This window comes from Lotus japonicus, chromosome 1 (genome assembly GCF_012489685.1).
Source record: "Lotus japonicus ecotype B-129 chromosome 1, LjGifu_v1.2".
Lineage (NCBI taxonomy): Eukaryota > Viridiplantae > Streptophyta > Magnoliopsida > Fabales > Fabaceae > Lotus > Lotus japonicus.
This window is the reverse complement of record NC_080041.1, coordinates 39,816,165-39,887,599: the sequence shown is the minus strand read 5'-3', so window position 1 is coordinate 39,887,599 and position 71,435 is coordinate 39,816,165. Positions and strand designations below refer to the sequence as shown.

General features: G+C 38.6%; 5 protein-coding genes and 1 long non-coding RNA gene across 8 annotated transcripts; 2 read left to right on the top strand and 4 right to left on the bottom strand.

Annotated features, from left to right (window-relative positions):
* Positions 1-11,246: 11,246 nt before the first annotated feature.
* On the bottom strand, positions 11,247-11,839 carry LOC130734672 (uncharacterized). The gene has a single exon (XM_057587185.1). The coding sequence runs from the start codon at positions 11,774-11,776 to the stop codon at positions 11,417-11,419; it is 360 nt and encodes a 119-aa protein (XP_057443168.1). The 5' UTR covers positions 11,777-11,839; the 3' UTR covers positions 11,247-11,416.
* Positions 11,840-14,730: 2,891 nt separating this feature from the next.
* On the bottom strand, positions 14,731-19,636 carry LOC130734670 (serine/threonine-protein kinase STY13-like). The gene is made up of 6 exons (XM_057587184.1): positions 18,900-19,636; positions 18,277-18,409; positions 17,917-18,112; positions 15,938-16,062; positions 15,697-15,855; positions 14,731-15,191 (listed from the first exon to the last, which is right to left on the bottom strand). The coding sequence occupies exons 1-6, from the start codon at positions 19,028-19,030 to the stop codon at positions 14,877-14,879; spliced, it is 1,059 nt and encodes a 352-aa protein (XP_057443167.1). The 5' UTR covers positions 19,031-19,636; the 3' UTR covers positions 14,731-14,876.
* A 9,747-nt stretch (positions 19,637-29,383) lies between these two features.
* LOC130735700 (uncharacterized) lies at positions 29,384-30,228 on the top strand. The gene is made up of 2 exons (XM_057587612.1): positions 29,384-29,923; positions 30,034-30,228. Exons 1-2 carry the CDS (start codon positions 29,384-29,386, stop codon positions 30,226-30,228), a joined length of 735 nt encoding a protein of 244 aa, XP_057443595.1.
* A 3,974-nt stretch (positions 30,229-34,202) lies between these two features.
* Positions 34,203-38,447, bottom strand: LOC130734669 (plant intracellular Ras-group-related LRR protein 9-like). The gene is made up of 3 exons (XM_057587183.1): positions 37,369-38,447; positions 35,777-35,943; positions 34,203-35,271 (listed from the first exon to the last, which is right to left on the bottom strand). The coding sequence occupies exons 1-3, from the start codon at positions 38,113-38,115 to the stop codon at positions 34,620-34,622; spliced, it is 1,566 nt and encodes a 521-aa protein (XP_057443166.1). The 5' UTR covers positions 38,116-38,447; the 3' UTR covers positions 34,203-34,619.
* Positions 38,448-38,825: 378 nt separating this feature from the next.
* LOC130734668 (uncharacterized) lies at positions 38,826-44,394 on the top strand. 3 transcript variants are annotated; one of them, XR_009018037.1, is made up of 6 exons: positions 38,826-38,906; positions 38,982-39,072; positions 39,156-39,437; positions 40,594-40,782; positions 41,263-41,311; positions 41,618-44,394. It is a non-coding gene; the product is annotated as an uncharacterized LOC130734668 (long non-coding RNA). The 3 variants fall into 3 exon arrangements; XR_009018038.1 differs by lacking the exon at positions 38,826-38,906 and having other exon boundaries at positions 38,919-39,072; positions 41,618-41,718; positions 43,859-44,393; XR_009018036.1 differs by lacking the exon at positions 38,826-38,906 and having other exon boundaries at positions 38,920-39,072.
* Positions 44,395-51,962: 7,568 nt separating this feature from the next.
* LOC130731838 (C2 and GRAM domain-containing protein At5g50170) lies at positions 51,963-58,081 on the bottom strand. Its single transcript, XM_057584044.1, has 9 exons — positions 57,723-58,081; positions 55,436-56,635; positions 54,783-54,965; positions 54,394-54,677; positions 54,159-54,275; positions 53,742-54,004; positions 53,453-53,621; positions 52,574-52,843; positions 51,963-52,344 (listed from the first exon to the last, which is right to left on the bottom strand). The coding sequence occupies exons 1-9, from the start codon at positions 58,030-58,032 to the stop codon at positions 52,135-52,137; spliced, it is 3,006 nt and encodes a 1,001-aa protein (XP_057440027.1). The 5' UTR covers positions 58,033-58,081; the 3' UTR covers positions 51,963-52,134.
* Between the last annotated feature and the right edge of the window lie 13,354 nt (positions 58,082-71,435).

The window sequence follows — 71,435 nt, the reverse complement described above, 5'->3', positions numbered from 1 at the left end:
GACAAACCACTCAATCCGATTAAGTAGTAACGCAAACAATTAGAGCGAAAATCGCTCTGCAGACAATCAATTTTCACTCTTTGCAGAGTCACACAACCTAGCACAAAAGACCTATTCCCCAAAGGCTCCCAAAAGACTCGACTAAGCTCTGATACCACTTGTAACATCCCGACTTGACAACTGGCCTCACGGTAACAACACGAGTCTTTTCAGTGCGCTTTTTCCTCACTTGCGCACTTCCCGGGAAAACTTCCCAGGAGGTCACCCATCACGATATTGCTCCAAGGCAAGCACACTTAACCATGGAGTTCTTATCAGTTGGGCTCCCGAAAAGAAGTTGCAACTTGTTGTTATGAGTAGTACCAATCAAATCTTTTATGCCCTCCTCAACTGTATAGTCCATCCCTACACAGTCTCGGAATACCTCTTGTTCGGGTGTAAGATCGGCTCATCCCTGTGACCCTCCGCCTAGAAGCCTGCCAGGAGCCGCTCCTTGTCCGTGCCTCACTGCACCGGCGATCACTCCCCGCCCTCGTCAGCCCCGGGTGTCACAGGCCCACCAGCTTCCGCTTGGTTCGTCCTCGAACCACACCGTACTGGGAGAGGTTGGCTCTGATACCACAATGTAACACCCCGATTTCCAGGTGTCACTTTAGTAACCAAAAATAGACTTCACGCTGAAAACAGGTAATAATTTTTTTTTTTGTTTCTTTCAATCAAAGCGATAAGGAAGTAAAGACAAACCCCAACAACTAACTAACCGATATACAAATATATATACATCTGTACAGCCTCAGCTGCACTCCCCTGTCACGCGCACTCGCAGCGACTCCAAAGTAGTGTGCCCGTAGGCAAATAGTTACAGATCCAGAAGTGTGAGTGAAAAGGTTATAATTACAATCCACTGGGAGAAAGTCGGCCTCAAAATGGCCTAAGCAAAGACACCTATAGTCCGACTGACTCACTGTGATCCCTCAATAAGAGAACCACACAAAAGCCATGCGTCGGGAACCTACCCCGTCCCAAAAGCAAAACGAATCAGAGCTCTACACAAATATGACGCCTGCCTAACTCTACCAACCCATAACTGCTCACACATCCGAGTCCTCGGTGAACTGAAGACGGCAAGTTGAAGCTCAGCTCCATGCGTCGTAGAACTCCTTTCGTCAGATGTTCACACTCGTCAGTCCGGTCCTCCATGACCCTTCCCCGGTACGTCGCTCGATGACCCACAACATCGATCACCCAAGCGGTGGGGCATCCCGATCCACAAGCTCATATCTGATCCCCCCCGAGGGAGAGACCATCGAACACCAGTCGGCCATCGACATCTGGCAGCAGGCCGACCGCCCAAACACAAACATACAAACAAAGCCAAGGCGCTAGGGTCAACTCACAGAAATACGTAGATATACACTCAACATGTGATATGGGGTATATATATAAGTTGTTATATAAGCATATAAGTAATCCTAGCATGTTATGGCTCTAACATTGCTTCAATAAACAAACAGCACACAGTCTCAGTCAGCATGAATGTATGCGTGAAATGCACAATATGAATCCAGATTTGTGACGCGTTCCCGTTCGCCACAAGTGAAGCATTTTCACTATGGATGGACCATTCCCGTTATCCATCCTGGATGAAATCCATCCTGGATGAACCATTCCCGTTATTCATCCTTGGTGAACCATTCCCGTTATTCACCGAATGATGAACCATTCCCGTTATTCATCATTAATGCAAGGTGAACCATTCCCGTTATTCACCATGATATGCACAGGTGAACCATTCCCGTTATTCACCCGATTGAATGCAACGTGGTTAGCCAAACAACGAATCGTCCTTACCACGAAAGTGTCTAGCTCACAACCCAATCTCAACCAAACCCAATGAGTTAGTGTCGGTCAATACAACACAACTCGGAGTAAGTGTCGGTCAATACAACACAACTCCAACAAGAAAACACAAGGGTCTAGTGTCGGTCAATACAACACAGCCCAAACAACAAGAGCACTAGGTGTCGGTCAATACAACACGGCTCCACATCACTCCCCAAGAGTACTCGATGACTTCAATCATCACCATAGCTCACCTTAGTGGCTTTCCCCAATTCCGATAACTCACAGCAAAGGTCGACTTTTCCCCGTCTTTCGTAAATGTTTTCCCCTTTAGTTCTCCTATAACTATTCATTTAGTAAAAACGTTTCGAATTGAATTAGTCAGGTTATGAGTTTATTTCTCAAAGTCTAAGTCTCCCAAAGTCTCTAGTTTACAAAATTCTATTCATTCTAGGTTTTCCGAAAACCAACCACCCAAAAGAAGTTTCCCGGGAAAGTCTAAGAATTCCAACAAATACCAGCAAGTGGCTAAGTCTCAAACCCCTCGTTTGAACTTGCCTAGGGTTGTTCATCCAACCCGAAACATCAAAGATCACCAGATCAATGAATCTCCACTCCGAAGTCGCGTCAAAACGCACAATCCAACAAAGCACAACATCACAACATCAGTTCATCAACATAAACAACATCAAAGTAAAGCATAAGTCGAATTGATCGACGCCTATCATGCATTCATAGCTAATATATATGTAAGTTGCCCTAACCTCGAGCTGTTCCAGCTTCGCAAACAAAGTTCTCCTCAAACAATTGCTCTGAGTATTCCAAAGTTCCTTCAACTGAACCTCGGAGAAAAACAAAGCAGAATTCAAACAAAATCGATTAGTTCGATCGCAAAACAATACATAAACGATAGACAAAGCATCAAAGCTTCAGAATACGACAAACGGGTACGAAAGGACAAGTTTTCTAAAACGAAAAACTCTCCCCCCCCTTAGGAAAAACCCACGGCCATAAGGAGAAAAGGGCTTCGGCTCTTTTTCTTCGATCAAATCAGTTTACAAGGTAGTTTTAGGGTAAAACTAAGGCAAAGAAACTGTCAGAACAATTTTCGGACAATCGGGTCGAAATACGACTACGCAGGGGCATTTTGGTCCAAAATAAAGGCTCAAAACTTCAAAGTTATCAGTTCTGAAAACAGATTTGACAGCAACGATCCTCATGACATCCGTGACAACAAATCCTAAAGGCACGAAGTCAGATTATAGCTTTACGACAATAAAGTTTCGAAATGTGAGACAAAAAGAGTTTTGAGTCAATTTTTCAGATCCTGGACAAATGAATCGCAATCAGAGTTTACTGACAGAGGTTTTAGACTCAGGGGAACATAAGGAACATAACCCAAGCGAGAAATCAGAGAAATCGGACAATTTTAGAAAAAGCTCAAAACTTAGAGCACAGAAACGACTTCAGAAACGCAACAGAAACAACAATCAGAGGTAGGAATCGTGTTAGTTACCTTGACACCTAGAAGTAGGGACGAACTGCACGAAGATTGGTCAAGGTTTCGCGAAAATCTCTCCTCTCCCTCTCTCTCTACAATTCTCGGCCAAAATGGGTGAAAATGAAGAGGATTTTGCTTTTTCGCCTATTTATAGGCGGGCGAAATCGCGGGAAAATGAAAATTTCGCGATTCCGATTTTTGCAGCACGATCACCGTGGAATTCTAAGAGAGATTCTGGCGTCAGAATTCCAGAACTCAAAACAAACATCTAAGATTTGGGAAAAACGATATCGAAAAACTCAAAAGCGGTGTCGGTTAATCTGCCCCGAAAAACTACTTTTTGCTGTGATGCTCAAACGATAAAACTTCCTACTGAAGAAAGATTGGAAACGCCGAAACAAGTCTGGCACGCGGACGGAATCTTCGTTACAAGTCCCGAATAGAAAAAGTCTTCATCCATTGCTCGAAAATAGGGTTTCGAAGCAAAGAAATTAGCGTCGGCGGACATCCGAAAAGTGAAACCTATCGTGCGTACAGTCCAGAGTTCCGAAATGAAACGCTGGTCGATGGAAAAATAAAGAGAATCTTTAAATTTTCCGAGAGTTCGAAATCTCACTCAGAACGTTGCTTTAAGAGCGAAATAGCCTATTCTGGACACGCTCGCCCTAAGGCAAGTGTGCAGACGACTCGCACTAACTCCGAAAACAACTACGCAACATTCTTCACGAAATTCCTGAACTTTCTTCTTCATTAATCTTCCTCAAATATCAAACTCCTGTCACGCTTACACTGATTCTACGCGTGAGTCGGAAACTAGCTTGTTCTGAAAATTCAGGTCTTACAATCTGCTCCTCCTGTGACTGAATCTGACACTCAGGCCATAATTGCTGAATTACAGGAAGTTTCCAAGGCTTTGCAGGAGACAATCAGGGTGAGCACTGCCAGGAAGCTCAAAGTTGATGCGTTGCTACTCAAGCTACAAGAAGAAGAACGTCAAGATGGTGAGCAAAGTGCTGCTGCTCCGAATGTGAGTAATGAAGAGGAGGAAGGATCTGAAGAGTGTGCAGAGGAAAGTGCAGAAGGATCTGGAAAGGACTCCAGTTCTGAAGACTAGTGTGTTTTGTTTCTGCTGTATTCGTGCACCCTTTGCAAATTTGTGCTAAAAGGGGGGAGTAGTATGCATGTGTTTTATGTTCAGATGTTTAAGTAAAGATCTATGAGTGTGTGAACAGTGTTTTCAGATGTTTCAGATGGTTGCAGCTGGTTTGAAGTTTCAGAAGTTTGTGAACAGTGTTTTCAGATGTTTTCAGCTGTTTTGAGGTTTCAAAAGTTAGTGAAGAGTTTTTCAGATGTTTATGTTCAGAAGCTTGTGGTTCAGAAGTTGGTTCTGTTCAGATGTTCGCAGATCAGAAGTTGTTTTTGTTCAGATGTTCGCAGATCAGAAGTTTGTTTTGGTTCAGATGTTCATGTTCTCAGAAGTTAGGTGAAGTTGCTTCTGTTTCTACTGTGCTATGTGTGTTCTGATAGTGTTAGCTCTGGTCTGAAGACAAGTTCAAGACGATGGCTATGTTTGTTTTCTGAAATGTTACTTCTGATGAGCAGTATTTCTGACGGTGCTTCTGATGAGCAGTATTTCTGTTAGCTGTACTTCTGGGTATGTGCTGCCAGCTTCGGATGGTAGTATTTTTGATATGATGATGTCCAAGCTGACCCATTTTGAAGACATCATGTGCTAAGGTTGATTGTACCTCTGGTTGTGTGTTTGTGATGTTAAAATGTGTTTGTTCCGACTATGCCTTCTGAAGTATGATAGTTGGTTGTGTAGATGCGTTTGTTTGAGGGGGAGCTCTGACTAAGGGGGAGAGTTATTTCTCTTGTTTTTATCCTCTCTGATTGTGAGTTGTTTTAGACAAAATTTGACAAAGGGGGAGATTGTTGGAACATGTTGCCTTGCATTTTGTCAAAACAACTAATTGTCGAAGCAGATGCCGTGGCATCTGACCTCGTGAGGCTAGGACATCAGTCCTCAGCTTGTGTTTCTGTTATGGGCCTTCTGAAGATTTACTGAAGATATGTTTTTGAGTTACTTGAGGAGCAAGTATCCATTCCAGAAGGGTTTATTTGTTGGGTTGTTATTTGTTGAAACAATCTTTGTTAAAAGATTGGTTTCTATCTTTACTTGTGCAATAAGAAACCGAATCTATCAAGATTGCGTTTTGAATTGCTGTTACTGCAATCTGTTTCTTCAGCCAGTGCCAACCCTAAAGCCCATGCTACCGCTGCTGAAGTCTATAAAAGGATGAAGACCTAAAACGTGAAGATTGACCGAAGCTGATAGAGAGAAATCGAGTGTTTTAGGATTTGTTATTGTGCTTCGTTCTTGTTATTTGTGAATCCTCTTTGCTCACTGATTCTATAAAGCAAAGAAGGGTTTTGTGTTGTTTGATTACATTCAAACTCTGATTGTTCATTGTGTTTACCAATCACTGTGGCAGTGATTGAGAGAAAGTGAGAGGGGCTCTCATACTTAGGTTGAGATTCTAAGTAGAAATACACTGGGTAGATTAGGAAGTGAACTATGAACTGAGGTGTTCATGAGTGTCTGTAATTCCTGAATCTTGAGATAGTGGATTTCCTTTCTTTGGGTGCAAACCCTCCAGACGTAGGTGAAAGTTTTCACTGAACTGGGTTAACAATTACTGTGTGTTATTGTTTCTGTTGTTAAGTTTTGTTTCACTGTTAAGCAGTTGTCGAACCTCTTGTCCCAGCATCGTGCAGGACAATCGTGTCAGAGGGAACCTGAATTTACAAAAGTCAAAACTGACTTCCCACTGCGCCAAGTACTGCAAAAGCCTGATTTAGCAGGGCGTATGGTTTCTTGGGCTGTAGAGTTGTTGGAATTTGGTATAGTGTTTGAGAAAAAGGGGCAAATAAAGGCGCATGGTTTAATAGATTTTGTGAATGAAATGTCTCCAGAGGAGAGAATATCAGAGGAAGTAGAATGGATTTTGTCAGTTGATGGTTCATCGAATTTAAAAGGAAGTGGGGCTGGCGTAGTTTTGGAGGGTCCAGGCGGAGTAACTACCGAGCAATCTCTCAAGTTCGATTTTAAGGCAAGTAATAACCAAGCAGAATATGAAGCGATCATAGCAGGAGTGCGGCTTGCCATGGAGATGAATGTACACTGTCTCATGATCAAAACTAATTCTCAACTTGTGGCAAATCAGATAAAGGGAGATTATTAGGCAAAGGATACCCAGTTGGCTAAGTATTTGGTAAAAGTTCAAGAATTGTGGAAGCAGATGGACAAGGTTCAGGTTAATCATGTGCCAAGGGAGGAAAATACCGGGGCTGACATTCTATCTAAACTAGCAAGCACAAAAAAGCCGGGTAACAACAAGTCAGTAATTCAAGAGACTTTGAAGGGTCTGAGTGTGAATGAAGATGATGCTGTGATGGTTGTGGGCGGAGCAGTCTTGGATTTGATGGATCGAATCCGAATGTGTTTAGAGACGAATGGGTCAGATTTAGCTTTGTTTTCCAAAGATCAGATTCGTGAGGCAAGTCACTACACAATGTTGGGAGAACAGCTTTACCGAAGGGGCGTTGGAATTCTTTTGCTGAGATGCGTTAATAAAGAAGATGAGGAAAGAATTATGTTTGAAGTGCATGAGGGAGTCTGTGCAAGTCATGTAGGGGGAAGGTCTTTGGCATCAAATGTGCTGAGAGCAGGTTTTTACTGGCCAACTCTAAAGGGCGATTTCATGGAATATGTTAAAAAATGTGAAAAGTGTCAAGTTTTTGCTGATCTTCACAGGGCACCTCCAGAAGTTCTAAGTTCAATGAGTTCTTCGTGGCCATTTGCAATGTGGGGCGTGGATATTTTGGGACCGTTTACTCTAGCTGGGGCTCAGGTCAGGTTTGTTTTGGTAGCAGTGGATTATTTCACAAAGTGGATCGAAGCAGAGTCCATGGCGAAGATTACAGCTGAGAAGGTTAAGAAGTTTTATTGGAGGAAAATAATTTGCAGGTTTGGAGTACCAGCAACAATTATTTCTGACAATGGAACACAGTTTACAAGTAGGAAAGTCAGAGATTTCTGTGGAGAAATGGGAATTGAGATGAGGTTTGCTTCAGTAGAACATCCGCAATCTAATGGGCAGGTTGAAGCAGCAAACAAGGTCATTTTGAATGGTGTGAAGAAGCGTCTGGGCGAAGCAAAAGGTTTATGGGCTGATGAGTTGGTAACTGTGGTATGGGCTTACAACACAACACCGCAATCTACTACTGGACAAACACCTTTCAAGCTTGCTTATGGGGTTGATGCAATAATTCCGGTGGAAATTCAAGACATGACTTTTCGAGTGGCAATGTACATCAGAAACAGAATCAAGAAAATGTTCTGGTGGATTTGAATTTTGCTGATGAAGTGAAGGCTGAGGTTCGTTTGAGGGAGGCTGCAGTTAAGCAAAGGTCAGAGAGGCGTTACAACTCTCGAGTGGTACCCAGAAATATGCAAGTGGGCGATTTGGTATTACGCAGAAAGGCGAAGGGCCCGACTGATTCGAAGCTGATACCTAATTGGGAAGGGTCATACAAAATTTTGCGTGATTTGGGACATGGGGCTTACCACCTCGAAGAGCTGTCTGGGCGTAGGATTCCCAGGGCGTAGAACGTGCACCTAATTGGGAAGGGCCGTACAAAACACTTAGAATATTTCTGGTGAAGGATTAATGGTTTTCTCCTTCACCCTTCTTGTTGTGGGCTTTTTCGTCTTTCTCTTCTTCTTCTTCCTCCTCTTCCTCATCGGGAATCATCAACTTCCCGTCAATGATCCTTGCATAGGGGTCGCTACCTTCAAGTTTTATTGGAAAATTGGGATTGAGGAACAAGATTTGCTCTTTGGCCTTGGTAAATCTATACTCAAGTTGTGCCAATATTGAGGATTTCAGTGATGAAGTTTCAGAGGTGAGGGTGGCGTTGGTATTGTTCAAATTCTCAATTTCTGAGGCAAAGTGTTATGCACCTCTTTAAGTTTATCAGCTTCTTCATTCTTCACTTTCAGCTGGGCATTGTTTTCTTCCAATGCTTTCTTCATTCCAAAGCCAAATCAGCGGCTTTCTTCTCATTCGCATTGCTAGATTTTTCTAACAGCTTCATTGTAGATATCAAATTGGTGTTCTCTTTTTCCTTGTCTTCAAATTTTTTGGCAGAAGAAATCCCATCAAACCCACTGGATTCAATTTCGATCATTTTGGAGATAGCAGCAATCTCCAAACCTTTGGTCAAGATAGCCTGACACGCCTCTTGAAGGCCAATCTTCCTTATTCTTTCTCGATCTGCCTCGAACACTAGATTAGTATCTTTAAGTCCCAAAGAGAGGTAACTTCTTCAGAAGTTAACTCTTCAAATTCCTTAAGAGCCCTTTTCCAAGTGATCGGCAACGCGCTGGAGGATCCATATTGGTTCCCAGTGGCAGCGTTTCCTTTCACCATGAACTTTTCCATGGAAGATTGGACAGGATTCTTTTCAGAGGGGGTTTATATAATTTTTCTCTTCCTTTTCCTCTTAGGAGGAGGGTTTGTTTCAGTCTCCGAGTGGTTGGCTTCAGGTTCAGTGAGTGATTTGGCAGGAGACGCCTTGTTCTTCAATGCCATTTGGTCTCGGCGGAAACGGAGAATGTCATCTTCAGATAGGCGAGACATTTTCGCTACAATAAGAACAAAACATACATATAGTTAAAATAGTGAGTTACTAACAAATTCAAAAAGATAATAGTAAAGTTCTTACCAACATATGCACTTAATTTTCTTTCACGGTGTGCAACATAAAAATCAGTCAAGTTTAGATCGATTGTTGATAGAAAATCAACATCTAACTTTTCCACTGATGTTAGAGATGAATCGGCCACTCTATGAATTACTTCAAGTTTATTGGTCCAGTAAAAGGGAAACCTGGGGCTACTGTCATCAAAATAAAACACATCCTTACACCTCTCTGTTTCTTTTACTTTGAAAAACTTTCCCTTCCAGTGTTTGTAGTTATTCCGGAATAAGGTGAATAACCCATGCCCTCTAGCGGAGGCTAGAGAGATGTATTCACCCCTCACTTTTTGCCAAGCAGTTTCAAAAAATGAGAAAATTTTACTACACGTTGGCACAATACCCAAGCAGGTGCATGAAATTTTGAACACCCTAAGGTAAGCCCAAGCATTGGCAGAAAGTGGGGTAGGGGCAATGTTGATGAGGATCGGCAAAGATGTTTTCAAAGAAATAGGTGTGATTTTTTCCGTAAGAATCGGGTTTGCCATAACAACAGGGTTCATCGGGGGCGCAGGGCACTATGTCTAAGTAAGTATCATCGCCATCGGAACGAAAAGTGATACTAGTTAGCAATTCCATCACTTTAGGGGCAGTACAATATTTGGTAAATTTAGTGCTAACTTTCCGTGCAACCCAAATGGAGTCGGAAAAATCTTGATTTTGGGGAATTTTAGGTGTCCTACGAGTGCTTTTGGCAACTATTTTGAAGGATATTTTCCTGAAAGTAAAACCAAATTCTGGATTTCGAAAGCAATAGATGAAAGCTTTAAATCACTTTGTTAAGCTAAGCATGGATGATGATGTTATCAGTGAGATTATTTATAACATAAAAATAGAAAGACTTTAGTGGGTAAAGTTACATAAAACAAGAAGATGATTTTAGATCTGGGTAGAAACTAAGAGAGATCTGGGTATTTTCCATGAAATTTCAAGAGACAATGCATGTAAAAGAAGGGATGAAAGACATTGAATACTAAAGTTAACAAAAGATGGAAAGTTGTCTTACCAGTTAAAATAGCGGAAAAGCTTGAGGAATCTGGGTAAATTACTATCAAAGCAGTGCTAAGAACATCCACAAAAACACCACAACCAGAAAATTTCTAAGATTTTGTGTGAGCAAGATAAGGTAATTTGATGAAAAGGACAGTCTGATATTTATAGAGGGAGAAAATAGAAGTTAAAGAGGTGAGATTGAAACTAGGAATAGAGAAGTGATTTCACGCATTGATTCAGGCCACAAATTTCAAACGTTCTGTCAGAAAGACTGACATGTCTTTACGCTCGAAACGTTTTTAGGGGGAACAGTCGTGTTTATTCACTTTTGAATTCACTTGATATTTTTCTTGATGGGTTTTTAAGTGGGATTTTAATCCTTATTGGAACTTAATGGCACGAGTTGTGATACTTCGCCATGGTGAGACTTTAATGCGTTTTCAATTCAATATATTTGCCATATCTCTGTTAATGTGACTGCAGCAAGTAGTAATGATGATTTTTGAGAAATGAAATCAATCATGACAGCAAGTCAGCAACATGTAAAACACTTTAGTGACTATGACAAGTGAAGTGATCCTTTCCTATCTGCACACGCAACATAACGAAGACAAGAATGAAGTTGTGTTACAGAATGAAAAACGCTTTACTTACTATTTCGTTTATTTAACATTCAATGTTGGAGGCTTGGAGCCTGCGCACCAGTGCTTTTTGTTATAGGGGTGAACCAGTTCATTTGTGGGCTGAATAAGACACCTTCGCCTCAATTTTTTAAGTCTTGGTGTCTTGTGGTCTGGTATGGGCGTATCGATATTATACAGCTTTGGGCTTACCAATACAATGTAAATAATGGGTCGGACAACTCATGATCCAGCGGTCAAAACCCAAGTATAAATAAAGTACACCGCCCAAGCGGTGGGGATCCAACACTTTTTACATTTTTCCGATATTGTTCATTCTCTCTCCGCTCTCGAATATGCTTAGCCCGTGTTCTCTAGTTCCAAACAGGAACAACTTCAATAAGCAGACACGAGTCTTTTTGCTCATATATATATATATAAATATAAACAAACCATAAACCATCATGCTAATTATAATACAATATCATATAGATATGCTTTATTGATAAGATACATGATTTAATTATAACATTGCAGCTGGCTAAGCAGGAATTTATTTACTTAATTCAAGCACCACACCGATGATCATGATATATAAGGTAGCCTGCCTAGCAAAATAGCCAGAGTGATTCCAAGCTTTACCGCCTGAAGTGGCGATTGTCCATCCCCCTCTGCACTGCAAAAGCAGTAGTACCCCTGTTTCTTCCGGGGTAGTATTGATCAGTTTCATAATCCACAACGTTCTCTTCGTAGATTACTTCACCAACACCAACACGACCCGCAGGCACTCGCTCATACTCTATCACTTCAACCCTCTCACGAGTCTCTGGGTTGTGGTGGTGGTGGTGGTGGGCGTAGCGGGGTGATCCCTCGTTATACACATCCTCCTCATAAACAATCCTCTCGTTCACCAGATGACCATTGGGGTACTGCCGAGGGACGTCAGTGAAACCAGGTTCCCTGGAAACTCGTGAAATGTGGGAGTGATAGTTTGACATTTTCTCTGTTTTACCTGTTAAGTAATTGGCACAAGCTAAGCACGATATATATTGAAATTGGTATAATGTGAATGTATATATAGGCAGCTCGCAATAATGCAAATGCAAATGCCTATATTCCCAAGATTTTCAGTGATAAAGATTGAATCTAATTCCCTAGCTTTTGTTGCTGTCAATACAGTTGATATGTCCTCCAATTTAGATTCCGTTCAAACATGACGAGCCACAAAGCAGAACACTTCATCTTAATGTTCATAATATGCTTGTTTGTTATGGCCAATTTGACATGTGATTAGTTTCAGAAAAGGAGAATTCTGTATATATAGTGGAGAAGCGCACTAATTAAAGGATGAAAGCGGTATATTATATATACTTTTTGTCACCTACGAATCCGTTAAAAAAACGGTTGCATATCTGTTCCAACAAATATTTTTTTAGATATTTGAATATGTACTCTCATTTTTATAGGGGTCTAACTTATTTACCATAAGATCAATGACCTTGTTGTCTTTAGAAATTTTATTAATGTGATTATTTAAGAATTTTTCTTGAAGTGAGAGGTTCAATTATTTGGGTGCATAATTAGAAAATTGACGTTACTTTATTCTCTATAAACATCACTTTGCAAAATTCTCTAAAAATGCTTCATGCATTATTATTATTATTGTGTGTGTAATACTATCTTTTAAGAGAGAATCATTTCTGAGTGTGAGAGTAACTCAATTGAAATCAAGAATATTGTTTTTCTCGATTCGAATTTGAGAGTTCTCACCTTACTATATGGTGGTGTATGGCCTAAGATATAGGTGCGGGTGCGGCTGAGCTACTTAGCACGGCAGGGGTTCTAGGTGAATAAGGCACTCTGACACTAAAGTCAGTGACAGAGTTAGGAGAGAATCTCATAGTGTTAGAAGAATGCAGAGATTGTAAGAATGGATAGTGTGTTAAGTAAATGAATAATCTCGCCTGTATTTATAGACTCGGGATCCGTCGTCATTATCTTTGTCGGTTTTTCCGAGTGCAAGGTTGGTTGTAGGCAGTCTTGCTTTAATGTTGTAATCTCGGTTGTTGCATGACAGCTCGACCTATAGCTAGGGAAGGTCGTTCCTTGATTGAGTCATTGCCTGCCCTTATGCCATTTGCTTAATTCACGTCTTTTGGATTGACTGAGATGTTATTGGACCTTTTAACGTTTTAGGCCGACCGGAACACATATAAACCTTAAACCAGTTATTAATTGTCTATTGTGATAATTATTGTTTTGGCTAGACTATATATATATGGTCATAAAGCTCAATATCATCCTAGATGGCTCAAAGGACTCATGATCGAGTGAATGCCATATTAGCCTACCATGACAACCAAGAGCGATATTTATCTTGTTCAATAGTTTGTCGAGCAAAGCGAAGCCAACACAACTAATGCCACTCAGAGAGAGAGAGAGAGAGAGAGAGATTAGTCACAACTCTTTTTAACAGATTCTACAGTTTCAGTCATAGTTGTTTTTAACAATTTCTAAAATAGTTCCCAATTAACTCTAAAACTAACTAACTATTGACAAGGATATTCTCTTACATATACTTGACTATGAGATTCTCTAATATTAACAAATGTGGGACTCTAGAATCACACTTGCAAGGGCCGAAAAAGAAATGACTGGTGTCTATGGAAGTAGAAGATTCAGGAGTATTAGTTCAGTTGCCGCTGGAACCTATGCTTAGTCCGTTGATTTGCCGGAGGCTTATGACTCCTCACACGTCTTGACGAGAGCGAATCATATTTGGGCTCAAGGTAAAAAGCTTGGTGCAATGTTTAATGGTTCTGACGAAGATGCTATGGCGAGTATTTCTGCTTATTCGTCACCTCGTCAATTGGACTCGCCACTTCATAATTGACTAAGATATTGTCGAACAAGGAGTCGGCACACCATGGTTACACCAACCATGAAATCTGATAATATTTGTTGGGGAGTCAGGGGAGCCCAAATTAAACATCAATGGGTCAATATCAAAGATCACCTAGAGATTTGGACACCACATCCTTATTCAAAACCTTAAGACATTAAGCATGTGGGTCATATCTCTTATATAAAGTCTTCATCTTACCCTTTTTTAACCAATACGAGACTCCATACTCATACTTGTATTCTCAACAACTTGTCAGTTTTAAAGACGGTTGTGATTTTGCTCTATTTTTAGAATTTTCCATGTTATTTTCTTGTGTGCTGATTGTGCCATGCTTTTATTTTCTCTATGGTTTCTCAACGTAATGGTAGTTGGCCATTCTAGTGGCCCATCGATATAACTATGTTTAGTTTCTCATTTCTACATCATTATTGCATTTGTTGTTATTTCTTGTATTTCCATTTTTGAATGTTATGTTTCTTAGGATGTGGCCACCAGGATTAGCTAGGCTTAACGCTAGGAAGATGGCTGTTGGGAAAAATACTGTATTACCTTTTCACTATGGATCACCCCGAAAATTGAGTTATTACCCTACATTTGCTTTTCTGCTTAATTTTCCCAACTTCTCTAACTGGGTCTTAACTGTTCTTAGTAGGAATTAGCTTCCTAACACATGACTATGAGGTTATGAGCAATACCAATATAAACAACAAATGACAGCCTAGAAACTCTAATGCTAGTCTTAATACACGGGATGATCAGTACACATTGAGAGGATTGAGATGCTATGCATACGGATCACAATCTTCTTATGTGAAAATTCCGCATGTAACATGTTATATGAGAGGATCATAATTCCTAACAAGGTTTTAAATTGCATAACATGTTTTGGAGGTACTTGCACCGGCATCACGACAGTAATCGCAGCTGCATCAACATGTATTTATCCGCAATCCCCCACGCAGTGGCAACTGCAACTGAGACTACAACCTCAATTAAAAACCCTGATCCCTGTGTACCTGTGTCACATGAAAAACACGCTAGGTGGAATAGGGGAAAAAAGAAGTAAATTTTACTAGAATTACAAATGCATTAATCTGGAAATTTACAGAATCGTCAAAATGATCTCTTCTGATTATATTCTATATGACATTATCTTTATCCCATTTTTTAACTTAAAAAGACTTGTTGAGGTGTTAATAACACTGGCTGAAGCAGCAAAGAAAACCATTAGACTTGATTTCATCCTTTGCTCTGGGTGTGTCGCCTGTGTCATCACGTTTGGCCATTAAGGACCTAGTACCAGGGGACTCTGGCGGAAAGACTGTGTTCTCAGGGGTGAATATTCTTGAAGGAATCACAGGTTCAGGAGGTGAAACAGTGTAAAGATAGTTTAGGAGCATTTGGATTATCCGAGTGAAGTTGGGTCTGGCATTTGGGTCCTCTTGCCAGCATGAAGTAAGAATTACAGCCAATTCCTCAGGAAGATTCTCTGCACTTGGCCTTACACTCTGAAACAAAAGAAAGCACTTCAAGCTATCAGCTATATGTAACATTAGAAGATAGATTAATCAAACACATTTAGATGACAGCATATAGGAAATAGGCATGATCCTTTTAGGGTTAAATAAGTTTTTGGTCCAGGTACCAAGAGAGAGAAATTTGGTTTTAGTTTCTCGTCAGAGTAAAGTTGCAAAAACACCCCTACGATTAGAGAAATAGTCTAGTTTGTATCATCGCCTGTGTTGGAGTTCCGACGACATTGCCATGTGTATGCCTGATGTGGCACGCCATGTGGAATTATTTTTTAAGATGTGGCATTCCAAGTGGTGTGTCACATAACGCCTGACCGCACACACGGTAAGGTTGCCAGAGCTCCGGCTCAGGCCATGACTAAAACTAGGCTATTTCTCTAATTGTAGTGGTGTTTTTGCAACTTTACTCCAGCAAGGGACTAAAACAGAAAATCTCACTTAATTTACAGGGACCTAAAACATATTTAACTCATCTTTTTACCTTAAAGGCTGCAGCATATGCTGCCTGTAGGTTTGACATGCCTTCAAAAGGAACTTTGTTGTGTAAGAGCTCCCAAAACACGATTGCGAAACTATAAGCATCGACTTTATGGTTGTAATGCTTCTTCTCCCCCTGCCTCAGTGTGACAGTACTATACAACTGCAATTTTTTGTCAATGCAGTCAGTCCACATGCTCAAAAAATTGACAAGACACTGAAAGCATATCTGTTCGTCATCATACCTCCGGAGCCATCCAACGGTAAGTTCCTGTTTCGGCAGTCATCATCTCAGTTAAGGACTCTTCTCTTGCTAAACCAAAATCTGCTAGCTTGACTGTTTTCTGGTCTTCAGTCAATAACAAGTTATCTGTACAAAGGAGAAGAGAATAATCTTCATATCCATTATGCACATGTTTTACACTAGGGGAAGTTATAAATTTGAGGGATGGAAGCTTCAGCACTGAACAACTAATATCAGATCATGAATAAAATACTCATTTTTTATTGCCATGGCAGTTAATTAGTGTTTAACAAAAATTATATGACCTGTGCTACCATATGTAACTTTTCCCAAGATCAATTGTGCATAAATGGTCACTTGTCCAACTCCTTACAAAGGAAATAATGAGGTATATTATCAAGGATCAAAGAGTAAGTGAAGTTAGTGGTCAGTGGAGCACTTGGATCCAGTTTTACATATTAATCAACAGCAACTTGAAAAAACAGAGAGAGAGAGTTCAGAAGGGAAGCAACAATAAAAGCTTGTTCTTTGAAGTATAATTTTTTTAATTATATGATCTCAATCGTAGCAGATAGGACAGAGTTGGAGGAAGGAGGAGGATGAAAAATAAGGATAACACTTTTTTAGACAGACATGATATTATTGTATGACAAGAACAGAATAGAACAAATCCTGGCAGTCATCATCATATATTGCACTATTTAAAAAGAAAAAAAAAAAAAAAAACTTACTTCTTGTCTCAATGAAGATTGTAAATCTATTTGCTAATGTAGATAACAACTTATCAATTCAGTGCCAATAATCAACATACAAGAAGTACTAGTCTTCAAAGTTGTTTCAGGCTTACTTGAACTAAGATACACACAAGTACTACTTCTGTTCCTATTTATCTGTTCAGAGAGAGAAGAAACTACGCAGACTAAGAAATACAATTAATTTGTTAAAATTATTTCTGAACTTTCTATTTTACCCTTTGACCTTTGGATTACTCAACAATGGGACTTTACTGTAGTGTTTGATCCATCTTGAAGATATTGACTAGTTTTAAGTTGCCTTCCGAGGCCTAACACAATCCTCTTCCTTCACCCGGACTTGGACTGGCCATGCAAGCATAGGCGGACCGGAAATAGAAAGTTACATACAAGCATAGGCTTAACAATAAAACTTAACTATACCTGAAAATTACTAGGTGGACATAAGGATATGATTGAGAAAATAATAATTAGGAACAAACTTTTTCATCTCTCTTAGAGCAAATAAATAGGAATGACAACCATGTGTGACAAGTGACAAGTGACAACCATGTTCGGAAAGATAGTACTCCCTCCGTTCCAAAACTATTGTAGTTTTAGTTTTTTTGTTTTGTTCCAAAATCATTGTTGTTTTACATATCCAAAGCACTTTATCTCATTCTCTTCCATTCATGCCCTCATTTACTATTGTATCTCCCATGTACCACCTTTTATTTCCACCGATCACAATTCTCACCAATTAGTTGAGCAATGATTTTCATTCTCTCTCTTTCACATAACTAATTAAATAAGGGTGTTTTAGTCAAATTATAACATCAATTAATAAACTCCTAAACTTTGTGCACAACCTTAAACTACAATAGTTTTGGAACGGAGGGAGTAACTTGAAACCACAATGTCATATATTTTCGCACCTGAATTCTAACAATGGGAGATAATGTAATCTGTAAATGCAACTACAAATAAAAGAAGAAAAGAAATATATAGATTCGTATTTGGGCAACGTCAATTTAGTATAAAATGAATAGCAATTTGGGTATGAAATTCATTTTGAAGGGAAGTCAGAGAGCAGATACTACAGAAATCATGTCGTAGAACACTGCTGCTATACCACTTATGATTTCTCAGCTATGCAACATCAACATGAAATACAGAGAATACAAGCCTACATTTACTGGATCTGACCTAAAAATCAGTTATTCATTTGGAAAGCAAAGCAAATTATTACCCGGCTTAAGATCACGGTGTATGATCCCATGAGAATGTAGGCATTCCATAGCACGTGCAATATCAAGCGCAAAACCAATGGCAACATGTGTATCCAAGCATTTGGGGCGCATGTTTAGTAAATACTTACGCAACGTTCCTCCTAATAACAACTCAGTCACTATCACCATTACTGGCTCCTTGCAGGCACCAATAAACTGTTGAGAAATAGAGTGACAATATTTACTGTCAGCTGTTGGAAACTGGGCATATAACTAACTAACAAGTAGTCCTTGTTATATGAAGTATCTATTTTTTGCTTCAATAACATACAGCAGACACAAGGGGAAAGAATCAGCGAGATCCTAAACCAAATTCCCACCTTCACCAAGTTCTTATGTTGCACTCTTGACAACATAGCCACCTCCCTTGCAAAGCGCCCTTCTCTCTTGACGATGTCTTCTGCAGTTTCTCCTTTCTGTACAATTTTAATAGCAACAGTCTGGTTTTTATATCTGAAACAAACCCAGCAAAAAAACTAATAATAGGAATGGCATTATCAACAAGATTAAACAAGAAAATAAAAATTTATAATTCAGATCAGAGAAGCCTAGGTGCATGTTTGTAAATCACTATACAATTGATTCTGAAGGCAAAATCAATTTTTAAGAGGAGTTTCTGTGAGTGGCTTCTAGGTGTCAGAATTGATTCTAAAGAAAAAGAAAATGATCAAGCTATAATTCAGGTCCATGATGATTATTGTAGAAATGAAGCTGAAGTTCAACCAAACTTCAAAGCAATTATGTATGTAAAATGCATAGCCTAAGCAATGCATTAAGCTAAAAATTATGATGCTTTACAAATCACACACGCGACAACAATGGATGCACTAATTCCCTAAAACAAAAGCCATAATCAGAATATGCAATTGTTAACTATGTAAAGATAGAAAATATAATTACACACCAACCAAATAGCAAATGGGGTTTCAAGATATGAACTTACTTTCCTTCATAGACTTTGGCATGAGCTCCTTCTCCAATTCGTGGCCCAACATAGAGATGGTGAGGATCAATCAGCCATTTTTTGTCCAATTTGAACTCATCAACTGAGTAGAAACTATCACCAGATTCCATTTTTTATTTCTTCTCACTGTAATGGGTAGAAGCCCAAATTCCACATGAAAGTGAAATGAGAGAAAGAAGAGAAACCCTAGATGGAAACCATTGGATGGTTGATTTGTGCAGCAAATGGATATGCTGACATGACACAGAGAACTATACTAGCTAGACATGCTCTGCAGTGTGCTCTGAAGCTCAGAACCACATCTCAAAATGTTAGGCCCGGAGATCAAAACTCATCAGATTGATGATGTTTTACATTTCCTCGGTAGACAAAAAGCATGGAACCCACATGCTTCACAGAGAGAGAGAGAGTGAGTGACAACAAAAGCAAGCAAAGCCCAAAGCCCAAAAAGATATTTTGAAAAATTCATGGGGGAAAAGAGAAGAATCCCCGGAAAGGGGAACATAGAAAAGGGGAAAATTTATTATGGACCACTTTTGTGTGGTGCAAAGTTGCACCACTCCCTTTTGACTTACAATAACAGGTTTAAAAAAAAAAATCAAAAAACATATTTTCTTAATCTTTAATTAATTATTAGGTTAATTGAATTAGCTTTTCTAGTTCATCTCCCTCAGTGTATCATCTCCATCTATCTCAGTTTCTATGTTCTTCTTCTTCTTTTCTAGTTCATCTTCTTCTTTTCTTCCTCCCACCCAACAACCACTGCCACCCACAACCCTAAACTCGACCACCCAGTCGCCGCCACCACAACCCTAAACCCCACCACCAACCTACCACCACCACCACCAACCAGAAACCCAGGACCCACTCACCACAATCAACGCCAGAAACCCAGAACCCGATGAGTTGGCTACAGGACCTGAAAGTTCTCAAGAAGAGAAGTCCAATGGTGGTTGTCTTGCTTTGAAAAGACGCCAGAAACTCCGGTTGCAGGTCTATGGAAGCTTGCCCAAATCTGGAAACCGCGGTGGAGGCGTTGAAGGTGGGGATGGAGGCGAACCAGTTCTGTTACCTCGACGGCGAGGCTGTAGGCGGCGGAGAAGGCGAAGCAGGTGGTGGAGTTAAAGGGTCTTCCATTTTGCTTCTTCATCACCAACAACCTCTTCATCTTCCTCTCCCTTTTACCTTCAACCTTCATTAATTGGAACCCAATCTTCAAATCACCCGATCTACTTTCCTCATGAGCCCAACAACCAGATCTGACAGTTGCAGGTTGTCTGGGTTCGACGCCTCCTTCTTCCTCTCTGCTTTTCTTCACAGCTTTGTGATTTTTAACATGCTACTCTTGTTGTTAATGTTGTTCGAGATGAAAACTGAGTGGTATTGAATCTGTTTTATCATGAAAGTATAAATTTTGAAGATTTGTGTTAGTTGCCTGTGTTTTTGGATATAGAGTTTGATGATAGAATCACTGTGCCAGAGGTTTGAATGGGTAAATGGAGTAAAGGGAAATCCAGATCTGGAGATGGAAGGTTGTGTTGAAGGGAGGTTGAATTTTTTGATCTGTGTTGAAGATGGTGTTGTTAGATCTTGTGGCTTGGGCGGTGGTGGTTGGGGTGGATGGTGAGATGATGAGATTGTGAAAGGTTGAAGATGATCCACTTAGATTTAATCATATTAATTATTCACTAATTATATTAATTTTTGTGATTAATAAATATGTATTTTTATTTTTATTTTAAAACCGGGAAACCTGGACTAGCAGGTCAAAAGGTGGGTGGTGCAACCATGGACCAGAAAAAACTGGTCCATGTTAAACGGCTCCATAGAAAAGAACCAATCACTCACTCACTCACCAAGCACTGAAGTAAAAAACCAATGTCAAATTCTTCTACTACTCAATGTCAATGAAAGAGCTTAAAATTAAATGCTGCTACTGTGCAATGATTTTGTTGTTTGTTTTTAAGTAGTTGGTGATTAAAACGGTTTAATGGGTTTTGGTTTATTTAATCAATGTGGCCACAGAACGTCACGCTTGATCTGCAGACAGAATCATGATTCATGAAAATGATTGATACTATGCGTAATGCTAACAATTAATATATTGGAGAACAAGATTGAAAACAGAAGAAGAAGCTTTTCTTTTTCTTTTTCTTTTAGAAACCAAGTAAAGAGTGTGGGAGCCATATAATAAACTAATCAAGAGCACATGGAGACTGATCTTGTCAACATGGGACGACCCGCTACATAAGCAACCCACACGAACAAACGTTAATCAGGGTCATTGTAAAATGAAAATATCTTAATTTTGCCCCCACATATATTCATTTGGTTAAGAAATTTGTTCTTTCTTTAAAAAATATTATAGATATGTATTAGTACTCGAATTGATGATGATAGTGAATATAATTCTTTTCCCCAAAATGAGGGTTCTATTATTATAATATTCTTTCATTATGACTAACCGACATTGAATTGAGAAATTTTTATCTATCACTTGTAATATGACTCTTATATTAGAAACACTAAATAATCAAGTTATCATTGAATGATTTAGCATCTATTATATTGTATCCTGCTATCAAGCTGACCCGCCTACACACCCACTTTTTTTTAGGGCATTCAAGTCTCCTCGTCTGAAGGCTCTAGACTTGGATAGCATTATGCCAAGTCGGTCTATGCGATGTAACCCCCAACTAAGATATTCAGAGCATAACTCAAGGGCTTGATTACACTATAGAATGATAGACATGTGTGCATGTGTTAGCTGTTGAGTCAGTTATGACAGCTGGCGTAGTTAGTTAGTAGTTAGTATATATATAACTAAGGGAATATGTTATGTTGGTTATGAATGAATGATAATTGAGTTCTCTCTCTCTCTCTCTCTCTCTCTCTCTCTCTACCTTCTTCCTATCCTATCATTGATATTTAGAGTTGTTGATCCAAGGCCATGGCAGAAGCAACGAGGTTGCAAAGTACAATATGCGAGGTTGAGGAACGGATCATGGCAGCGATGGTCATTGCATCACAAAGTATTTGTGCGAATTGCAACAGAGGTTCGAGCTTCAATTGAATGGGTTCCATGATGCGATTTGCGAAATGGGATTGCAGATGATGGAGCTAATGGCGACGCGCGGAATCGAGGTGGAAACGACATAGATTATCGAATTCCGACGTGATTGACTCGTTTGGATTTTCCAAAATTCAATTGCGAAGATGTGGATTCGTGGATTGCGAAATGTGAACGATTTTTCACTCTAGATGGGACACCAAAAGAGGATAAGTCTCAATTGCAAGTATCGCTCTTGATGAAGGGTATTTTCATTGGTTCTAGGGTGTGGACCAGGACACTCAAGGGAGAATTTCTTGGGAGAATTTTACAGAGGCTCTGAGAATTCACTTTGGTTCAGAGTTTGATCCTTCATTAGAGGAACTTAAGAAGTAAGTTCATACTAGGAATCTTGATGAATATCAAGAAGCCTTCGATAATTTGGTTGCTCGCACAAACCTTTCTGAAAACTAGAAGTTGCAGTATTATTTGGGGGAGGGGGGCTGAGTTCTAATTTGTGAAATAGAGTACAGATTTTTTCTCCAAGAGCCTTGCTTGAGGTAGTGAGGATTGCAAAGATGCAAGAACAAAGCTTTGTTTTGCTTCAAAAACGTTCCAATTGTAGTGCTCGGAACATAGGAAATCGGTGGGAGAAGAAGAGTGGCAAGGAAATTTTGGAGAAGCCATCAGAGAAATTGGACAAGAAAGTTGTGGAAAAAACAGAAAAGCATTCTGGGGAAGCTCAATTGCACTTTCCAAAAGAAGTTTACCCCTAAGGAAATGGATGAACACAAAGCACAATATTTGTGTTATTTATGTCATGAAAAAAATTTCCCCTTGACATGATTTGTCCCTAGAAGAAGAAATTTCAAGTGTTTCTAATGGAGGTCAATGATAAGAGCCATTGCCAAGGAGACAGTTCTGAAGCTCTGCTACTGAGTCGCTCAATTCACTACATGAGGATTCCCAAAACCCAATGATGCGAATGACTGGTTGGATAGGGAAGAAACAATTTTTTGTGCTCATTAACACTGGTAGCACTCATAATTTCATCAGCCAACCATTGTGCAAGGAAGGCATAGGCCCTCTGCAGCCCCTACAACCTTTGAAGATAATAGTAGCTGATGGAGGCATTCTTCAGGGAGCAAGCAGGTGTGAGAATCTTCAATGGCGTATGCAAGGATATGAGTTCTCAGGTAATGCAATTGCTATTCCTCTATCTAGTTTTGATCTCATTTTGGGAATGGAATGGTTGAGGCAGTGGCGTACTATAACCTGGGATTTCATTAATTTGGTCATGGAATTCAATATGGGAGATGTAAGGGTCAGATTACTAGCTAATAAGGAGGGCAAGCATAGGGTGGTTTCTGCTTCAAAGCTTAATCAGATTATAGCTGAAGATAAGTTTTGTTTCATGTTACATTTATTACCTTGTTCTCAGAACATGTTGTGTTGTGCTCTTAGTTCCGAGGAACCTGAGAATTCTCTAGTTGATGATAAAAAAATTCGCTGTGTTGACAGAATTTAGTGGTGTTTTTTAGGAACCATCACAGTTATCTCCTTTTAGAGGAATTCATGACACAAGATTGTCTTAAAAGAATGTTCTAATTCAATTAGTTTGAGGCCATATAGGTATCCTCCAACCCAACAGGATGCCATTGATAAAATGGTCAAGAAATTTTTAGATTCATGAGTAATTCAGCCTAGTTGATCTCCTTTTGCTTCTCCTGTGGTGTTGGTTAAAAAGAAAGATGGGACTTAGAGAATGTGTGTGGACTATATAAGGTTGAAGGACATGATTGTCAAAGCCAAGTAATTAATTCCACTGGTGGAGGATCTTTTGGATGAGTTGGGGGAAGCTAAAGTGTTTTTCAAATTAGACCTCAGATCAGGGTACCACCAAATTAGGATGAGACCCGAAGATGTCCCTAAGATTGCTTTCCAAACTTATTCAGAGCAATATGAGTATGTGGTGATGCCATTTGGATTGTCAAATGAACCTGCTACTTTACAGGGCACCATTTTTGCAAGTCTTTTAAGAAAATGTGTCCTCATATTTTTTGATGATGTACTGATTTATAGTGCTTCCTTAGATGCACATGTGGAACATCTTAGAGAAGTATTTGCTATTCTCGGAGCTAACTCATTTTTTTTCAAGAGAAGCAAATGTGCCTTTTTAACTTCTCAAACAGAGTATTTGGGCTATTTCATCACTGCAGAAAGGGTTACAACATATCCAAACAAGATCAAAGCAGTATAAGATTAGCCAATGCCTCAAACAGTCAAGCAACTTTTGGGTATTTTAGGTCTGACGGGGTATTATCGCAGGTTTATTAAGGGCTACAATATCATGGCATCCCGTCTTACTGATCTACTTAAGAAGGATTCTTTTTCTTGTAGTGAGGATGCTTCTTCAGCATTTACCAAGCTTAAGAAAACACGCACCAACACTCTAGTGCTAGCTATTCCTAATATGCATAAGCGATTTGTAGTAAAGACTGATGCTCTTAGGTGTTGTTCTGATGCAGGAAAACCTTCTTATTATTTTCATTGGCAAGGTGTTATCTCCTAAAATCGATTGTTTTATGTCTATGATAGGGAACTACTGGCTCTGGTTCATGTTGTCTCGAAATGGCACCAATATTTTCCATTCCAAACATTTATTATCTTGTATGATCAACATAGCCTTAACTGTATGTAGGAACAAACACTATTTACACCAGCACAGTACAGATGGGTTACCAAACATATGGGTCTGTCCTACGTGATCCAGTACAAAAGATTCTCTCTCAAGAGCTTCCCCATGGGGAACTTTTGGATACTCAAGTTTCTTCAATTTCTTTTGAATTGTAGGCCCTTTTACTACAAGCATATGCTAGAGATGTTAACCTGCAACGATCCATGGAACAAGTTGCTGCTACTCCAGTCTTGCACCCTCATTACAAGGTGGTGGATGAGTTTCTCTTCAGGAAATATAGACTAGTGGTTCCTCATGACCAACAAGTTAGGGAGGTCATTTTGCAGTGACGTCATTCCTCTCATCAAGGGGGACATTCAGGGATAAAGGATTATATCCACAGAATAAAGTCTATGTACTATTCGAAAGGCTTAAGCAAGGATGTTACTACTTTTATCCAGAAATGTGAAACTTGCCTTAGGTGCAAGTATGAACCAAGGGCCACTCCTGTACTTCTTCAGCCTTGAGCTATTCCTGCGGGAGTGTGGCAAAACATTTCAATTGATTTCATTAAAAATTCGCCTAATTCACATGGCAAGGATACCATATTGGTGATTATTGATAGACTAAGTAAGTATGCTCATTTTTTAGCCCTAGCTCACCTTTTTACAGATTCTAAGTTGACTGAAATATTCATTAACAATATGTACAAACTCCATGGAGCTCAAGCAAACATTGATAGTGATAGGGACCCACTCTTCACTAGTAAATTTTGGTCATCTTTTTTGCAACAGTTGGGCATCACACAGAGATTAACTACGGCTTATCATCCCTAATCTGATGGTCGGAGTGAGGTTCTTAACAATTACTTGGAACATTATTTAAGGGCCATGACTTGGCAACGCCCTAAGGAATGGGTTTCATGGTTACCTCTTGTTGAGTGGTGTTACAACACCACATTTCAGTCTGCTATTCAGGCCACACCTTTTAAGGTGGTCTATGGTCAGCCACCTCCTTTACATCTTCTGTATTGTCCACAAAGTACACCATTGGAGGCAGTGGATCGAAGTTTTGTGTGCCGCGAAGAGATTATTAGCAAACTACAAGGGAATATTACTAGGGCACAAGCTAGAATGAAAAGGTTGGCTGATAGGCATTGCGGTGATCGTGAACTTAAGGTGGGGGACTGAGTTTTTCTCAAGTTACAGCCTTATAGGTAATCTTCTGCTCAGTTTCGATCGTCTCAGAAGTTGGTACCTCGTTATTTTGATCCCTACCAGATCCTCCATCTTGTGCGCCAAGTTGCTTACTCATTGAATTTTCCTTCAACTTCAAGGATACATCCTAAGTTTCATGTTTCCTTGCTGGAATCCTGTCCTAATGCTACTGTTCCTCTTTATGATTTTCCTGAAGATTGGGGAAGTATGGATAATCTAATAGAGCCTTTGAAGATTTTGCAGCGTCGTTCTATCCAGTGTCATCATAGATTTGTCACTGAAGTGTTAGTTCACTGGGAGGGAGAATGTGAAGAAGAAACTACTTGGGAACGGTTGTTCAAATTGAAATTACAATTTCCATTTTTTGATATTTCAGTTCATCCTTGAGGACGAGGAGAATTTCAAGGGGAGGGATATGATACACATTTGTGCATGTGTTAGTTGTTGAGTCAGTTAGGACAGCTGGCATAGTCAGTTAGTAGTCAGTATATATCGAAGGGAAATTGTTATGTTGGTTATGAATGAATAATAATTAAGTTCTCTTTCACTATCTCTCTCCTTCACTCTACCTTCTTCCTATCCTATCATAGAAGGTTGTTTGATCACACTCGACAATAATTGCGGTTAATCGTGGAAAATGTGGATAATCAACGATGGCTTCCATGGTTCATAATTTTCCAATTTTCACAAATTAAAAATTGCAATATTTACAAGGTATTGCCTAAATGTTGCAATCTACAAGAAATTGATCAACTATGCAATATGGTCTAGTTCAATCACTTCTCAAGTACTGCAGCAAATAGGAGGTGGTTCTATTGATTCATGCGCAAGAAAAACCAAATTTTATGTGATTTACTCTTGTGATTCCATTCTCACTACTAAACCAAAATATAAAGATAATCAACATAAAAATAATTGATCACAATCATTAGTTTCCAACAGAATGAAGGGTAAAGATGTGGAGTAACATTGATGAGATAACTTTCAAGTTACTTTATCTCTCCTCATTTTTATGCAACATTTTTTTATAAAAACATGACCTTAAATAAAAGAAAAAAACATTTATTCGAACAAAGCCAACTGGACGAAGTCTACGTTCAAGACAAAGGACGTAAAACAACACTCACGAAACTGAAATACCATAAAAGGTCAGTAATATTTACATATTGTAAAATGGTATAAGGAATTACATCGAAGTATGACGTGGAAACAAGATGAAAAAAAAAGGATGGTTAATGTACCAAGAATAAGGGGTTGTGACACTTGCTAGAAAGTGGTTGAAGATGGGGCATACAAGATGCGGAACGAAGAAGAATTTAATGTAGGGGTTTTGATTATGAATTAATGATGGAGGAGAGTGGGAAATATTGAAGGAGGTGTGATCAGAAAGTGGAGGAAGCTCTCGCTTATGAACGAGAACAAGTGAGCTGCATGGAGGCCACGGGAGCACCCCTCTAGTTCTACCAGTGAGGACGCTTGTACGTTGACTTAGTATGGCAAAATGAGGCCTTAGACACATTCTAAGAGCTCTTGGGCCGAGCATTATGATGCCCAAGAGTCCATTAGGTGGTTAGACTAAGGGTTAGTACCTTTCCATTATAAAAGTAAAAAGGTTTATCTTGTAAAAGGGTTTGATTCATTTTATACTTAAAGCGGTTAGGTTTTTAGGAGATCCTACTTCTGCTAAGGTTTCATATCAAAATCACTCACTTTCGTTGGTACTAAGTGTGAACAATTGGTTTCGTATGTGCTTGGATTGAAAAACTCACTCCGCGATCTCGTGGTTTTTGATTGTTTGGTTTGATGGAGATTCGTATCGGTTGTTGGATGGTTCCTCTGAAGCGGAGGTGAGTTCCTCCGTAGAGGAGAGTTGAACCAAAGGTTTGGAGGAGCCTCTATAAGAGGAGGTTCCCCCACAATAGGTACAACCTCAAAATGATACAATTTTTTATGATCCAATTTCTTGATGATAATATGGAAACTTAAATTATCCATATTCTTGATTCATGATATCAAACTTTTGCTAGGGTTTTAGATCTAGATCACTTCCATTGCTCCCTAAGTGCGAACATGTCTTATTTACAGGGGATTTGACCTAAACCCTGAATTAACCTAATGTGCCAAATTAGTGAGTTCCAACGTCAATTTATTAAAATATATTACATGAAAAGAATAATAAAAACCCTAAAGGAAACATAAATTTGCATATTTTGAAAATTAACCATAAGAAAATTCATAGCCCACTTTCATTATGAAGGTAAACTTCGAGAGGGCATACGACTCGGTGAATTGGGAATTTCTCTTATACATGCTTAGGAGAATGAACTTCGGGCAGAAACGGGTGAGGTGGATTAACGGTTGCCTTAAATCTACTTTAGTCTCGATATTGGTAAACAGGAGCCCCATAGGAGAATTCAGAATGGAAAAGGGTTTGCGTCAAGGGGACCCCCTTGCTCCTTTTCTATTTGTGATAATTGTTGAAGGTATGAGTGGTCTTATGCGGCAGGTGGTCTCGAAGGGTCTCTTTGAAGCGTTTAAATTTAGATTTGATTTGGATGTTGGTGTATCTCGATTGCAATTCGCAGACAAAACTTTATTTGTTGGAAAAGCGTCCTTGCAGAATATCCGAGTGGTTAAAAGCATTCTCCGTTGCTTCGAGATGGTTTCGGGTCTCATAGTCAATTTTCCTAACAGCAAAGTGGGGGGCTTGTGTGTGGACAGTAACAATTTAGGTAGCTTTGCTTCTGTGCTTCATTGCAAGCAGGCGGTGGTCCCATTCACTTATCTCGGTCTCCTAGTAGGGGGGAACCTGAGAAGATTGTCAATGTGGGATCTAGTTGTATCAAAACTCCGGCAACGACTATCTAAATGGAAGCATATATCTCTCTCTTTCGGCGGCAAGGTCTGTTTAATAAGATCGTTTATGTCCTCTATCCCATTGTACTACTTATCATTCTTAAGATGCCTCATGGAATTATTGCTCTCTGTAACAGCATTCTAAAGCGCTTTCTATGGGGCAGTGTTGATAGGAGGGGAAAATTGCGTGGGTCAAATGGAAAAAGATTGGTCGTCCAAAGAAGGAAGGATGGTTAGGCATTAAAAACGGAAATCATTTTAATGTGGCACTTCTTGGTAAATGGAGGTGGCGATTTCTCATGGAAAAGGATAGTTTGTGGTTTCGTATTTTGCGAGCCAAATATGGTGGGCCTGTGAAGTCAAGTTATTCTTGCTGGTGGAAAGACCTGAACTCTGTGTGATTCGGGAATGATGATGGAGCGTGGTTTAATGAAGTAATCTGTAGAAGGATAGGTGATCGGGGTGAAACTTCCTTCTGGGGGTGAAGACTGGCTAGGTGGGGAAGTGTTGAAGGAGAAATTCACAAGGTTATATAACTTGTCTTCTCAGCAAAATGCAATGGTAAAGGAGATGGGTGGGTTTGGCAATTTTACTGGAACAGAAGGAATAGAAGGTGGCTGAATTGCTCTGTTAGATCTCAAGCTTCTCCCCTTCTTTAAATAGCATGGATAAGTGGGTTTGGACTAAAGAAGGTTCGGGTTTGTACTCGGTTAGCTCGGCTTATGAATACATTCAGGACAAATCAACAAGGGCGGAGGCAAATAAATTGTGGACTGCCAAAGCTCCTTCAAACGTGGTAGCTTTGGCCGGGAAGGTTTTGGTGGACAGGATTCAGACCAAGGCTTTCCTTGATCGAAGGAATGCTCTCCCTAATGGTTCCTCGACTGATTGTGTGCTATGTGAGGGAGGCTATGAAATAGGTAATAATATTTTCCTCACGTGTCATACCTCTTGGAAGCTATGGTCTAAAGTTTGTGATTGGTTGGGGTTCTTTTGGGTGGTTCCGTCCACTGTGGGGGAGCATTTCATGTACTTTGGAGCTAGCATTAGTGGGAGTAAGGTGAGGAAGGTTTTGACTCTGATCTGGATAGCAACAGTGGGAGTAATTTGGCATGTAAGGAATGGTGTTGTGTTCAATGGAGTTGAGGTGAATCTAGTGAAGGCTCTTGACCTCATTCAGTTCAGAGTTTTGATGTGGCTCAAGGTAAGAGGGAATTAGTTTGTGGCATCGATCTATGCATGGACTTTGAATCCGCTTGTTTGTGTGGGTGGTCCAGTGCTGAATAGATAGCAAACCTGAAATTTCTATTGCAGGCCTGCAAGTTATGGGTCTTGGTCATGTTTCTTTTAGTTGGATGTCTTAGCTTAAGCTTGCTTTGGCCTCAGTATATGGTGATGTGTGTTCCCTTTCCTATACCTTTCAAGTCGTGGGTGCTGTTAGGAGTTTGTTCTTTCAGTGGTGCTTGGAAGTTCTGCGTCTTTACTAGTGTTGGGGCTGCTTTGGACTGAAGTTCATATTGTTTCCTGGTCCCTATTATTTTGCTGGCTTTGTGCCTTACTTATTTTATGTGTAGTGTAACCAAACTATAGTGATCCTTTGTATTTTCACTATCATTTTCTTGTATTGTGGGTTGGGGCACCCTTTGTGCCCTTAATACAATCTTTGGCTTATCAATAAAAAAAATTATAACTTTCAGTCGCAACACTATTGAAATAGGTGAACTTAGTCCCTAGCATACTTTTTTTGCAATTTTTGTGTATCAACGACGATTTTTGACCGCCACAAATTATTAAATCTTGGTTTTAATGACGGTTTAAACAGCCACAAAATGAATTGAGATACTAATTTCACTCATTTCATTAAATGTTTAGGACTAAAAGTTATGAAATTTTTTGAAAGATATCATATTCAATTAACCCCTATTTTACAAGGACTAAAAACATATTTAACTTTTTTTATCTTAACTAACTAATTAATTTTTTTTTATGTTTTAAAGCAATCAAAATTAAGGTTAAAAAAAAATGAGTCGGAAAAGGGAGTAGAAAGACCATCGTTTTTGAAGTTTATATTTGGCATGTTTGCAAACAATACAATTAGCACACTATTTTTCTTAATATCATGCCTCTTGTGAGCCCAAAAAAAATGCTCATACAATTTTTCTAGGTTTTATCAACTACAATAAGCCCAACTAAAGCTCCCTCATAGGCTTCCGTAACAAATAAATCCTTAATGGATCATTAGTGAATGCATAGTTTACTACCCTTAAACAAATAGCCCTCATACTTCAGAAAACCATTATGTGCATTATTATCACACAAAGCATATACTTGACTCGGACCAAAAAATAAAAAGCATATACTTGAGAGAAATTATGGTCATGCTACTAGAGTTATTTCTTTGGTTTGAAACATAAAGAAATTGTTCTAAGAATTCAACTCACTTTGCATGTATTTATTCAATTTGCCTTTCCCAGTCAAGTATTGTAGTGATCTATGATCATTATGTATCACAAATGCCTTAGGGAGCAAATAATGTGAGGGGTCTTTAAGTTAGACATCATTCAATTTCTCACTAAATTAAGCATTGGGATGCCCTTCTTGCCCCGCTCTAAAATCCAAATTTGATGCATCACATTATAACTCAAAAGTGTTACTGAAATTAGATGGTTCCCGAAAATGTTCTCAAAACATTTACCGAAAATGTTCTCAGAAAAGTATTAGGGGCATTTTGTAAACAAAAAAACAAATATGGCATCACAAGCCACCACAAATAGACCATACTTAGTACTAATCATTATCCAAGAAACTCATTAGAATTTCTAATTTAAATTTTGGTAATGCCACGTCATTTAAATCAGTTTAATCAACTCTACTCACTTTTTACTCCAACCCAACAACTCTAAAAAGTTTCTTAAATAGACCCCAAAATATACCTCACCTTTTTATATTTTTATTATTTATATTTCATTTTAATTAATTCTTGTTTTTTATTTATTTTTTAATTATTAAATTTGGAAGAGAAACTTTGAGCAAAGTTTCTCTAGAAGCAAAGTTGCTTGCCACGTGGAGAAACTTCATTTTCTGCAACAGTTAAGAAACTTTATTTCAGATTACATGTCACAAAGCAGATGCTCTAAAGGCCGTTTTCCACTCATCTCCTTCTCTCATCCTAATTTTGTGGTAATCACTTTTGTAGTAGGATTTTTCATTTGTGATTTTTTTTTAGTTTGTATTTAGGTTTAAGCCTTGTACTTTGTAGATCCATTGTTCTAGGCTTTCATTTGTACTTTTCTTTCACCTTTGTCTTTGGGACTTTGGACTCTGGACTCTCTTGGAAATAAGGTATTTTGATCCTCTAGGTTAGAAAAAGACTCCTTTGGAGTGATCCTTAGGGAGTACTATTTTGGAGGGTGTTTGTCTCTCCATTCCCTTTATTTCTTTTGCACTTATTTGTGTGTGATAACGGATTTCTGTAGTAATATTTCTCTATCTCATAGGAAGCACATCAGGAGGGACTTGCAACATCAAGTACAACACTTTTCTTTGAAGTTCAGTGCGTCTAAGAAGATAGAAGACACAAGAGAGCCACCAAAAGATAGATGGAGATAAAAATCTTCAAATTAGGAAAAGAGTGAGGATCCTTTCTATAAAAACGAGAGAAGAATGTTAGAATATATAAGATAAAATAGTGAAGAGAAACAAGATATAAGAGTAGTAATGAGGATCACTATGTGAGAAGAGAAAGACATCATGAGAGGAGAGAAAAGAGAGATGAGAAAAAAGAGAGTGAAAAAGGAAAGCAAAATCATTCTACTACCATTTCATGACAAGAGTGATGTAGAGCACTACTTAGAGTAAGAACTTAAAATTGAACAAATGTTCACTTGCCATGAAATTAGGGAAGAGAAACAAGACAAAATAGTCACCTTTAGTTTTCATAACTATGCGCTTTATTGGTGAGATAGGCTAGTAAAATATAAGAGGAGATATGAGAAGGCCCCATCTCTTCTTGGGATGAGCTCAAGGCTCTTATGAGAAGAAGGTATATACCTCCTTATTAGGGAGCTCCTGCAAAACCGTCGACCCAAGGGCCTGAGTGTTGAGGACTACCATAGAAAATAGAAACGTGCATCATTAGAGCCAACCTACATAAGGGTGAAGATGCCTTAATTGTTAGGTTTCTTAATGGGTTAAACTATTAGATTAGGGATGTTGTTGAATTCCACAACTATCTAGATCTTCAAGAGCTTCTTCATCAAACCTCTAAAGTGAAGCAACAACTTACATGGAAACTTTTTTACTTGGAAGGATGAATCTTTTTCCAAATCCTCTTGTCAAAGTGTAAAAGTTTCAAAGAAGCTCTAAAGATTTAAAAGACCAAAAGTATAGAGACCATAAGGAACCTCATGACTCTAGGGACTTCAAGAACTTTACTCCTAGTTCTCCAACTTCTAAACCTAGAGAAAATGAGTCAATTATTTAAGAGCTTAGGGAGGGGTCACATTGCCTCTCCATGTCCTACAAAGAAAAGGATGTTGGTTAAGGAAAATAGGCAAATATCTAGAGAGGGGTCTCCACCCTCCCATTCCACATCTTCCTCTAGTGAAGAAGAGCACCTTCAATATGCTCTAAAAGGGAACTTACTTGTCCTTAAGAGACTCTTTGGTAGCACAGTTCATGAGGGTTATGATATTCAAAGAGAAAATATCTTTCATACAAGGTGGCTAATTAGTGGGCATGTTTGTTCCCTTACGGTTGATAGTGGGAGTTGTATTAATGTTGCTAGAACTAGGCTAGTTAACAAGCTTAGTCTCCCCACTACCCTTCATCCAAAGTCATAAAAGCTTCAATGGCTTCAAAATCGTGGGGGGTTGGTTGTCAACAAGCACGTCTTTGTCAATAGGAAAATATCATGATGAAGGCTTATGTGATGTGGTGCCTAACTGCCTATGGAGGCTTACCGTGTATTATTTGGGAGACCTTGGCAATTTGATCGCCAAGTTAGTCATGAGGACAGCAAGGCAAACACATACTCTAAAGTGTTCAAGGACAAAAAGGTTTGTCTTATGCCTCTTTCCACTAATGAGGTTTGCAAAGATCAAAATTTGATGAGAGCAAAAAGGAGGAAGAAAAGCAAAGATTGATAAAAGATTGTGAGAAACATAAAGAAGTGAATATAGGCGTACACCTTAACTTTTTTTTATGAGCTACTTTTATTCTATTTTATTAATCCAAAAAACAAAAAAACCTACCCATTATCTCCTATTCTAACTCTTTCTATCTACTTCATTTCCCCTCCTACAAACAAAGTATAAGTCTCTTATTCTATGTGATTCTATTTGTGCTTACTTCTTTACCAGAAGCCTGTCATGTTCTAAATCTTTTATATCACCATGAACAACAGGAAAGGAAAAGGCAAGATGGTTACGACCTTTTGTGGAAGCTAAGAGAAGTCTTTTTAAAGCAGGTGAAGGGACAACATGTAACAAAAGCAGCAAGTAAAATTTCCTGTTAATGATAGAACACGAGTATATTTACATTCAGAACTCACTACATTTTAGTAGCTTGTTTTGTCACTTGTTTCCGTAATACCATGATTACCATGGAAAATAAACCATAATGTTTAGGCATTGCATCCTTCCTAATCATGATTCAACCACTGTATCTATCAATTCCGTAGAGATTGAAGGATTTACCTTATTTAATTTTATAAGTATTTATGACCTCAACCTCGGTTGAATTGGTTTTTAAAACACCAGCTTTGCTTGAAAACACAGCAAGACTTATCCAAAGCTTCAAGCAAATCAAAGATATCAGCTAGTAAAGCATCTCTCAGACCTCAGTCTTAGGAATTTGTTTCTTAGCAGCAGATATAGTAATTTTAATTGCTGATCATCACCTCATAGTTGCTGATCAAGGAATGCATCTCTGGGAGATTTGGGTGACATGGGAGACCCAACAGCTCCAATATATCCAATTACATTTCCAGAAACATTCTTCAACCAGGAGGTGCTTCGTGTTAACCAGCCACCCTCTCCTTGTTCTTGCATTTCTTGATTGCTTTTCCTTTCTTCCTCCAGCAATATGTCAATCCACCTCTTGGCCATATGAGTCTTTATGGCTTGGACCCCTTGATTTACAATCTCCATTGGTGGCAATTCAAGAGGATTCTGCTCCAAGTTTAGCTTCGTCAAATTATCAAGGCGGCCAAATGTATCGGGAAGTGCTTGAATCTGATTGTTGCTAAGATCCAATTCCCTGAGGTTGGTCAAATCACCAAATGTCTCTGGAAGTTCTTTAAGGTCAGTGAAGTTACTGCTCAGGTTGAGAACTTCCAGATTAGTCAGTTTCCCAATTGCCATTGGAAGCCCATGAAGCTCATTGAAGTGAGCATCCAAATGGCGTAAGGACTTCAACTCACAAACAGACGAGGGAAGAGAGCGGATTTTGTTCAATTGAATCATGAGTTTCTGTAAATTTGGCAACTCATATCCAATGTTTGTTGGCAAATATGACAGACTGTTAAAGCTTACATCCAACTCCACCAATGACCTGACCATTCAATATAAAAGGGATTCAATCAATAATAAATGAAACATTCAAAGTTTGAAGAAGGTCCTAAAACGATTTGAGTATTTTTGTCCTGCCGTCAACAGTGATTTTAAAAATTTGCAGAAACAGAACATACAACTGTTAGTGAGATGCTTTACCATGCTTGGACATTTAGCCTTTCTGAAAGGCTCAAAAGCACAAATAAGAGGACGAAACATAATGTTAATGCAATAGTTAAAGTTTGACAAATTTGAATGAAAAACATTTTCATCATGCATTGTAAAAGTGGCTTCCATTTTCAGTAGTCTGGTATTTTTTACAACACAGCTTTCAAATTACTCGTATGAGGCTCTCCATTTAAGTCCACCATTATTTCTTAAAACGCATGGATATTAGGGTCCGCAATAAATTTCTAGGCATTCCAAACTACAAGGTATACTAATATAACTCGAACTGGTGACAATGACAATAACAAAAAATATAGCTCATAAGAATTACTCTGTACCTGCAGTGAGAGATGGAATCAGGAAGGGCAGTCAGCTTGTTTCCAGAAACATTGAGCGATTTCAACTTCTGTAACAACCCAATTGAATCGGGCAGTGATTCCAAAAGATTTGAAGAAAGATTAAGCTCCTCGAGATTTTGCAATCCAGCTATTGAGTCAGGAATTGCCTATTGTGTAGGACGGAATATAACATATACATGTAAGAAAGGCTATATGAACTAAGAAAATAGTACCACCAACATGATTTTAAATAGAGCACCAAGAAGCATAAATATTCAAAATGAAAGCTGATATTTGCACACCGATGAAAATTCTCGTATACAAACTGATACTGTATTAACCAGGGGAGCAATAATTAAGGTTTAAGCACAATAGCTGATTTTATCCTTTCCATTACTGTGCTTGTCAAAACACAAACAGAGACATGCATTAGACGTTCAAAATCCAAAACAAGCTCAATTCATTTCATAACTGATAGGTAGATAACTCGATAAGTGTCATCTAAAAGAAACCTATTTCTATTGTGCATTAGACAGGAAATAGAACCACTAACAGTTAAAATTTCACCTTACCTCACGTGAAAAAATATGCCATCATACTTGGACTCAATCAGAATTTATAATAATATATAAAACGAAACTTAATACCAATTTCTTTTTTCAGGACAAGAATATTTGTATCATGAAAGGATTCCTTCTTGCCTAACATGTATACCTTTGAAGTTGGAAATACTAACAAAGTCCAGACTAATAGGCCAGCATTCTAGGAATTGACTCAAAGTCCATCCACGGGCCAACCCCTTTGATGTGGGTTGAGATTCCGTTGCCCTTTCAACTTGAACCTTCTAGATCCCAAATATCTCAATATAGTCAGTCATCTCACACGTAACGTCGTGGGGCACCAGTACGAAATCAACAAAGGTTTATGCCCTGACATGTATTATAGACAGTTTTTTATATGATGCTAAATTAGAGCAGCAACAATGCACCATTGAAGCCCATAAATAAGATATAGTCCATCAGGTACCCTTAGAGCCTGTTTGGTTTATTTTTCATTTTCTGTTTTCAGTTTAAATCACAAGTCTGCCACCATATTATATCGTTTTCAAATGCCTTTAGTTACTCTATTGTCATTCTACTAGTCCACTCACTAACTTGAGCATTGCAACAGGTACCCGACAACCCTGCTCTGCCCCATTTGAATCAGGTTTGAATACACAGTTAAACCCATAATCACTTTGCCCCTACAAACTTCTCCCAGAATTACTTGTCCAGCAGAAACTTAAAGGGTGCTTGGATGCGATCGTATATTAATATCAGTATTGATTCTTGGCTGTCAAAATCATTTTCTGGGTGTATAGATGTTTCAATTATGGGATGAAGCTACAAAACCTAACTTGGAACCTAATCACTAGTGAGATTTCACAGCTGGGTTTCAAAACAATAGAAATCACTTTTCTCAAAGTTGTATACACTTTGAACTCACTTTAACATAACCAACTTTACCAAAACTAGTTATTTTAAAAGCAATTCAACGAATGTTGATCTCAACACACACACATAGTAATTAAGCTGTAAAAACACAGACTTTACCGAAAGCTCATTTGTTGAAAGGTCAAGCACAAGCAAACCATGAATCCGGCCAAATGCCTCCGGCAAGTGCTTCAATCTCCGGCCAGAAAGATTGATTCGGTCCATTCCCTTCCCCTCTGCCTCCTGCAGAATCCCCACCACCTCTTGGTGCACCTCTTCATCCCCTACAACAAGATCAAGATCAAGATCCCTATTATCTTCTCCTCCGTCTTCCTTAGTCTCGTACATTCTCACCAACCGGTTCTCAGCGTCCTTGAGCAGCTTCTCGTACGCCTCGTGCATCTCGTCCAGCTGCAACACCGATTTCCAAACGCGCTGTTCTTTCTCCGCCGCTTCCCTGCACTGTCTCTCGTTCTCGGCCTGGTGGGCCCGCCACCCATGGATCTCGATCTCCGTGGGCCTCGACTGGAGGACGATCTCTTCTAGCTGACGGGAGAGCTGGGCGTCGATGTCCGCCAGCTTTGCCCGCGCGTTGTCGACTTCCTCGTGGGTGGGCCGCTCGCCGATCAGGTTGAGGACGGTGCGAGCCTGCGAGACGTCCGAGATGGCCCGACCCATAGAGGCCAGGAGCTCCGGGTCCGCCAGGTGCGGCATTTGGCCGACGATCTCCGACGACGGCGGCGGCGGCTGTTCGATGTCGAATTGGTCGGAATCGGAAGGAGAGGCGGCGGTGGTCCTGGGTGCGAAGGAAGGGAGGCGGGACATGACGTAGGAGAGAATCGGAAAGGTTCCAGGGTTGGGATCCATGATGAGAGAGAGGAGTGTGATTTGAGAGGGTGATGGTGATGGATTGTTGCTATATAGATTCGATGGGTTCAATGCAGCGTTGCGTTGAGGATAACGTTTTGAACTTTTGCGTTTGTGACTTTGTTCGATTCGTTTCACTGCACTGCACAGCTGCAAAGTCGAAATAGTTGAGAATGGATTGGCTTCACTGACGATAGAATCTTTGAACAAAGACAACGTGGTGACTCTGTGTACTCACTACTGGACTGGACCTATGTGAAAACAACACCCTATTTTTAAACTGGGTTGAGTAGAGCTACTGGACTATTAATGGATCACTAGTGCAACTAAAACCAAATTAAAATATAACAAAGACTTAAATTGTCGAGGATAAAAAGTAAGAAGTAAATAAGAGAAGAGAAGAGAAAGAGAAAGAGAAGGGATAGAGAAATAGTGTGATGAGAATAGTTTGTTAGTTACAGCTTCCCTTGTATTTATAATAGAATAAAATATACTCACCCCCTCAAGTTTTGCAAAAATCACACTCTACCTCATTCTTTTTTAAAATCTCCACTTTACCCCATTTTTTATAAAGGCAAAATTTAGTGTTGAAAACAAATTCGTCACTAATAAAAAATAAATACTAATTATTTAAAATTTAAATAAATTTAATGCATATCTATAACTTACTAAAGCTAGAGGGTTTTGGGTACTGTTCATAAGAGGAAACCCTCAAGAGCCGGGTCACGGGTCGGTTATCGGGTCGGTTTTTCCGGTGCTACACGAAAGATCCGAAACGTGGTAGCTACCAGGTACAGTACAGCCTATCTTCTCTGCCCATTTTCCTCCAAGAGCTACTCTGATGCACACAGCTGCCAAAAACATAGGTACGGATCTCACAGCTGCAACAATCTTCCTGCGCACAGTATATCTCTGGAAGATTATGAAGGACAATTGCTTGATCTCCTATTAGGATAGGTACCTTAATTGCCCCTCTATCTGAGCTTGATTTTCTCTAAATTGTTCATCATGGTTGCTATAAAAACTCATTTCGTGTTCAGTCATTGGCAGGGCTTGATATATCGATTACTCCTTCTGATAGTCTTCTGCAATTACTCATCTTATTGGATGAATTCTAGGTCTGATGGCTTCGTTGAGTGGCTGTGTGAATTCTTCTTCGGGAAGTTTCTCTCTGGCGTTGCGGCGGCGAGGTTTTCTTTGGGATTCACCTGTTCTTCGCCTTCATCTACCAGCCAACTACGATGCTTTCTCCGACATCGATGACGACAGTGTTTTCGCCGTCATTGTCTCACTCGCCAAACACTTTCTGTTGCATTGTCAAGGTAATTTTCTTCTTTAAATCTCTATTGTGGCTTGGTCCATGGCTTCATATACTTGGCGAAGTATATCAAAGCACTGATTTATTCCTCTTCTTTACATCTCTATTGTGGCTTGGTTTAGGATTTCATATAATTGATTATAGAAAACAATCTATTAAGAACCTTAATTTGGATCTGTATTTTCCTTAATAATAAAGTTTTTCTCATTCAGTATGCACACTTGATGACTCTACTCACTATCTTTGTATCAGTTTTTTCTATCAATTTGTGAGTGATATTATAGAAATTATATACTGGAGCTTTGTGGCAGAATAAAATTTGGGGTTTAGAGCATTCTTTATGAAAATTAAGTTTCAGAAATTGAATTGTAGGTTAGTTCTAGAAGAACTTTTTTATATTAAGAAAGTGCTTCCCTGGTGAAATTCAGAAACCCAATGAAAGACATGATCCAACTTGAGCTGCAAGAAAAAGTACTATGTTGTATAATTCTTTTTATCAAATGTGTTGGTAGGTTAGATTCCTCTGTGAATTATGATTGATATTTATGTGCACTTGACTTTAATACATTTTGTATCCTATTATGCTTATGAGTTATGAATTCTCTGCTGAAAACTTTTGACTATGTCACTTGGATTTCTAGCAAGCAAATAGAACCGGTAACGCCCTTCTTCTTTGCTTTATCCTTCTTGAACTGGTATCTTTTTTCATGTTAACTCTAATAATTGTCGTTGTCATCAACTCTTAAACTTTTTCTTTCACTTTCAATTCTCTTTCAGACATAGTATGTATAAGAATTGAATCAGGAGAAAGAGAAATTGTAGCTGATTGTTCATTTCAATTATTTGTCACTACTTGATTCTTTATTGCAACAGGATGGAAAATCATGGATTATATATTGTTGCTCACACATACAATACAACTGGTATATGTAGGCGTGTGATTTCTCTAACATGATTTGCATCTTAGAAGAGAAAAAATAGGCATTGAGACTTCATTATTGACTGGCCTAAATATTTTGAGATTTAGCTATGTGATGAATCAACAAATAGTTGTATTGTATAAGCCCACAGGGTTTTAAGGATCATGCGTGCATTTTGCAGAAGTGAAACGTGATACCTTAATCATGCACTGAATACCTTATTTTTCGTCAAACTTGCAGGAGTTGTGGGTTATCTTGGTTTGAATTTGTTTGTGAGGAGGATCTACAAAAACATCAAGTGTGACTAAGGCAACTGTTCAAGTCGAAACTAGAGCAATTTCCTATGATGGTTACGAGAGACAATAAATTGTTGGAGGAAGCCTCTGGTCATATGTGGAGGACCAAACCAGCTTCTTTCAACATCAAAAGGTTCAAATGGCAACTCAATGCCTTCTTTGTTGCTTTCCATCTTGAACTCAATCTTTTATTATTTTTTCAATGGATCTAGTTCAGTATTAATTTTGTTCCTCTTGGACTTTGAATTTCTCTCTCACCCATCAAAGCTATGCTCTCATTTCCCAAATCAAAAGTCATGATTTTTCCTACCATGAACTTCATTCCCCTCTTTTTTTCCTTATCAATTATGTTAATTAGCAGAACACACTTTTTTTCTTCATCCATTTATTTACAGCTTCGAAAGTAGTTTCTTATTTAGTGATTTAGGCCATTTTTTAAGACCTACCACCAGGTGATATTTGAGATGTTGTTTGACTTTTTGTGTGTTCTATGATATTTCTTTATTACGGGGGTTGTGGTCTTCTACTTCCCTCTTCTAGAAATTTCTCCATAGCATTTTAAATTGCCAGAAAATTTGATAACTTGATTTCCTTTTTTTTACTATAAAATTAGGGAATGCATGCCAAAAGTGGAGCATCCAGAATCTTATGCTGGTCCATAAGTAAGTTTCTTAGGCTTCCTATGTATTACTTCTTGCACCAAACGGTTAAGGGATGTGCATAAATTAGCATGATGCAGAAAATTTATCTGGTCATGGTTTGATTCTGTTTGTTATAATCTAGAGACCATGTATCTGAGTAACAATAATCATTTATAAGGTGGGAACAAAAACCTTTTTGTCCAAAACTGACAAACTAGAACAAGTTTATTTGATGAAATGTAAAACAAATTTTTGGTTTCATATTAATTTCACTCCTTGAAACTGCATAATTAACCTGATTTTTGGTTTTCCCCATATATATTGCAGGTTGCAAAACAATGTAATGTATATCAGTGTGATGCCTTTGTCCCAGTGATTGACAATTCAGTCTCTTGGAAGAAAGCAGTACAAAATGATGTATTGTCAAGGTATTTCAAGAATAATCATTGTTCTTACTTCTGAAATTTTTACTTGCATCTTTAGATAGGGATGTAAACGCTTATTTAGAAGCTAATCTGAGCAGTCTATGAAAGTAAGCTCATAGTTGTACTCATAGTTGCATCCTTATACTCATTAGTTATATTTACTTTAGCTTTATTTTATGCTGATACTTTAGTACCTAAGTTTCCTTGCAAATTTTATAAAGCTTTAACCACTAATCATCTCTTAATTATTTTTCTTCTTTCTAAAGGGTAAACACACATTCATATGACAACAAATTAAATGATATGCATTTTGTTTAAATAGCTCACATTGGGAGCAGGAGGTATAACAGTAAAAGTGTTTCTGATTTGCATATTTTTTTTGTTTCATCTTAGAGATTTAGATTTTAGATTGGTGAACCGTTGCACTAACACATAGCTCATTTTATGGAGTGATTACTCAAAGTTATATAAATATTCTTCAACTTAGTGTGATTTCAAGGATTCTCAGGGATATTTTACTCCCCTCTCGTCTATGTTGCAGGATTCTCAGGGATATTTTAGTGTTATTTTTTGCGGGATTTGAGTAATGATATAGACTATTCAGATACACAGTTTTGGATTTTTTAAAAGTTTTACAGGTTAACATTCAGACAAAGTCTGAAGTACATATATTTATACCAGGTAGTTTGTACATTCGAACAAACTGTACTTCGACATGTTTGTGCTTGCCTTCTTACTTCATTATGTGGTTGAAGTTAGAATTTCTTCTGCAATATATATTTATGTACCTTTTCCTCCTCTTTTTCCTATGCCTTCCAAACTTTAGAATTGGAGTGAAGTTTCACTCCCAGACCTACACTATGCGTCAAAGGTACAGCTGTATCGTCGTATTCGTGTCATCCTTTTCATATCCATTTTCCCTGGAATTTGGGGTAAAGGTACACCTAGAAGCTTCATCCTAACCATCAATCTGCTCTAGGATCTATACCCTCCAATTGTTTGGTTCGAAAGCTTCAAGATCTTGCTGGATTCCCTATGGATTATTTGCTTTCCCTGGTATCTTCATCCTTAGGCAGATATGTGCTTATAAATTGCCCCTTTGATTGTGTGGTTTCTCATCCTTTGTTCTTCATTCAATTCCATTAGTAGTTTTCCTTTTTCCTGTTGTATTGAGTTTCTCCTTGGGTTCTTCATCCAGTTCCCTCTCCCATTCTTCTTTTCTCTCTTTCAAAGAGACAAAATGTATCGTATTACCTTAATTTCTATTTGTATATTTGGTCTGTTATTTCAAGTCGGAGGTTCAAATGCTTGGGAAGAGAAATAAATTGCATTAGGTATAACTCTAACTCAACTTGGGTTAAGAAAAATACTTTAACACATTGTCGCTCTTTTAGTGGGTGATGTTCCAGTTTCTCAATTAAGTCTCTTGCTGCTTTCAGAAAGTCAGTTACAAATTGAAGGTGAGGGAAGTTTAAATAGAAAAAAGGAGTAGTTTAATTAAGTAGTGTTTTTGTATCTTTAATTGGACTTATTTATGCATCTACTTTATTGTGTTATATGGTATGTTTTTGGATTCTCATAAGTAAGGATCATCTGATGGTAATGGTTAAGAGCTTGCTCTGAAATCTGATATGTTTCTGGTACAAGAAGAGTTGCAGGTGTCGAATTAGCAAAAGTTATTTGCATATTTCTTTTTTTCTGCCCCATTCTTCTATTTGTTGACTTCTTTTGGGTACTCAATCTTAACCAATCTTTATCATTTCTGTAAGTAGAATGGTAAAGGATAAAAGTATAGTCATTGGGACCGTCTACTGTGTGTTACTTTTCAATAAAATTTTGGATGCATATAATTAAAACTGTTTGATATCCTGTTAATAATATTATGAGAACAGTGACTTTGTTGAACAAGATTTATGCTGAGCATATTAATCAAATGAGTTCAGTTAGTTATTAGTTTTCAATATATTGCTTTTGTGATGATTGAAGGTGATAATTTGATACTAAATTATTCTTTTAGTGGCAATGGAAGAATGTTGTTATGAGTTTTATTTTCATCTATGCATTATACTTTTATGATCAGCATATTTTCTTCCTTCTGTGACTTCTATAACCAACAATGGTGATGGTTTCACTCTTGCTCCAGCTCATTGTCTTTTTGGGCAGCCTTGGGGTTCTATCTGTTGAAAATTAACTGACACCGAGTGAATGATTTTATCGGTTTGCTTCTAAGAAAGATTCAATACTCCTTCGGTTGTAATGCTCACTGACTTGATATTAGTATTAGTTCAAGTGTGTGGCAATTTGCTTCTATTTAGTTTGGATGTGGAAATCTTCCTGGAACGTGATGGATCAAGCGGAGAAGCAACAAAGCAGCTACACATAGGCATACATGTCTGGACAACAGAGAACTGAAAAACTTGCAGGAGCTATGGCGGTGAGAGGATACAATGCTAATTTGCATAGTTTAGGTTTTATTATTAATTTTTCAAATTACATTGACTCATGATATGATACTTTGTACTTTTGAGTTATTGGTCGAGACTTGAGAATCAATTGCACTTTATATTATGTACATATCAAACAGTTTGGAATGTGGTCAAGTATGTTTTATGAGAACTTTTTTTATGATTGTCAATGTTAATTTATGAAGTTCGAAGAAACTTCACATGAATACTACATAACTATTTTAATACTACATTTTATCTGTTCCCTTACACTAATTCCATATTTCTAGATCATTCTTCCTCTTTTTCTATTTTTATAGAAGTTTTTCCATACAAATTTTGTGAAGCTTTATAATGGTCTGTGAAGTTGTCAATGGTCCTAATGTTACCCTATGAATACTCCTGATCTTGGTTTAACAAAAATTATAAGTGATTGTCAACAAAAATTATAAGAAAACTATAGGAAACTAGCTAGGACCTAATGGTGTCCATACCTCAAGTGACACAATGATTCTGAGGATTTACAGTGTCTTTAAATGGTAATCAATAGTACTGATATAAATATCAGTGGTTATTGTAAAACTTCTAGCCTAAACTATATGTGTGAATGAGATTACTAGCAATGATCCCATTGAAGTGTAAATGAGATTTTACTATATCCGACTTCTAAAAGTGTAAGATAGCAGGAAAGTTCTTATAATGCTTTTCTTACTCTTAATTTTTTTTTTTGAAGTGTACTCTTAATGTTCATATTATAAAAAGTAATGAAACTAAAGTAGAGCTAAAAATTGAATAAGTTAATAATGGTAAGCATATAAGTTACTCTCCAATGAGAATATTATGTAATTTTTTTAATTTTCATCACACACCTATACAGAGTAAGCTCATTTGTTTAGGGATTATAATCTTAAAGTAAGCTCATTTGTTTAGGGATTATAATCTTAAGGTTGAAAATGTCATATTCAATCATTTTTAATTGATGTGTCACAATTTCAATGGATAAGACAAGGAAATGAGACACTATTTAGAAATAAATGATATTGATCAATTTGAACGATTATGATTTTTGGTAATACATATATTATTCTCACTTAGGGATGACAATGGGTAGGGTTTGGGTAGGGTACTATAATACCCATCCCCGTACCCGCGTTTTCAGAAGATACCCGTACCCGTCCCCATACCCGCGTGGGTAGCAATTTGAATGCCCGTCTCCGTACCCTCTGGGTACCTATATGCCCGTACCCGTACCCATTACCCGCAATTTAGTTAACGAAAATACAATTTTCATTCACCAAATAGAAAATAATATAACTGCTATTATAAAACAAAGAGCATTAATTAAAAATACAAAAGACTATTCAAATATTTAATAACTGTGACCGTGGGGCGAGGGATTAGTCTTACGGCTGTCGGCTGTGGGGATACCTTGATCAAGACCAAAAATATTTAATAACTGAAATCATTCATTTTTAAAAGAGTTAGTTAGAAAGTTATAACTTTAATTAAGTTTGTTGATCTTCCAAGTGTGTAATATCTATAGTAAAAATAACTAATAAAGTGTGTGCGGGTATGGGGCGGGTTGGGTACTATAGTACCCATACCTGCACCCGTACCTACTATTTTTTGCGGGTAATTACCCATACCCAAACCCATACCCATATAGCGGGTTTTTACCCTACCCATTGTGGGTATTTTTAGCGGGTACCCTATGGGTCCGAGACCCATTGCCATCCCTATTCTCATTAAGTAGTAACTTATTTTCACTTTCAAAAAAAAACTTATTTTCAGTCCTCATATTAACGTACTTTTTTACATTATCATAATTAAAATAAGGTATTAAATTGTGAAACTTATTACCATCGTGTATTGATGTTAAATTATATTTTTCATCCACATATCCCGCGTATTGATGTTAAATTATATTTTCATCCACATATCCTACCAAGCGTTATATGACCGTGCAATAATGGATTCATCAACAATAAATCATCATGTACAATATTAACACAAGTAACCTTCGTGCATCGCGCGACTTTATTTCCAGTTCGTGTACTCAGTTTTGACCACCTAGAGCTGGTTTTGCGTCTCCTTTGTACCTCTTTTCCATAATTTAAATATTAATTTAATTTAATTTTAAATTATATTGTTATTAATATTAATTCAATATTTTTCAATTGGAGCATTGATTTAAATTTAAATTTAAATTTAAAAAATAAATAATATAAATATATGTGGTCTGGTGGATCCGAGTAATAATAAAATAAGGAATCATGATTTTTTTTTTGAAAAGAAGGAATCATGGTTGTATTAAAGTAATCGTAATTTTTTCAACGAAATCAATAATTTAGAACCCGTGCATCGCACGGGTATAATCACTAGTACACTATCATACATTAATTTATGAAAATAATTTTATTGAATTAACTTTAAAAAAACCATCAACTCTGTATGTTAAGTCCACGTCCCATCTATCTCCAAATCATATTTCTCACCACAAATGGACACCACCAAAGCATTTGCTCCCTTTAACATGGCGGCCATCGTCCCAGAATGTGAAAGCCCATGGCACCACCATGCCTCAAAGTTTTGTTGCGACCTGAACCCCAGAACGTGAATCGCACATCCCCAAAGCCACCTGCTCAACTACTTCATGTGAACTTCACATCTTTAAGTTGTGAGCGAACGCTCTGTTGGTTTAAGATGTTGTTGAATTTTGTTAAAAACGGTGCTCCACCGCATCGTTGGGTTCTAATAACCTCCGATCCACTTCTTATTTCTTAATTTTGTTTCTCTATTTTCTTCACCCATTTGTGTTGCTTTTTGGGTCTACAATTCAATTTTGAAAATTGGAGGTATAAAGAGATTATTTTGATTAAAATTGAATTATTACCAATTATGAAAACACAAGCACGTTTCACTATGTTCGAGATATGGTTTGTCAACCGGTCAGGTGTGCTATTGCAGAATTTGCATTGTGAATTTACGGAGGAAGAACGCGATTGAGAGAATGAGGAGGACTGTGATGTTTTCATTTTTAAATTTATTGGATTATATTGAAAATATTTTTGGAATTATTGATTAACAATTTAAATAATAACTAATTATTAATGAAGAATGAATTCAAAAAAAAAAAATTATTAATGAAGAATATTTTTCGTCACTAAATTTGTCTCTATATAAAATGGGGTAGGGTATAGATTTTAGATAAGAATGAGGTGGAGTGTAATTCTAACAAAGCTTGAGGGGGGTGAGTGTACTTTACTCTTTATAATATTAGGTTAGGACTTAGGAGTGTTGAACAAGTATATACGAGTCTGACCCACAGACTCATAACTCCTAACCTGGATCCAAATATTAATAACATTTTCCGTTAGATGACCATCTCTTAAGAATGTACTTTGTTAAAAACTTCCTACGAAAAACTCAGTGAGATAAAAACCTAGTGAAGAAAAAAGAGTACATCATTCTATAGTTCGTCTTTGTACATTACCTCATTAAAAACCTCACAAGGAAAAACCCAATGGAAAAAAATAGTACAATGCATTTTAATTGAGATCTTTGAGCTAACGAACTCCGATATTTTGCACAAGCTTTTCCAATGTTGTAGTTGGTAGGAACTTCGTAAATAAGTCAATCAAATCATCACTTGAACGAATTTGTTGGATGTTGTAAGACCCCGAAATTAATAACTAGATTATTTATTTATTTTTCGTTATATTAAATGATTGAGTGTTTATATTCTATTATTTTATGTTATTCTCCTGACTCGAACCCTATTGCGAGTCATGAATATTATTTATATGATAATTAAGTTCAGAGTATGACTAAGGATAACACTTTAGTCAGTTTGAGTGATAGCACTAGTCATATTCGCACCCGACTAAGGTTGAGTGTGTCAAACTCAGGAAAATGGAATGAAAATACTGTCTTGATGCTGAGTACACAGCATAGAGCTAACTTTATAATGATAACATATTACAAATATGGAAATAATATCTCTCCTAATTATGGGAATAAATTCTCTGATCTGTAACAGCTAATCAACAATTAATCCTAATTACAGACTTGGTCAACTACAATTATATACAACAATTAATATGGTCAGTAACTTTTATTCAATTGATTAGTCAATCTGTAACGCCCTGATTTCTCGAGTGTCACACAGTAACCAAACGTCATAGATTTCGCAAGAAATTTTCGTCGGTTAATTAATTAATCTTGAATTAATGACAAAAGTCCAATTTTACGAAATCTTGAAACTTAACCATTTTAAACTCGCGGAAATAAACAATAACGCAAAACTTCGAAATTTAATAATCTTCGGAAAGAGTATAAAATAAACATCTGGAGAACTTCAAGGTAAATTTACATCAATTTAAAATATCCCAACTAAAATGTAAAAGAATTAGTTCAATGCCCACTCGATACTCTCAACCCAAAAAGAGTCTTTCGACGGTTCTGATCTTTTTCCAGAAGGAAGTTTCTTCATCCAACGTCAACTACAAAAAGTATTTTTTCGGCGTATTTTGATCCATACTGCGTTTGGATCATTTTCTTCAATTAAAAGAACCTCGTTTTGAGTTTCGGCATTCTGTCGCCAAATACTCACTTATAGTCAGCAGATGAAAGTACCAAAACGCCCGGACTCGCGAAATCCTTCTTTTTCGCATTTTCCCCCTCGCCTATAAAAGGACAAAATAAGAATTTCTTCTCATTTTCTCCATGGAGGCCGCGAGCTCTAGAGAGAGAGAGGGAGAGGAGAGAAATTCTTCGATTCTTGCCCGATCGTCCTCATTTCAGTTGCATTTAATCGGCACCGAGGTAACCTTCATCATCTTTACCGCTATTTCTTCTTTCTGATGTTCTTTTCCATGTATTTTTATGCTCAAAGTTTGGAGCTAAATGTCTGATAGCTTTGATTCATGATCTGTGTGCGCTCGGATTTTCACCGAGTCGCCGTAGATCTGAAATCTGAGCCAAAAACCCATTTCTACTCAACTATTTCTTTTTGAAGCTTAAAGCCTTGATCTTGCTTAGTGCCCTTGAGATTAGTTGTTGATAAATGCCTTGTTTATCGCTATTCAAAATCTGTTTTGAAAAATATCGACTTTGAATTTTCGGGCAATTTTATGGGACCAAAAAACTCCTATTCTAGTTTTAGCTCTCGTGATTGTTCCGAGTGTTTCCTTACCCTATATATTGCCTAAGAATACCTAGAAATTAAATTAGATCGAAGAAAAAGTTCGGGAAGCCATATTTTGGTAGTGGCCGAAACTTGTTGGACTGTTACTGTGTCCAAAAATAATTGTTGGGTTTGTTTGGCCTGAGCTTTAGTGTAGCTCTTTCAATTTTCTAAATTTTGGCTGTGGTTTCGTGTCATTTCAAGTTCTGTAGCTCGAGTTATGCGCGTTTTAGCGAGCAAAGGTCATGTTGTCCATTCGTGCCTAAATGTCGAACTCTGAAGCTTCGAAAGCTTTTTCCGTTTTGATTAGTGTTATTAGTTTATATTTTTTCTTAGTGACTAAGCAACGATACTTTGCTTAAGGTTTGGGAACGAGTTGAGCATAGGAAAGAGGCTTTGGAGCAAGCTGTTAGATTTCACGACGGAGGAGGACACCCAGGGAACTTGTTGAGTTCGGGAACTGTTTTTGGATCGAACTGTGATGTCGAGCTTGGAAGGAGAAATAAAAGGTTAGGATAACTCAATATAAAAGTGTCTTTGAGTCCTGTCTGTTTTAATTGCACTGCTTGCGTTTGAGATGAAGGTGTTTAACTTGATTGTTATTGGATTGAAATATTAGCATGCCTTGCTATGTTGTATGCTTATTGCTATGTTTAAGGCTAGAGCCTTGGGTTAGAGAGCTTACCGTTATTGGTTTAAGCTTGCATAATGATTTTAGGAATTTATGTTTGAGGTTTTGGGTAGATTCCGGTGCATTGCTTTCCTGCGGTTCCTCGATGTGGAAACCGTAGAGAGTATGTTGGACTTATGGAGTCATTGCATAACAGGTTCCTTGTTGAATCTGATACTATTTGCTAGGTTTTGTAGGATGTGTTTCTTTCGTCCTGATCTTCGGGTGCCTATCTTGTTCAAGGTTACATGTTATTTGATTAGAGTTGGGAGTATGCATGACATGTTTTGGAAATACTTTGAGAAGAAAAAAATAATACTCGCTTTTATAAATCATTTTGGAAAGCATTGCATATTTATTTTAGCAGGTTACTATGGTGACCTCTGAAAGTCGGGGCGTTATATTGTGGTATCAGAGCTTTGGTTGAGAAACCAGAGCTTATTGGGTAATAGGTCTTCTGTGCTAGGTTGTTTGAACTCTGTAATTGATCGGTTGGGTGCTGATCGATTGATAGAGTGTTACTTTATAGAGTATATGAATAATTGTTTATTTTGTCTACTAGATGTTTCTTGCTTGCTGTTGCCGCCTTGAGCACTAACCCCTTAACTTTTAACTTGGTAGTTATTACTTGCACCAAAATATTTATTGTATTGTTGCTTTCCTGTTTTGTTATACGGTATCTCAGGTAGAGACTTTATGTTATTGATAGGGAAATGGAGGTATACATCGAGAACATTCTGGTTACTGTTGTTTGTGTTTTGATTAGGACAGTTGTATAGGGTTTAGAGAAGTTGCTAAGCCTAGAAGTTTGTTTTGTACGGATATGTTAGTAGGGAAGGATATAAGCTAAGAATGAATCCTAATAGAATGTTGATTGATTTCCAAGAGTAAGGTTGTATCTTTTTCAAGGTGGAATAGTTAGAGATTGAATAGATTAAGAGATGATCTCAGCTTCCATAACCACCATCACAACACCGTCGCCTCCATCAAAACAACCATCGCCGCTGTTGCTATCTTTATCGCCACTACCACAGCCACGACCACGACCACCACCACCATCATCACCATCACCTTCTAACAACACCACCATCCTCAACCGCCATCGGCATCGCCACCACCACCATATACCGCCAAAACCCACCACCACCACTATCGCCGCCACGATCTCCCTCCACCGCTGCCACTGCCACTGCCACCACCATCATTACAATCACCTTTCAACACCACTATCGCCGCCCGAACCACTACCGTCGTACACATTGCCATCATCACCATTACCTTTCAATACCACAACTACCTACCACCACGACCCACCACCATCACTAATGCCACATCTACCTCCCTCCACCGCCGCCACCACGTCACCACTACCACCTCTACAGCCACCACCACAACCACAACGCTCCACCACCTCCACTGCCATTGTCGCAGTCACCTCGGCCGCCAAAGCCATTTTTACCCCGCACTAACACCATCCTCATTTTTAGAATTCTATTACTATTTAATATTTCACGAAACATAGGTTTATATTAACTTAAATGAAATGATAAGATATAGAGTGCATGATCAACGTTGCATAGTATAGTATTAAATGTTTATAGACCTAGTACTTTCATATCTAATATTATCATCTCTTATACTATCAAGGCTTATATTACACAACATACCAAATGGGCACCAAGGAACCCAACTGATTAATTATCTACCAGTTGTGCTAGACTATAGTAGTACTCACTATCACTTATAGGATAGGAACCACCATAAAGGAATAAAGTAATAAAATAAATGTAATGAAATGTTATAGTATTGATGGAGTCTTCCAAGTTCCAACTATACCAATAGTAATAATGCATTAAAATATAAATTTTGTATTTTGAGATATATACCAATTTGAGTAGTACGAGCCGGCTCCATGAACCCAGAAAACTTAGTATTGTCCGTTATTGAGACATCTATGGTAGGAAAAAAAAATTAAAATTTTCTTCTTTTTATTGATAACTAATAAACCTAAATGCTCTACACAAATGTAATCTTGCTTCTACTGCTCTACATAATGCAATTTTTGTGTGTGCCTACTACAATTTTATCCTTTCAACGTTAGCCATGTTTGTCAAAAAAGGTTAGCCATGTGAGTTCTGAGACATCAACAAAATCTCTTTCTGAACCAGTTCAAATGTTTCCTTCAACTTAACGCTAAACTTGGCTGTTATGTTCCGGTTGATCCTTTGTTGAAACTTAGAGCTCCTAAGCCACATGATTCCATTATACACTTCACACTTACAAGCACAGTCACCAAGAACGGATTTCTCAATTTCGTACCTAAAATGAATCTGCAGACAAAGATAGAATTTCCATGAAACTAGATTAATTCAATTTATGACAGTGCTATCAAATAGTGGTTATCGCCATGCTATAGGGCTATAGCATAGCGCTTTAAGGGCTCTCTGCTATCCACTAATTCCGCTTTGCGGGCTTTGATATAGCAGATTTTTGGCTTTCCACTCAACAACACTGATTTATGACACAAACAATTGAGGCTGATTTTTCAGTTTACCATACCCGAAAATGATCAGCAAATGGGACACCATGAAGTGTCATAACTTCATTCACAATCCAGCCTCCGGTGTTTGCATTTGGCAATTTTTGTTGTGTACATGTGACTTCACCAAAAACTGAAGCATGCAGATTGATTTGGTATGAAACACGCCTTTCGAGGACACCGAGCTTTACTTGTTCCCAAGCTGTGGTTTCATAGTTCAAACATCCAGTTCTCTTCATAATTTTATGCTCCAGGCTTCCTCCACAAAAAATTCCCATCACCGACTTCATCTGTGCAAGAGTAACACAATGCATTAAAGAAAGACTCAATGCTATGTACACAAAAATCTTAGTTCTGAAAGAAGGTAATCACAAATTCATCACATAAGGAAGTTCCCTGTTCCATATCTACCAAATACAATAAATAAAGGGCTATGCATGAAGTTCAGGGAAGGGCCGGATCCACTTTGTAAATGTAATGTAGGCAGCCTTACTATGCATTTTTGCAAAAAACTGATTCAACGGCTTGAGTCTGTGACCGCCCACATGGCCGCTTGAGTCTGTGACCACCCACATGGCGGCGACCTTACTATTGCACCGAGGCTCGCCCTCTCTCAAATACGATAAATGCTAATTTGTAAATGAAACCTGTTATGATAACTTGCACTCTACTAGTCATTTGCATCCAAGGAGATCTGACAACTCCTTTTTACCAAATTGACTTGCTGAAATCTCGAGGTATGTATATAATTATGAATCATTTTGATATATTCTTAACGTAGTACTTATTTAAAACATTATCCAATCATGTATTGTCAAAACATTAAAGAATTACTATTACATTACAACAATCAAATTTTATCTTCAATTTCATTGTCACACTAGTAATTGATTGCTTACGTTAATTGGAAGTTCTGCAGAGTAAATGATGGACATTTTTGCTTCATCCTCTAGGATTAATTCAGAATCTTCGGGAATTACAACGCCTTCTTGACTCTCATGATCTTCTATGAGCTGTTCTTTCTGATACGGGTTTAGCATTCTTGTTCTCCACAAGGCCATTATTATTCTTTTGTAGAAACAAAAGTAAGTTGAATTAATGTGCATAGTAGACAAGAGAATTATGATCAGTTGAATGTGCATATATACCATCAACATAGATTAGAAGTACAAGCATGCTCACTAATACCTGGAGGCAGCACTAAATGAAACAAATGACTGAAAATGAAACCTAAGTCTCCCTTCTTCATCTTGAGTCTTTGCACCATGCCTTGCATCAATGCCTCGACCTGCTCGAAGAATTATGACCAATGTAGGACTTCCTAATGATGCCCATGATGGAGGAAGCACTTGAATGTCCTCAATATCTTCCCAAAGGAAGAAAAAATTAGTTTTATGTCCAAACAAATTGGCAAAAAACCCCAGAATCCTTGCCGATAGATATAGCCGACCCTGAGTAGAAAGGAATCTTAAATTTAGTTTATGGAGTTCATCACTTAAATTTCACAAAGTAGATTTTTATATGTTAGCTCTTCATAACATATCCTAACAACTCTCCATAATGAAGTATTAAAGAATGTGTTTAAATATGTCAACAATGTAGTACCTGCAAAGGCATTTTTCTTTTCAGAGAACATGTGAAATCCTTGATTAGAAATTCCTCCGGAGGCAACCCAAACAACTTCTGGAATGTAGAATTCCTTTGAGGTGATCGAAGATTCAACTTCCATTCAACCATTAATTAGTTAGTTCGTTATGTTCTATGACACAAAGAGAGAAACAAGAAATTGGTTGAAGGGCATAAAACCAAGGCATTGTGAATAAGATATGTATTTCCTCACCTTTTTGCCTACTTCCTTTTCCTTCTTCTCCAAATACTCTTTGATTGTTTCAACACCTTTGTTATTGTCTAAGAAAATTCTCAAATGCAACTTTGATTGAGAAGACTGAGCGAGCTTTCCTTCAAGCATGACCCACATGTCTGCCAATTCTGTTGATGTTTGCTTCAGAAAATTGATCTCGGCATGTCCAAGTGAAACATCCTGGTCAAATGGACCATCAAAATCAAAGACTTCCACATCTAAAACTGATGGTGGTTCTTCCATAGCATCAAACTCTAATACCTCTGCATAATAGTATAAAAAACTAACATATAATATCTACAAAGATGTGTTCATATCAAAACAATTTTTTGTTTTTTGCTGATAAGTAGCAAGTTAGAAATCCAGACCATTCCATTGAGGATCGGATGTTTGAAGCTTGACAGAGCTTGATCTTGTCTGTCCATTACAGGTGAGAACCACATAGGGATCTGACAAACCTGTTGACTCCATGGAGGCCAGGTCAGTCCCCTCAATCAAAGCAACAGTTACAACCCATCCATCGCCTTGGGCTTTCAGGCCATGGTCAGATCCTGTGAGAAGAGAATGAAGTCAAAACTAAACACTCAAGTGAAGTCACTAAAAAATTATATTAAGCATGGTACTGCGGAGTGAAGTGAACCCTCAAATTCGTCTATAGTGTCAGCCAGGATCATCCCTAAAAGAAGAAAATACCTTCAAAAAATCATTAGCCAAGTTGATGCGTCCGTCAATTCAAAAAATTATAAATTAGTTAACCAAAAGTGACGGAGGGACCAACTTGACTGGCGATTGCCAAATTCAGGGACTTCTGATGGTGTGTCGATTGTTAGTCAAGTTGGCCCTCGTCACTTCAAAAGTCATTTAACATTAGTTGCCCAAAAGTAATGGAAGGACCAACTTGAGTGATGATTGACACATTCAAGGACTTCTGACAGTATTTCCTTCTTCAAGAAGGAACATGCCCGATACTGTGGCGAATTTGAGGGTTCACTCAGCTAGTAGGTTCAAATAATATGCTTACCCATTTGAAATCTAGCTTGCACGAAGTGAGAGATCATGTTATATACACGTTGCATCTGGATGATTAAAATTCCACTTGTAACAAGCTCTCCAAAGCTATCGGGCAATTCAATCCCACTAAATTCCAAGCCCTGAGGATGACTTGGACCACACCTCAAAATATGAACCAACACATACAAAAACATTAAAAGGGTTGAAACAAAAGTGAAATTCCAAAAATATGTTGCTGCCTGCCACCAATGCCACTGGTCTTCTGTTTGCAAAGTTGCCAACAAGTGTTTCTTGTCTGATAAATCAGCCTTATCTAGCACCTTGAATCTCTGTGCAAGTAGGTTTGAGAACTGGTCAAAACTATCCTTCAATCCTTGTTTAGCCCCAGATTCTATCATGCCTTTCATCATTGTGCTTTGAAGGAAGATAATGCCCCATGAAATAACAAGATGAGAGGATTCCTCTTCATCAGATAACTCTCCTCCAGGCATTATCTTGTAAAGAAGTTCAACCTGAAATGTGTTCCCATATGGAACTTCAGGTGTGTTAACACTAACAAGTACTGCAAATTCCTCTTTAGCCACTCTAATGTAGGTTTGTTCCTCAGTGGCATTAACAGCCTTAAACAACTTTGTAGCAGCCTTTGTAAAGGAAACAACTCGGGCCAAACGAGACATGTCTCCATCTTTCCATGTCCAAGGCCCCTCTTGCATATTTTTTGTTCCTTGTAGTTCTGCTAAATCTTTCCTGAACTGTGAATCTGGTGCGAAAAGAATGGCATTTAGATCGTGAGGAGACACTGCGTAGATCTGATCTACTAATACACCACCATGCAAATTTTCAGGCATTTCTTGTTTGTCATGTCTCGATTCCATTTGCGCAATAGCTCCTTCAAAGCTGCAAGGGGATGAATTTTCATTTGCATGTGCAATGTCTTCAAAGTCAGATAATGAAGTGGATATTTCTGAAGAATCTCCTGGTTTTGCTGAGTTTCCTTCTTTCTTATTGAAAATTCTGTCAAGACGATTAGCAATAACCTTAAACAACTGTTTGCCTTCACCCATTTTGCAATAAGGTGCCTTGGATAAAATCTTCAAACCTTTGAAGTCTTTAGAGTCCTCAATTGAAATATTTGAATTTGGAGAATGTTTATGATTGATTAAAGAAGTGTGGCTTTTACCATAAAGAGAAATGGCAAGAAGAATTTTCCCTGATTATACAAGTCCAACACATTGAGATAAAGTCAGTTCAATATATGTTGAAATCCCAAAATTGAGAAAAAAATATTGCAAACAATACGAGGAACAAAACAATGTACAACTTAAAATTGAAATTACTAGAGTGCCAAATGCAGCACCAATTAGTTTTGTCCTGAAGGCACGTTTATTATTACTTCCAATTTGAGTTCCTTAGTAACAGTATATCTCCCATTGAATTTGAACCTCTTAGAATCTACTATTAGTGACTTGATGATAATTTTGGGATGGAAATTATAACTACTGTGTGGTTTTTCTTTTCCTTTAGTGTTACATCAGAATCACTTGCTTATAAAAAAAAAACATCAGAATCACTTGTCCTCTTAATTTGGAAATTTACCACGTTATCAGTAAAACACCTTTAGATACATAAATTATAGACCTTCTAATAAAAGTAAGAGCCTATTTGAGTTTATCTTATTGCATGTGCATGGGCAGCTATGCAAGTGTTTCTGAGACCTATAGGCCGCTTTGAGCTTATTTTCATAAGCGGTTAAATAAGAGTTTATTCTTACTTATAAGCTATCGTCAGCTTATCTCGATCAGTTTCTCACATGATAAAAGCGTGCAACTTAAATGCTAAAATGCAGCCACTGTTAGGCAGTGCTCTATCATATGATCTACCAGTGTAGTGAAGTATCATCACATTTAAATGGGTAAAAGAATCTTAAATCGTATTCAAAAAATGGGAATTTATTTTTATCAGAAACCAAGTACTGGAATGATCATATATGTTCTTGCTTCCATTGTACATATATACAACTAACATTCATTCTTGTTTTAGCTTAAGTTTTTAGAATTATTTTGTTCTTTCAAAAGTTGAAGCTGCGAAAGAAGTTATTTCCTCAAAACAAGCTAATAATCCAAGCAAAGCAGGCTTTAATGCATGCAGTTCATTATTTCTAATCTTTGATAATAATTTCTCATAAACATTCTCAATTATAGTACAAGGAGTATTTGAAGTTTGAAGCAGCATATATCATATAATCTATCAAAATTCATAAATGCAATAATGCAAGCAACATAGAAAAGGGAACAAACCACAATACTTGTTGAGAAACTTGTCAGTCTGAAGGGAGAACCACGTTGGCTGCAAGGTTAATTGCTTCTTAACAGGAATCCGCACCTCACCCAGAAGAAAATGATGACTGTTTAGAACAGAGACAACAAGCACGTCCTGATCACGCACCTTGAAAACAAACTCCTCGTTCCAAACAGGGTTGTTCGTGTTCGTCAATACCATACAAGTCTTGGACTTGGATTTCCCAAGTTTAAGCTTCACAAAATAATAAGAGTCCTTCACGGCGGGTAAGTCTCTCGCTTCCAATACACACACATGTAACCTCAACATCACGCGCTTATATAAACGACACTCGGTTCAACTTGAAACGCATGCAAGAACCAAAAGCAAAGTGGCATGGTGGAGAAAGAAAAGAAAAGAAAAGAAAAGAAAAGAAAAGAAAAGAGTGAGAATGGGTTTTGGTTTGGTTTGGTTTGGTTTTAGACTTTTCTTCTGATTCAGTGTGGGACTTAAAAGGAGGGAATGTGTCAGAAGAAAACGTGGACGTTGAAGTGAATCGACACGACACAATGTGAGTGACTAAGCAAAACAGAGAAATTGAATGCTTATTTGGGTTCAATGGAAGGAAAGGTGGTTTCCTTGAATTCATGATTTGTGACTCGTCAGCTTTATTTTGCTTAAAATTTTACTTTCGTGTGAGTTTGGGAGAGCGGTGCCGAAATGGGTTTGAAGAGAACTTAGGGCACTCTAGGATAAGTTTTGCCGAGAGAAGATTCTAATCACTTTGCTGAATAAAGTATAACAACTTACTTGGCGGTGGGTGATGGCTTTTGCAAGAGGGGAACATCGACAACACTCTGCATTCAATACAAGCAAACTTGCAAATTTATACGCCTTACCTTTTCTACATCTCTTTTCTATAATGCCACCCGAAAATAACTCAGTCACCACTCAAATTCATTTCCAACTTTTTCTTTCTTAGTGCCTCATGTCATGTGCGATTTTTTTGAAGCATCACTATAAAAAAAAAAAATCGTTGTTTAAGGGGGTTACTTTTACCATGCAGCGGGGGTTGCATCCCCATAAGTTGTTCTTTTTACAAGAGGAAAATGCCACAAACTATTTAACTCTATTAGTATTATTATTTTTTTGGTTACAAGATGAATGCTAAAAAGAACTAGAAACTACGCCGCCACGTCCAAACACAAGGAGGCTATGATGAATGATGGAGGATGCCGCCATATTCGGCGCAAGGAACCTTCACTCGATGCATGACGAGCAACCCCATCCGCTGCATTATTACTTTCTCGCGGAATATGAACGACAGAAACGCGCCATTCCTTCGCGAGAAGCTCTCTAACCCGCCCAATGGTCTCACGCTCCCAGAACATGGATACATCCGCGTGGCTCTGAAGAACTTGCACCACTTGCAGGCAATCCGGTGCACAGTACACATCTCTAAAACCGAGTTCCCAAACATGATTCAAGCCCAATTCAATAGCTAGCAATTCTGCAAGGAAGGGACAACCATTGATAAAGCTCTAACATATACCAGATATCCACACGCCCATGGAGTCCAACAAGACCACACCACAACCCATTCGACGATGCAGGCTATGAAAGCTCCCATCCACTTTCAAGAACACGGTTGTGTCCCTCAAGCTAGTCCTTGTGTTCATGGGAGATACAAACTCGACAGAGCTGGGCAACGCATGAGGCACCCTTGACGGCATGCTGCTGCTCATCACGCCAGCTCTTGTGCGCGGCTGTTGTTGTTGCTGCAGCGTGGGTGCTGTTGGGGCTGCTGCAGCCACTGATTGGGACCCTATATAAGGCCATCTCGTCCAATTCATAACATCAGCAAGGATTTGTCTTAGCACAAAATTCAAGTGCCACTGGATATCGGAAAAAATAGCGTTGTTACGCCAACGCCAAGACCACTATAGCACCGCTACAGCAAGGATATTCTTCTGTTGCACAATGTTAAACAACCAGTGAGTAAATTGTTGTGGCACATCCAGGGAAGGAAAGGCTCGGAAAAAGTGCAACCAAAGACCCCGAGACTCCGGGCAGCTCCGAAAGACATGATCAATGCTCTCCATATCACTCTGACATCTGGTGCAGCCTGTGGTGGAACTGAGATGATTCGAGTGACGTTTCACATTAGTTGGCAGCGCTTCCTTCCCCATTAACCACAGGAAAAACTTGACTTTTTCTGGCACCTTGCATCGCCAAATAGACTTCCATGAAAGAGTAGTCCCTGCTGTAAAATCAACAACAAATTCGTATCCGGAGCTGGTTGTATAACCACCATTGCTGGTCATTACCCATCTAATATCATCACGGCCTTGGGGATTAAGGGGAATTCTGAATTTGCTGATCTCGTCTCTAAGGTCCAGAGGTAGCATCGTACTCAACAGGGCAAGGTTCCACGCTCCATTCCTCTTGTAAGACCCTAGTTTTTAAGATAGGTTAAATAATTATTTTCTTATTCACGCTTAGGTTTCTAATGTAACTTGTATGGAACTTTGACAAGTGTTTACCGAATTGGACGACTTTATGAAGAAGAAAGTTCATGAATTGACTAAAGATGATGCCATAGACAATTTAAGTTATAGTTTGAGCCATTTCAACACCTGGCTTATGTCGAGAGTGTCCGAAAAAGGCTATTTCTTCTCTTAAAGCACTGTTTACGCGAAATTCAAAACCTTTAGAAAAAAAAGAATATCTCTTTATTTTTCCCATGACCAGTGTTTCGCTACGGAACTCTGGACTGTTCACACGATAGGTTTGGCTTCCCGGAAGTCCGTCGAAGCTAGGCTTTAATCTCTAGAGGACTTTAATTAAGATCCTTAATGAAACATTTTTCTATTCGAAGCTTTTAATGAAGTTTCCATCCGCCCTATCACAATTCTTTCAGCAATTGCAACATTTCTTCAGAAGGAAGTTTCTTCATTCGACGTCAACTGCAAAAAGTAGTTTTCCGGCGTATTTTGGCCAATATTGTGTTTATATCATTTTCTTCAATTCTGAGAACTTCATTTGGAGTTCTGGCATTCTGTCGTCAGATATTCACTTCTTATCGTTAGACGGAGGTATCGGAACGATCGATTTCGAAAAACCTCGAATTTTGCTTTTCGAGCATCCGCTATAAAAAGGCGGGACTCATTTCCCACCAACTTAGAGAGAGGGCCGCGAGTTCTAGAGAGCGAGGGAGAGGATTTCTTCGCGAGTTCTTGTCCGATCGTCCCGATTTCAGTTTCTGTGGATCGACAGGGAGGTATTCTTGCTATTCCATAACATTGTTTTCACTTTCTGTAGCTTTAAACCATGTCTTTCTATGCTCAAAGTTTGGAGCAATTTCCAAAACTATCTTTTTACTTCGCTTTTTCTTTAGATCTACCTTCTACTACTACCCAACAACCTATATTCATCGCTGATGCGCGCCGATTTCGATCGAGTCGCCGTAGATTTGAAAAACTATGGAAATACCCATATTCACCAAAGTTTCGCTTTTTGAACCAAAAATTCACGACTTAACCTTATGCCTTTAGGATTAGTTGCTATAAATGACACGATCTGCAACCCTGTCAAATTTGTTTTCAAAAATTTTAACTTCGAGTTTTGAGCTTAAAGTTTGGACCAAAAAGCACCTAGTAACTTAGCAAGCATTGATTTACCCTAGTTATACCCCTAGATTACCATTAATCAAGTTACGATCGAAGAAAAAGCGTCGAAACGTTAATTATATGGGGAGTGGCCGAGAGCTCCAAGGGGTTTGGGGGAGTTTTTATTTTTTTGTAAAACTTGTTTTTTGTCCTAGATTCTCATACTCCGAAACTTCTAAAGGTTCGTCGAACGTTAGTTAGAATTGTATAAGTTGTTGTGATTGATTCTGACTGAGTAAATTGGTTTTTACTCAAAGGTTTGAATTTGGATTTGGGAACGTTTGGAGCTGCTGAGGATTCGCATGAGGATCGTGAATGAAATTCTGGTTCTCGCACAGGACATATGTCGAACGCGATGCTGGGACAACCGGTTCGACAACTGACTAACAGTAACAACTGATGTGCAGCACAGTATTAAATCAACAAAAACAATAAAGAACACAGAGAATTGTTAACCCAGTTCAATGCAACATCACCTACATCTGGAGGGCTTCGCCCAAAGAAAGGAAACCCACTATTTCAAGATTTAGGAACTACAGACACTCATGAACACCTCAGTTCATAGTTCTTTTCCTAATCTACCCAGTATTTTTCTACTTAGTATATCGACCTAAGTATGAGAGCCCCTCTCACTTTCTCTCAATCACTACCACAGTGATTGGTAACAACAATCAACACATGTTTGAAGAGATTACAACTCAACTAAAACAAACCAACTCTATGCCATATGATGATCAATGGAGGCAGTAGTGTGGTGTACAAATAACATAACAAGGACTCACAAAATACAACCCTAAAACCCAATCCTTGGGTGCCCAACGCACACTTTGCAACTAGGGTTAAGCCTCCTTAAATAGCCATTCTTCAGGTCTTGATCTTCAATGGGCTTGCACGAAAATAGAGTCCACAAAACAGATCTGGAACAAATCTTTTTAAACCAGTAACAAATCTTATCAAGTAAGATTTGAACAAAAGATAACAACTTTCACAATTTAAACAAAATCAAATCATCTTCAACAGATTTGATTCCACAATATTATATTCCAGATAGCACACAAAAGCTTCTTCAATAACCCTAACTTGATTATCACGAAATAAATCCAAAGCTTATAGAAAAACCAGTCAAACACATAGCAGATCCGCAGGGACAAATGTCACAGCACGATGTTACAACATCTGCTTCGACATCAGGTTGTTTTTGAAAAAATGCAGACAACCAAAAGTAACAACAATCACCCCCTTTGTCAAATTTTGTCTAAAACAACTTGAGATTCAGAGAAGATAAACATAACTCCCCCTCAGCAGTGGAACTCCCCCTCAAACGAGTTAGCCCACTTACAACAACAACCTGACAGCTTTCAAATGCACATGTCACAGCTACAAACACACTACTGCTGAAAATCAGAAACAACAATCACATTACTCCCCCTTATTAGCAGAAATTTTGCTAAAAATAACTTGTGAGCACAGCGGTGGAGAAAGTCTTCATCAACAACTATAAGTTGCACATCATTAGGTTGCACATCAGAGACACAACATAAACAGCAGCAGATACATGAGATCACAAGATCAGATCTATTGATTGATCCTCCTTTCTTGGCGTTGTCCATGAAACCATAATATATTCCCTGGAGCTCACCCAAACAGAATAGGGTGCCTGCTCTGATACCAATTGTAAATTCAGGTTCCCTGTAGTACAAACGTCCTGCACGATGCTAGGACAATAGGATCTACAATCGCTAACAGTAAAACAAAACTTAACCAGAAACAACAAGACGCAAGAATTGTTAACCCAGTTCAGTGAAAAACTTTCACCTACGTCTGGAGGGTTTTCACCCAAAGAAAGGAAATCCACTATATCAAGATTTAGGAACTACAGACACTCATGAACACCTCAGTTCATAGTTCACTTCCTAATCTACCCAGTGTATTTCTACTTAGAATCTCAACCTAAGTATGAGAGCCCCTCTCACTTTCTCTCAACCACTGCCACAGTGATTGGTGAATACAATGAACAGTCAGAGTTTGAACGCAATCAAACACACAGAACCCTTCTTTGCTTTATAGAATCAATGAGCAAAGAGGATTCACAACTAACAAAGGACAAAGCACAATAACAAATCATAAAACACTCGATCTCTCTCTCTCTCTCTTAGCTTCGGTAGTCTTCATGTTTTAGGTCTTCATCCTTTTATAGACTTCAACAACGTTAGCATGGGCTGAAGTAACAGATTGCAGCAACAACAAATCAAAACGCAATCTTGATAGATTCGGTTTACTTATTGCACAAGTAAAGATAGAAACCAATCTTTTAACAAAGATTGTTTCAACACATAACAACCCATAATTAAAACCCTTATGGAAAAGCTACTTGCTCCTCAAGTAACTAAAAAACATATCTTCAGTAAATCTTCAGAGGGCCCACAACAGAAACTCTAGTTAAGGACTGATGCCCTAGCTTCACGAGGTCAGATGCCACGACATCTGCTTCGACAATCAGTTGTTTTGACAAAATGCAAGGCAACATGTACCAACAGTGAAGCTGGAAGAGACACCAGTGAGAGCAACTTACTCTACTTGATAATGATTTAGGCGTCGATAACTTCGACTTGTTTATTTGGCTGTTAATATTGATTGGTCTGAACTGGAAAATGTTTTCTGAGGCTTCAGCCGACATATATGTTTATAAGCTTTAATTGTTCTATGATTGATGTTGACTGAATCACATGCTTTATGTGCTAAGTGACTAATTGTAGAATATGACGATATGTCTGAATATGCGTATTGGATTGTACTAACTGTTTGTGCAATTATTTATCTGTATATTGTGATATCGTCGGAGTGTGGGTAAAGAGAGTTTATGCCATGCTAGTGACTACCATTAAGAGAATGATCATGAGGTCGGACCAAGGTCTGAACCTATGCTATTTTAGGAGATCAAGACCTTCTCGGGGAATTACACGGGTTTAAGGGAAAACCTTAGAACTTATATAATTATACATCATTTCACAAATGAAAATCATAACACGCTAAACAACATTCAAACACTTTATAGTATTGATAAATTATTGAAGAAAACTTAGAGCTTGAATAAGAATTTGGGAATATGAGAAGTGTCGATGATCCTAGTCTAGGGAAAAACCCTGAGTGCTTATGCACTTTTTGCCAATCGACAGTTAACATTTAGGCTACCTAATGGATAAGTCTGGGAAACCAATAAGTTTCTTAGTACGATGTACCCCTTTTGCTCTAAGAGCAGTTCGACCATCCGAGTGATGAGTCAGATGATTCGAGTAATCAGCAAGAGTGTTTGCACTCTATCGTTGTTGGAATTCGAGGTGGATAGTTCGACCATTACCTTAGGAAATTTTAGAGACAAAGTTCTTAGCTGGACTCTTACGTGTGAGGACGATTCGACGTTTGGCTAACCATATTGCATCATTCATTCATGTCTGAGGATACACGACGGAATGTTGGACCTCGGTGGAGCCAGTGGGATGGAAAGATCGGGTTTCCACGTAGATCACCACGTGTGACTACACAATTCTAGTTTTAAGAGACACCGAGTCTTATGGTTAACACAAGGGCTGGTGAAAAGACCGACTCGTTCACACGTGTCCAGCCTGTCCGGAGCATTATTTTAGCATATCATTGCATTTCATACCATTCATTAGATGATTTGATGTTGATGATCATCGTTATGAGTTTGATGATTTGATGTTGATATACATCGTTATGTTTTTGCTGAGTCGATGATTTATGCATGCTGATTTAGTAGTTGATGATGTATCGATATATATATATATATCTACCCCCATACTCTACTTGTTCTCTTTATTATCTAGCCTATTCTGTGAGTTGACCCTCGTGCCTTGCCTTGTGTGTATTGTTTGTGTTTGGGTGATCGACAAACTACCAGATGTCGTTGGGGGAGTGGTTCACGTTGGTTCGCCCGTTCGAGGGATTCAGTTACGAGATGCTTGATGGGATTGACCCTGCCGCATGGGAGTTGGACCCCGCTAACCACCGAGCGACGTACAAGGGGAGATTACTAGAGGAGATGATTGATAACAATGGAGACATGACTACTGGACTTCTGCGAAAGTACACCGTTGCCTTTGACCTGCAGCCGATGGTTCACTTTGGACCATGCACTGGATTGCGACCACCTACGCCACCGTCGTCGTCATCTGATGAGGAGGATCCTTCCGAGATCGATGTTGTTGATGTGACACCGTCTGGACCGACACAGCCTGCTGCTGTGGACCCTATTGACGTTGCGTCATCTTCCAGGCTTATTGAGCCGAAGGAGGAGCCTGTCGCCACGACTCTGACTCGCCTTGGGGCGTGTGTTTCCTCTCGTGGTTACCGTGTCGAACCATTGGGTCACATGGTTGAGGAGGAGATCACTATTGACGTAGTCAATCTGGAGACTAGTTTGACTAGGGTGGCACGGAAGACAGTTCGGAGGGAGGTTCTTGACGTGGATGTCGATGTGCTTACTGTGGACTCAGACATGGAGGACGACTATGCGAGCGAGGAGGAGGAAGAGGGTTGGGAGACCCGCTTCTTTGCATGATTTGGGTTAGGGTGTATATTCAGTAGTAGCTCTGGTTAGTTGTTGTACATTTGGGACAGGGTAGGTTCCCGACCTTTTGCTTTTTGTGTGATTATCTGTATGGGAATCACAGAGAGTAGTCGGACGATAAGAGGTCTGATGAGGACGTTTTGGGCTGACTTTCTCACATTTTGAGGACTGTAATTATTACACTTACTTTGATCACAGTTGCGTACACTTGCCTTCTGCCATACTTTCTGTTACTGTCAGGTTCTGGTGACGTTTTTGGTACAGCACGGGCTGTATCTGTTTATATATATATATATATATATATATTAATTTATCGGGGTATGTCTGGAGTTTTTAATTAAGTCCATGTTGGACAAGTCTTTCATATTTCTTTATCTCACTTTAAAAAAAAAACCTTCAATTTCCGCTGTTTATTTTTAATTGGTTACTAAAGTGACGCTCCGAAAGTCGGGGTGTTACACCTCCAAAGATCAGATATTTTAAATGTTGTATCGGAAATGTGTACAAAAGGCACCCGGGAACATAACTTCCCTGATCCAAGCCAATTGTCATACCAGAATGTCGAGCTTCCATCTCCTAAATGCGCCTGAAATCCATTTCTCAATCTGTCCTTGGCTTGAATAATACCCTTCCAAATGTACGAATCACCATATTTATAGTTACCTGCAAGGATCAGATCATCAGGAACATACTTTTGTCTCAAAGCTTGTACCCACAATTTCCCTGGATCATGGAGGAACTTGTCTAATAGCTTCCCCAACATGGCTATGTTATTCTCTCTGGTAGAACGAATGCCAAGACCAGCCATTGCCTTAGGTCAGGTTATCTCCCGGCAAGGTACCAAACTCCAACCACGGGTTCTCCCATCCTTGGCCCACATACAAGTACGAATGCTCCTATCAACATAGCCACACACCGACTCTGGTAGCCAAAGAGTCTGCATAGAATAAACTGGGAGAGATGTTAGGACATATTTAGCCAAACAAAGTCGGCCCGCCCTATTCAAGAGCTTATGTTTCCAAGAGGCCAAGCGCTGATTGAATTTCTCAATAATTGGTGCAAGTCCGCTCTCTTGAACCTTCCTTTCAACAAGGGTATTCCAAGATATTTTCCAAGATTACTTGCTCTTTGAATGCCCAATTTATCAGATAGCTCCTGCTGGAGATTCTGTGCAATGTTCTTAGAGCAAAACATATGAGACTTTTCATGGTTTACTCTCATACCAGAGGTCTTACAAAAGTCATGTAAAGTGTTAGCCACCAGCTGCATTTGACCTTCATTGGCCTAACAAAACAATAAAACATCATCTGCAAAGAAGAGATGAGATATGCCAATATCTTCTCTAGTGATTCGGATGGGTTGCCAAGCACCACAGTCCACTAGCTTCTGAATCTGAATAGCAAGCCTCTCCATGCATAAGACAAAAAGATAGGGTGAAAGAGATCCCCTTGTCTAAGGCCTCTTTGAGGAGTAAAAGGAGGAAGCTTAGACCCATTCCAAAGTATAGAAATACTAGCCGATTGGACACCCCACATGATCATGTTCACCACAGGTGGAGGGAATCCAAAATCACCCTATCATAAGCCTTTTCCAAATTAATCTTCAACGCCACAAGACCACCTCCTCTCTTATGCGTATGAATTGTGTGCATGACTTCTTGAGCTAGAATAATGTTGTCCTTTGTCCCCCTTCCTGGAATGAAACTCCCTTGGAGAGGGCCCAACTAGTAGAGGTCGAAACCTGTTCACCAACACCTTCGTAATCACCTTGTATGCCACATTGTATAGGCTTATCGGTCTAAGGTCCTTGAAACGGAGTGGCTCCTCCACTTTGGGGATGAGAACAATTAGCGTTTCTAGGAAGCTCAGATCTGCCTTGTCGTTCTAAAAAGCCTCAGATACCATCTTATGAAGATCAGCGCCCAAGATGTGCCAGTATTGTTTATAGAAGAAGGCTTGAAACTCATCTGCACCTGAAGGAGAATATGCTCATACTCCGCCCTCAAGTCCTTCTCTAATCTAAGAATAGCTTCTGGTTCCGACCAATCTAGTTCCTGCTGAATGCCTTGTAGCCTTCGCTCCACCCTCTTCTTTCTCTGGAAAATGTTCCCAAAGGTCTCTTTGTTGAACCTCTGAGATGCATCACGTACATTGTTAACCTTTCCCACCAAGGACTCCGACGGCTTCTCCCAAGTAGTGCGGAGTAATGATTCAAAGGACAGATGTGTTGCCCACACTGCATGGAAACGGAAAGGTCGTGTTTGATGGTCCCCCACCTCCACATTGCAGCGGATCAAAAGCGGACAATGGTCAGAGTAGACACGGGATAGATGCTCAACGTATGCCTACGGAAAGAAATGCTTCCATGCCAGATCTCCCAGAGCTCTATCTAAACGTTTGGCAATAACCCTCCTACCATTGTTACGTCTCTCCCATGTGAACTTGCTACATGTGGCCCCCAAGTCAATAAACTCGCAAGTCTCCATCATTTGCAACATTAACATAGCTCTGGCCTCGCTGAAATCACCCCCTACCACTTCCGCAGGTGAGCAAATCTCATTAAAATCACCTACTGCCATCCACGGTTCCACAATCCGCTGTCGTAAGTGAGCAAGATATGGCCAGAGTTCATCTCTTCTAGTTGGGTTTGGACTTGCATAGACAATAGAACAAACCCAGTCACGCATTCCATTGCAGATTGCCATGGAGACAACCTGAGGATGAATATCTACAACCCGGACTCTGAAAGCTCTAGTAACAGGTGCCAGAATCCATATCCCTTTGTTGCGTCCTATTGCTTCAGATGCACAACAGAGTTCGTAACCCATGTTGTCCTATTAGTATTATCAATGTTTTGAAAACTGGATCGGTCATTGAACCGGTGAAGGTACTGGTTTAAGGTTTAAAGTTTCAACCGAGGTCGAACCGGGATCGAATCGTTAATAGTAAAATAATGTTAAAATATCATTTATTACTAATACTTATCTTATAGTAACTCTTAAATTTATACCTAGATTTAAATTTAATTACATGTAATATTATAATAGATATCAAGCAAACAAAATAATATTAAGTTTTATAAAATCAACAAATATTCTTTGTTTGAGTATATATTAAAAAAAACAACAAAACAGGTGGTACCTTCGTAAGTTTTCGCAAGTGACGTTTATAATTGGCAAGTGATGTTTAACTTTTTTTTTTTGTGAATGAACCCAATGTTTAGAATTAAAAAAAATGATATAATAACATGTATTTAAATAAAAATAAACTAACATATAGGTTTTTTGAACCTGCATATAGTTAACATGTATATTTTGTTGAAAAGGTGCTAGTATTTCTGTTACACGTGCAAGCACAAGGGTAGAAAATTTATTTTGGTGGGAAGCGTGCATTAAATCTTATGATAAATATATTTCTTTGCAATAAATTATTGTAAGATAGATGTGGCTTAGTGGCAAATTCCTCTTTTTGGCACCTATGTGTTGTGAGTTCGAATCTTGCTGGTGCATTTTTTTCAATTTTTTCTTCCAAATTGTAAACCGGACGATTTACCGGTTCATGGCTTACCGGTTTTACCGTTCTCCGGTCTGACTTCTAGTTTAGAAAAAACGGTTTAATATGCCAAACCGAACCGGCTATAGTCCGAGTCCCGGTCGGACTGGTTGAACCGGTCGGACTTGCCGGTCCGGTTTGGTTTGGTTTTCAGAACATTGAGTATTATTCAAGGTTATCAAAACCGGACCGGTGATCCCCGGTTTAAGGTTCATTAGTTCAACCGTGGTCCAACCGGTATTACCGTTATAAATTAACTAATATAGTTTTTAATAAATATATAACATATAAGATAATAATATTGAGTAAAAAAACAATATTCATAATTTTATACTAAAAAATATAGAAGAACATTGATTAAGTATTTTTTTTTATAAAAAATCATATGATCAAAAAAATATTAGAACTAAGTCAACTAACGTTTTGGATCCATTAGATAAAAAAAGAAAAGAAAACAGATTTCCAAAAGTTTTGGATCCAAAAGATTTTATTTCTCCCACTTTTTTGTCACATAAGCCCAGCCCGTAGCATAAAAGATCTATCTAAACCCTAAAAATAACCCACTCTCCATTCCCTCTACTTCTCTCATGCTCAATCAGATGGCAGCCGCTCCACATGTCTCTCAAGTCTCAACTTCAACAGTGGCCCTCATATGCTTCATGAAGGTGGCATGAAGCAACTCTATCATCAGATCATGTCCACTCCTATATATCCTTGTCCTCTCTCTCTCTCTCTCTAGTCTCTAGTCTAAATCTTCTTCACTTTTTGAATTTATTCACGTTTCTGTCATTTAGCATGGGTGCCAATTTTACAAAAAATCCAAAAAAAACTGAAACCGCCCGTAACCGTCGACCGGCCGGTTTTCTCCGGTTTGCCCGGTTTTTCAACGGTTCATGCGGTTCGACTCCGGTCCTTGTCTCAGGCGATTTTGTGGTTGCATCTGACCGGCTTGGGGTCCGGTTCCCGGTCCTATCGGTTGAACCGACCGGTCCGATTCTGATAACCATGGTATTATTAGACCAAGTGCAATGGTATGTTGGGAGAGAGGTTGAATTTTGTTGAGGGTTTGTAATGGTTGTTGAGGTTTTGTTGAAGATGAGGTGGAGGAGAGAAGTGTTGAGAGTGTTCAACAAAGTTGAGAGAGCTGTCGGAGCCACGTGGCGCGCTGCGTGTGGTGCACGCGCCCGCGTCTGTGCTAGTGGAAAGAGAGAGAAACAGCTGGAGTGATAGGATAAGGGACGCGTGGCAAAGTCTGATTCGTTGGCCGGATTTTTTTTTAAAATCTTTTAAACTCAATTATTTCGTTAAAAAAAAAATTTTGGAAAATTTTTTTTAACCAAAATTCATAAATTTTTTTGTCGGTGGGTGGATTAGTGAGTGGATTAAATCTGGAACAAGCAGTGTTGTCGGGAAAAACCAGAAAGGAGAAACATTTTGGAGAGATATTGCTGAGTAATGTAATGAGCATTGCTCATTCGATCCTCCGCGTGATGGAGTTGCATGCCGAAACCGTTGGAATTATATGAACAAAATACTGGGTAAATGGATTGGCGCATGTTTTGGCAAAAGCACAGGAATTATTCGCAAGTGGGAAGAATGTTCAATTTACTTTGATGGAAGAATGGCACGCTCTCCGTGATCTACCACGTTTTGTAGTCAAGTAGGAGGAAATGGTGGCTCAGGAAGTAGTGGATCTAAGAGATCTCACGAGAGTGATGCATGTGGCTCAAACTCTATAGGATCAATTCCTCGTCCAATGGGTAGGGAGGCAGCTAAAAAAAAGAGTAAATAGAAAAGTAGAGAAGCTACCTTGGAGGAGGTGGACAAAGATTGGGCTGAATTCAAACAGTTCAAGGAGAAAGAGCTTGAACGATTGGAGAAGATAGCATCGGTGCAACAAGAGACTTTTTGGATGTCCGGGAACGT

Excerpts from the sequence above, each read along its gene's own strand:
- LOC130734672 (XM_057587185.1), bottom strand. The coding sequence starts at position 11,776 with ATGTCAAACTATCACTCCCACATTTCACGAGTTTCCAGGGAACCTGGT.
- LOC130734670 (XM_057587184.1), bottom strand. The coding sequence starts at position 19,030 with ATGGAATCTGGTGATAGTTTCTACTCAGTTGATGAGTTCAAATTGGAC. Across the intron at positions 16,063-17,916 it reads ACACCGTGATCTTAAGCCGG|ATAACTTGTTATTGACTGAA; the intron begins GTAATAATTTGC and ends TCCTTTGTACAG. Across the intron at positions 15,192-15,696 it reads CATATGCTGCAGCCTTTAAG|AGTGTAAGGCCAAGTGCAGA; the intron begins GTAAAAAGATGA and ends CTTTTGTTTCAG.
- LOC130735700 (XM_057587612.1), top strand. The coding sequence starts at position 29,384 with ATGGATAAGTGGGTTTGGACTAAAGAAGGTTCGGGTTTGTACTCGGTT. Across the intron at positions 29,924-30,033 it reads GAGTTTTGATGTGGCTCAAG|GCCTGCAAGTTATGGGTCTT; the intron begins GTAAGAGGGAAT and ends TTTCTATTGCAG.
- LOC130734669 (XM_057587183.1), bottom strand. The coding sequence starts at position 38,115 with ATGGATCCCAACCCTGGAACCTTTCCGATTCTCTCCTACGTCATGTCC. Across the intron at positions 35,944-37,368 it reads TTTCAACAAATGAGCTTTCG|GCAATTCCTGACTCAATAGC; the intron begins GTAAAGTCTGTG and ends CCTACACAATAG. Across the intron at positions 35,272-35,776 it reads GATTCCATCTCTCACTGCAG|GTCATTGGTGGAGTTGGATG; the intron begins GTACAGAGTAAT and ends TTGAATGGTCAG.
- LOC130731838 (XM_057584044.1), bottom strand. The coding sequence starts at position 58,032 with ATGTTGAGGTTACATGTGTGTGTATTGGAAGCGAGAGACTTACCCGCC. Across the intron at positions 54,966-55,435 it reads GCAAGCTAGATTTCAAATGG|GATCTGACCATGGCCTGAAA; the intron begins GTAAGCATATTA and ends CTCTTCTCACAG. Across the intron at positions 52,345-52,573 it reads CATTTGCTGATCATTTTCGG|ATTCATTTTAGGTACGAAAT; the intron begins GTATGGTAAACT and ends CTTTGTCTGCAG.